Source organism: Camelus ferus, chromosome 4 (assembly GCF_009834535.1).
Source record: "Camelus ferus isolate YT-003-E chromosome 4, BCGSAC_Cfer_1.0, whole genome shotgun sequence".
Lineage (NCBI taxonomy): Eukaryota > Metazoa > Chordata > Mammalia > Artiodactyla > Camelidae > Camelus > Camelus ferus.
The window spans coordinates 17,541,443-17,612,967 of NC_045699.1; the positions used below are offsets into that span (position 1 = coordinate 17,541,443).

The 71,525-nt window shown below is 41.8% G+C and overlaps 8 protein-coding genes across 8 annotated transcripts in view; 6 read left to right on the forward strand and 2 right to left on the reverse strand.

The window, feature by feature from the left end:
• The window catches only part of KLHL9 (kelch like family member 9), a 5,347-nt gene extending 4,897 nt beyond the window's left edge, over positions 1 to 450 (reverse strand). The window contains exon 1 of the mRNA XM_006185221.2: positions 1 to 450. This exon is cut by the window's left edge and continues 4,897 nt beyond it. The gene's annotated coding sequence lies outside the window, so the exon portion shown is untranslated.
• A 13,353-nt stretch (positions 451 to 13,803) lies between these two features.
• Positions 13,804 to 14,337, forward strand: LOC102516460 (interferon alpha-14-like). Its single transcript, XM_006185222.3, has one exon. The coding sequence runs from the start codon at positions 13,804 to 13,806 to the stop codon at positions 14,335 to 14,337; it is 534 nt and encodes a 177-aa protein (XP_006185284.2).
• Positions 14,338 to 18,148: 3,811 nt separating this feature from the next.
• Positions 18,149 to 18,780, forward strand: LOC116663078 (interferon alpha-1-like). Its single transcript, XM_032477608.1, has one exon. It carries the CDS (start codon positions 18,152 to 18,154, stop codon positions 18,704 to 18,706), a length of 555 nt encoding a protein of 184 aa, XP_032333499.1. The 5' UTR covers positions 18,149 to 18,151; the 3' UTR covers positions 18,707 to 18,780.
• Positions 18,781 to 21,656: 2,876 nt separating this feature from the next.
• On the forward strand, positions 21,657 to 22,073 carry LOC116663077 (interferon omega-1-like). The gene has a single exon (XM_032477606.1). It carries the CDS (start codon positions 21,657 to 21,659, stop codon positions 22,047 to 22,049), a length of 393 nt encoding a protein of 130 aa, XP_032333497.1. The 3' UTR covers positions 22,050 to 22,073.
• Positions 22,074 to 29,913: 7,840 nt separating this feature from the next.
• LOC102513056 (interferon alpha-3-like) lies at positions 29,914 to 31,030 on the forward strand. Its single transcript, XM_006192359.3, has one exon. The coding sequence runs from the start codon at positions 30,116 to 30,118 to the stop codon at positions 30,647 to 30,649; it is 534 nt and encodes a 177-aa protein (XP_006192421.2). The 5' UTR covers positions 29,914 to 30,115; the 3' UTR covers positions 30,650 to 31,030.
• A 7,077-nt stretch (positions 31,031 to 38,107) lies between these two features.
• LOC102512910 (interferon omega-1) lies at positions 38,108 to 38,752 on the forward strand. Its single transcript, XM_006180370.3, has one exon. The coding sequence runs from the start codon at positions 38,165 to 38,167 to the stop codon at positions 38,750 to 38,752; it is 588 nt and encodes a 195-aa protein (XP_006180432.2). The 5' UTR covers positions 38,108 to 38,164.
• A 22,512-nt stretch (positions 38,753 to 61,264) lies between these two features.
• LOC102517276 (interferon omega-1) lies at positions 61,265 to 61,801 on the reverse strand. Its single transcript, XM_006180386.1, has one exon. The coding sequence runs from the start codon at positions 61,799 to 61,801 to the stop codon at positions 61,265 to 61,267; it is 537 nt and encodes a 178-aa protein (XP_006180448.1).
• Positions 61,802 to 65,220: 3,419 nt separating this feature from the next.
• On the forward strand, positions 65,221 to 65,874 carry LOC102513158 (interferon alpha-14). Its single transcript, XM_006180371.2, is given in 2 exon segments — positions 65,221 to 65,571; positions 65,573 to 65,874. Coding segments are annotated over 2 exon segments (558 nt in total). The 3' UTR covers positions 65,780 to 65,874.
• Positions 65,875 to 71,525: the final 5,651 nt, after the last annotated feature.

Genomic DNA, 71,525 nt, shown 5'->3' on the forward strand with positions numbered 1-71,525 from the left:
GGAATTCCACTATAAGTAAAATTTTCGTGCTTTTATTTTCCATCACAAACGTTTAAACGGATCTGTAACTGCGCATACTATAGCTTCCTTTTCCCACTATTTATTCCTGAATATATACCTTCTTGTCCTCCACTATTTTATAGACTCTGGGCACAAAACCTTCCCTGTTTGGGGATAAATCCTAAGCACAGAATACTGTTTGAAGACATAACTTTTTTCCCCAAAATACTGTTACCAGCAACGTTTGAGTGTGTATTTCGTCTCTACTGATCTTTCACTCTGTGGATGTTTCACTTACATTTTAAAAAACTGTAGTTAATTAACTTACGTTTTTAAAATTACTAGTAAATTGAAATTTGCGCACGTGAATAATTATACTTTGACAAAATGGCTTCCAACACTTCCCACAGTTTGAAGTTATTACTGTCATTTAAATCCTTACAGTTCTTTATGCATATGCAAACTACTAATAAATAGAAACATTAGATAATATTCTTTTATTACAGTATTTTTATATAATAGCATACATACTCACTGTTCTGCACCTATCTTTTTTAGCTTGGAGATCTTCTCATATTACTGTATAGAGAATTTCTTCATCTTTTTAAATAGTTGTATTGTTTCCCACTGAATGGTTGTGTCATACATTATTTGGCTAGTTCCCTACTGATGGACATTCAGCTGGTTCCAACTGTTTTCTGTTGTTTCTGGTGGGTGGCAGCAAGGTCCAGAAGGCTAGGATCACTGCTATCCTCCACCGGATGCTTCAGCAAATCTTCAAACTCTTCAGCATAAGAGATCGGTTGGAATATGATTGGCCTAGAAAAATTCTTTACTGGACTTTATCAGCATTGGCAAGTCCTGGAGACCTGACTGGTGCAGGAGTTGGGATGGAAGGACTCCACTGAGCTGTGAAGACTCCATATGGCTGTGAAAAAGTACTTCCAAGGAATCGGTTTCTCTCTGGAAAAGAAAGAACAGAGCTGCTATACCTGGGAAGTTATCAGAGCAAGAAATCATGAAATCTTTCCGTCTGTTATCAGACTTGCAAGAAAGATTAAGAGCTAAGGAACCAGAAGTACGCTATTAAAGAAACAATTATTATGGACAGATATAACTCATCATACTCCCACAAGTTTAGTCATTTCAAAAGACTTTTTCTCTGACTTCATCATGAAATAAATGGATTAAATTTGTAAAAATATTTATTAGTAGTATTAAGGAACTATAAGTTGAAGCATATAGTTCATAGTGGGCACCAGATCATCATAGATAACCTTAATGTACTTAAGTACTTAACTATCTATTTTACTATATTTCAATACTTTTGCTTGTATCTGTGCTAATTACACAGAAGTGTTCATCTTTATATTTTTAAATTATCACTTAAAGGTTTACTTTCAAAAATTTTTGCACTTGTTTATTTTTAATATATTAATACCAAGACTGATTTTGCAACCTTAATTAAAGGATGGAGCTGCAGTTTATTCATTCATTTCATTCAAGTTATGTATCTAAATCACAGGTTCTATGACTGCCTTCATAGGATAAAAAGGTGAAGAAAGAAAATGAAGTGCCAGCCCTCTTGAAACCTTCCTTTGTGCTGGAAGGAAATGTAAAAATATTAATCAACCAATTAATTAATTTCAACTGCATTATATACTAACACTGTAAGCAAAAGAAAAGAGGCTTCTGACACCAGAAACTGGAGGATGCAGGGACTCCAGGCCTTAACATTGGATGTATAGTTCTAGAGCTTCCAGAGCGCAATGGCGAGATGTGTTAACTTGGGACTGGGGTTTCCTAGATCCTGAGAGCCCAGGAAGGAATGAGATCCTCTAGAAACAGAATAGAAAATCAGAAGACCAAATGCTGAATCTTAGGGACCTTCACATTTTAATGTAGGGAAGAGGATAATGAGCCTGAAAAGGACACTGGAATGGACTGCAACACAACAGGAAGACAACCAGGAGACAATGGTGAGAAGATATTTCAGGGAAGAAATATATTTAAAAGACAATGTCTTATATTCAGGGAAAATGAGGGCTGTTTTCACAGAGTTAATTCCACAAAATCTAGATTGGAGTATAGTGACTAAGGTTAAGTAAGAAGAAAGGTTTTGAAGACAGAGTAGGTAGAAACTTCTTTTGGGAAGTTTATCTGTGAAAGGAAGAGAACTAGGGTAGCACCTGGAGAATGATAATGTGTGTTTATATTATTGGATGTAATTTTTAAAAAAATTTTTACATTTTTGGGGAGAAAGATTTCAAGTAATGGATGCAGTGGCACAAAGCATATAAAATCAGTATTTTATTTCTTTTAAACAACTGCTGATGTAATAGGCTAAAATGTCAAGCATCATTGTTAAATCACTTTTAAATACTAGTGAGCTAGAATGCTTTTTCATTTGCTTTGTTTGCTATTTTTAGTTCTTTTAATGTTCATTTCATGACATTATCTAGTTTTGTACTGTCCTTATGAATTATGTTTTTATATATCCTTAATTCTTAAAAGTAGTTGGAAACCTTTTATGCAGATGGTAGCTATCGTCCTATGTTGCAACAATGGCTAAAATCAGTGTCTGAAATTGGAGGGAACCTCCCAGACTGGGAGGGGAAAGACGTATGTATTCTTTTGCTGATTCTGGCACCTGGCACACTTCTCCTGGTTCCTCTCCCTACTTTAAGTATTAAGTAGTATTAAGCAACTATAAGTTAAACATATAGATCTAATTCCTAATTCCTTCACTTCTGTATCACAATAGTTTCCTTCCTCTTCAGGGCTGAAATGACCAGGGGCCCCTCTCCTTCACCCCTTTTCCTACTTGCACAACTACTTCCTGTTCTGTTGTGGTTTTTGGCTTAAAGTTTTCCCAGATGGACTCAAAAAGAAAGTAAAAGTTGAGTAATATTTTCAGATTTTGTAGAAACCTAAGTAAGAGAAGTCTCATTTTTTAATGTTGAATACTTCTGAAACATGAGGGCCCACATAGTTCAAAGGAAGCAGAAAGCAGAGTCTAGTAACTGTGTGGGCTACGAAAACTCTTGGCAGGAAGAACAAATACAAAAACAAAACAACCCTACTGGCCAAATGCAACAGGGCCAGACACCAAGTCTGCGGAGGGCAGGCTTCTGGTCTGTGTAGCTGTGTTCCTTTTAGGGAATTTTCCCCCAGAGCTGATAAGAGGCTCTTTCCTGGCAGGAACTGACCCTAATAGTGGGATAAGCCTCTTGCCACAGTCTTTGTTATAAAGAGGAGTGTTCACCTTCAGGCAGGGCACAGCTCCTTTGAACCAGAGGCAGGTACGGTGAGAGAAAAAGGAGCCAAAGTAAGGTTCCTTCCTCCAACCTGCTTGCAGACCCAGGGTTCCTGATGAATGACTTGCTCCACAGACCGCCTGACAGTAGGCGGTGGGCAGGCCTGAATATCTGAGGGTAGAAACTACAATGGGATTTTGGAGAACGTTCTCACATTTGAGGGTGCACTGAATTTCTCTCTTAGGAGTAAATACCCAGTTTCACAAATTCATTTTTTATAATAGATCTTTCAACTTTATAATTAGGAAAATATGTTCACTATAACTTTGCATAAGGATTGCAACAGCCCTTTCTACCCTGCCACAGTAGCAAAAGGTAGCAGTCCCGCTCCACGTCTGCCTCCAAGTCCCTTTTTATTACTGGATCCCACAACATCTGAGGATCATTTTTACCCCACCACTTGCCTTTTACTTTCAACCCACGGAACACACAGATGCTGGAACCTATTTCCCACTTTGTCTTTCAAAACTACCTTCTCCCTAACCTACACTTCCCAAGTCCATCTTTCTCTCTTCCATTGCCCATGTTTCAAAGACTAATTCCATGGCCAAGGTTGCAAAGCTCCTTGGAAGAAACCCTCAAGCAGATCAGGGAGAAGTTATCACAAGAAATTCAGTCCTTAGGCTGGATAGCTCTTTCCCTGCACCCTCACCAGTAGCAAAGGAGGGCCAGATGACCAGGAGAGGGGCCTGCTCTAATTCTTCTCAAAGGCTTGCCGAATTAGCCCGTCAGACAGGGAAGGATAGCAAACAGACAAGAATCTATCATCAACTCAGGAGAGAGAGGACAAGGAATTAGCAGAGACCCCTGCAAGCAAGTTGCCCCAGTTCCTGCTACAGGCTCCATGAAAGAGTAATGTTAAAAGCCAGATGAAGTGTCTGTGTCAGACGCTTCATCCACAGAAAATAGGGAAGGTATACGAAGATCCACAGCACAAATCCATGGTGATGTCAGCCTCTTTTGAGAGCCTAAACCTACTAAAAATCAGAGCAGTCTTTATGAGTAAAAGGGTAGTGAAACTCAGAACAAGTCAGATATTGGCCAGATCCTAGAGAAGAAACGGAGGCTTATGCATGAGGTTAAGGAAAGAAAAGACATTGCACCCAGAAATTACTGTGATGACAAGCCCCTTCCTCCTCCCAAGGAAAGGTAAGGGTTGAGCGCCTCATCCTGCAGCCTTTAAGCAGGGTGTGAGGGTACCAGTGCCCCAAGCATCTGTGCCCTTTGTTCTACCCAAACTTCACTACATACTTTTCAGAGGTACATACCTCTCCACCTTTGCTGCCTGAAAACTTCCACATCTCTAAGAAGCTGGATTCTTCTTGTATTGAAGGTAAACTCATGAACTGTTATTGCCTTTTGACCGATTCCCTGCACTTTGGTTTTATTTAACCCTAAATATGCTTGCTACACGATGGCTATCTTCTGCCAACCTGGAATGTTTCAAGTTCAGAATCCAAAATAATGAGGAAAATTGCCACAAAAATTTAATAGTGTTCATTATAGCACGACAAGTGCAATGAACTTCCATGCTAGGTAATGAAAAGACAAGTGATCTTAGAGTAAGCCAGTGGAAAGAGTGCTACACTTTATAGAACCATATAGATCGAATCATCTACACCTTATATATGTATTTCTTTTGTATACATTTCAAAAGATTAAGTTTTTAATAAGTGGAGTTAAAACGTGTCACATTGTAGTCACTTAAGGAAGTGCCAGGGGGTATGTATACTATCTTTCAGTTGAAGACATGACCAGGCTCCATCAGCTTGACTGGGCCCTAAGGCAGAAAAAGAGCATATTCAGAAATGATTGTCTACATAGAGGAAGACAAGCAATCAGGAGAGAAACCCCTGTCCAGTCTTCTGCCCTACTTATCTAGTCATTATGTTAATTGTGTCCTTTCTATGTAATGATACAAACTAAACTTTCATGAGAGAGAGAGAGAGAGGGAGGGAGAGAGAGAGAGAAAGGGAGAGAGACAGAGAGACAAAGAGGGAAATATCTCATTTTTTACTCCAAGAAGTAGCTGATCTAAATGGTCCATCTAGAAGAGCGGAAAGGCTAAAAAATAAAAAATAACTTAATCCCTTAGCAGAGCCATATGAACAGGGCTCCTTCGTTATTGTCAATGTCTGGGGCAGGGGTCAAAATAGAAGCTATCATATATGCTGCTGTGGGTCAGATGCCTGAGAAAGCAGACCGTGAGACAGAGACTGGCATGCAAGGAGTTTACGGGGAATGTGTAGATCAAGCACTGTGGCCAAGAGAATTTGAGCAGAAGCAGCTGCGCTGCAGTTTGTCACACAGGGCTTTAGCTAATCCCAAGGGAGCTCTGATGCTCGGATGACCCCGTAGCAGTAGAGTGCAGGGACCAGGCCTTTATACCCCCACACTGACCGGTAACTGGATGAAGGCTGCTCCAGGAGAGGCAAATAATTTTGAGCTAAATGACTCACTTTAGCCAAGAGCACTTTCCAGAGAGGATCTATAGGCTGTGAGCTGCAGCTCTATCAGCAGCTGGAGGGAGTAAGTCCTCAAGGTAGGTAAATCCACTTACCCATTTAAAGGGAGACTTGAATGGTGCATCAAACGTCTATTATAAATGCCAAAGTGTTGGATTTTATTCATCAGATTATAGGAAACAACCAAACTGTAGAAATAATATGACTAGATTTGATTTGTAAACTAAATATATTGGCTCCATTCTTGACCTAGGCAGTGCCTTGAAGAAGAGAGTCTTCCAGTTAGTTTCCTTAAGAAGGTGCCAGGGGGTTGGACAGGATGGTTCCACAGAATAATCTGTATTATTTCTCTGTAGGTATGTTCCAGTCTCCAAATTTCTAAATCATCTGCAAAAATAGTGCCATCTTTCTGACTCTTGTAACCCAGGTAAGAGACCTCAAATCCCTTTAGGAAGCCTAGAAGGATCCTCAAGAGATATGACTGCATAAACCTGGCTAACGGAGGAGCTGAATAAGCCTGGAAAGGAGTGTAATGGGAAGAAAAGAAGAATATCACGCTATCCAGTTATTGCCGCATTATCATTTGCAGAAATCAGTTCTGCAGTCTCTGTAAGGCATTTGTTCTTTCTTTTTCAAAAACTACAAAGACTGAATAAAACTGTGGGACAGGAAAAAAAAAATCTCCTGTAATTTGGAAATGCATTAGGGGTAGGATGGAAAAAAGAATGTAAATCAAATTTATATTCTGTTTCCCAAAAAAATTTCAGTAAGCTAAAATTACATTGTTTAAGATGGTAATTCTCTCAAACGAAAATGAGATAAGCAAAGAAGTAACTTTGACAAAATTATTGCTGAATTTGCTTTCAAGAAAGCCCAGTAAATTGTAACAAATACCGATTTTGGTATAAATAAAACGTTTAAAATTAAAAGAATCTGAGTTTTAATACATCCACTTTTCAATATTTTTAAACTACTATAACGTTGTAGAAGCAGCTAACCATTAAAATTTAGTAAAATCATTTTAATAAAATTCGTGTCCAGATTGACGATGCCTTTCCCTTTCTTTGATTTCGACTTCCCGGAAACAACCCAGAATCTGTAAACACAGCACAACACGCCCTGCTACCAAGCCTTACAATCCCGTAAGAAACCCACGCGGGTGTAAACCGCTCGGGCCAAAGCCTCCCGTCAGGAAGGGAAGGAAGGGCGCGGGCAGGTGCGGAAAATGAAGGGCTCTGGGCGAAGCCGCGGCCGGCGGGGACCGGGAGGCCCGAGAAGGAAGCCGACTCACCGCTCTCGCCGCCCCCACGCGCTCGCGGGGCCCCGGCGGCGCCTCTCCCGGGCCGGGGCTCCTGCCCGCGGCGAACCCCACGTCCTCCCCGGGGCCGCAGCGCCCGAGTCCGTGGGGGCGGGACGCCCAGGCGGGTCCCGCGGGGTGGGCGGTGCCTGTCGGTCCGGTTCGGCGAGCTCGCGCGCCCCCTCCCGGCCGGCGGGGCGCAGTGAAGACAGCTTTGCGCGCATTGCTGAGCTAATGGCCCTGCTGCCCAGTTTTCACTGCGGTCCAAGCAAAGCGCTGGATTCCTGGTCTCTCCGCAGATGGCAATGGCAATCCACCACACCCCTCACATTTTACACAGTTAGAGAACATCATCCTCAATGTCATCAGTGAATAGCTTGGCAGCCCTGGAGAGCTTTGGTGATGCAGATGACCGGCTGTGCAGCCTTTATCCTGCTGAGCACCTTCCCACAAATGAGATGCTTAAGTAGGACACGGTTGTCATCTCTGCACTTGTCTCAACTTTGTTTCCACTTATTTTTTCAACTTCTATTTGTGGGCATCAGAAAACAACATAACTTCAACACTTCTTTTGAATTATAACATTGGAAGTGAAATACACTCATGGAAAATGACAGAAGTCTCAACCCAGGTCTACACTAAGTATTTTAAATACTTTAATACAAGTACAGTGAAAAAATTAAAAAACAAAAATAAGTATAATATGAATTAAATTAACCCAAAAATACTTAAAAATATATATAAAATGAAACACTGTGCTTTTAAAATATTCCCACTTTTCAGTTATTCGATACTTTCCCCACCACGTCAATGCTGATCCCCGAAAGACCCCAGGAGACTCACAGAGCATCTATGGGCGTACATCGTCCGGTCCCCTGCCCCGATGATGGCCGTACAAACTCACCCCCAGGGCGACACCAACTGATCCCTAGCACGCCCCCAAAACCATCCAAACATCCCTACGTGCCCATAGGCTTTTTCCTTGGTCAGCCTGACAGGAAAGTGCTTAAACCTAGAAAAACAGATACCATCTCCATGAGTCATAGCCTCAGGCCTCTCAGAATGGCTTGACTAAACTATGTAACTTGTCAAAGCAGCCGAAACCTAGAAAAAAAGATACAATTACATACTAGAGTCATAGGCTCAGGCATCTAAGGATGGCTTGGCCTAACGATGTAACTTGGGAAAAAAGCCCAAACTAAGAAAGACGCATACAACCAGATACAACCACGTAGTAGAGTCAAAGCCTCAGGCGTATCTACAATGCCTTGGCCTAAGGATGTAATTTAGGAAAATAGCGCAAACCTACAAAAACAGATACCACCTCAATGAGTCATAGTCTCAGGACACTCAGAATGGCTTGGCTAAACTATGTAAGTTGGAAAAGAGCCCAGCTGTAGAAAAACAGAACCATGTAGTACAGTCATAGGCTCAGGCCTCTGAGAACAGCTTGGCTAAACTATGCAACTTGGGAGATAAGCCCAACTGTAGAAAAACAAATACAACAATGCAGTGTAGTCATAGGCTCAGGCTTCTCAGAATGCCTGCTAAACTATGCAACTTGGCAGAAGAGCCCAACCGTAGAAAAACTGTTACAACCATGTAGTTGAGTCACAGCCTCAGGCCTGTCAGAACGGCTTGGCTAAACTATGCAACTTGGGAGAAGAGCCCAACTGTAGAAAATGAGTTACAACCATGTAGTATAATCATAGGCCCAGCACTATAAGAACAGCTTGGATAAACTATGTAACTTGGGAAAAGAGCCCAACCAGAGTAAAACAGATACAACCATGTACTATAGTCATAGCCTAAGGCCTCTCAGAATGGCTTGGCTAAAGAATACAACTTCAGAGAAGAGCCCAAACGTAGAAAAACAGTTACAACCATGTAGTTGAGTCACAGCCTCAGGCCTGTCAGAATGGCTTGGTTAAACTATGCAAGTTGGGAGAAGAGCCCAAGCATACAAAAACAGATACAACCATGTAGTTGAGTCATAACCTCAAGCCTCTCAGAACAGTTTTGATAAACTGTGCAACTTGGGAGAAGATCCCAACCATAGAAACAGAGTTACAATCATGTTGTATATTCATAGCCTCAGGCCTCTCAGAACGGCTTGGTTAACAATGCAACTTGTGAGAAGAGCCCAACCATAGAAAAAAAGTTACAACCATATAGTATAATCATAGGCCCAGCACTCTCAGAACGGCTTGGCTAAACTATATAACTTGGGAAAAGAGCACAACCATAGTAAAACAGATACAACCATGTACTATAGTCATAGCCTAAGGCCTCTCAGAACCGCTTGGCTAAAGAATACAACTTCAGAGAAGAGCCCAAACGTAGAAAAACAGTTACAACCATGTAGTTGAGTCACAGCCTCAGGCCTGTCAGAATGGCTTGGCTAAACTATGTACCTTGTCAAAAGAGCCAAAACCTAGAAAAAAAGATACAATCAAGTACTAGAGTCATAGGCTAGGGCCTATGTAGAATGGCTTGTCCTAACGATGTACCTTGGGAAAAGAGTCCAAACGTGGAATAACGGACACAACGGTGAACTAGAGCCATAGCCTCAGGCCTATTTAGAATGGCCTGGTCTAACAAGGTAACATGGAAAAAGAGCCCAAACCTACAAAAACAGTTACCATCTCGATTAGCCATAGCCTCAAGCCACTCAGAATGGCTTGGCTAAATTATGTAACTTGTAAGACCAGCCCAAACCTAGAAAAAAAGATACACTCACATTACAGTCATAGGCTCAGGACTCTCAGAATGGCTTGGTCTTATGTTGTAACTTGGGAAAAGAGCCCAAACCTATGAAACAGGATAACATCTCAATGAGTAATAGCATCAGGCCTCTCAGAATGACATGGCTAAACAATGTAAGTTGTAAAAGGAGCCCAAACCTAGAAAAATGATACAATCATGTACAAGAGTCAAAGGCTCAGGCCTCTAGAACAGCTTGGCTAAACTATGCAACTTGGGAGAAGAGCCCAACCTAAGAAAAACAGTTACAATCATGCAGTATAGTCATAACCTCAGGCCTGTCAAAACAGCTTGGCTAAACTATGCAACTTGGGACAACAGCCCAACCTTAAAAAATACTGTTACAACCAGATAGTTGTGTCATAGCCTCAGGCCTCTCAGAACGGCTTGGCTAAACTATGCAACTTGGGAGAAAGGCCAAGCGTAGAAAAACTGTTACAAACATGTAGTTGAGTCACAGCCTCAGGCCTGTCAGAACGATTAGGCTAAACTATGCAAATTGTGAGAAGAGCCCAAACTTAGAAGAACAGATAAAACCATGTAGTATAGTCATAAACTCAGGACTCCCAGTACGCCTTGGCTAAACTATGCAACTTGGGAGAAGAACCCAACAGTAGAAAAATAGTTACAAACATGCAGTATGGTCGTAGCCTCAGGCCTCTCAGAACGGCTTGTATAAACTATGCAAATGGGAGAAAAGCCCAACCTTAGAAAAACAGTTAGAATCATGTAGTATATTCATAGCCTCAGGCCTGTAAGAAAGGCTTGCCCAAACTATGCAACTTAGGAGAAGAGCCCAACCATAGAAACATAGATACAACCTTGTACTATAGTTATAGGCTCAGACCTCTCAGATCAGCTTCACTAATCTATGCAACTTGGGAGAAGAGCCCCACCATAGAATAACAGTTACAACTGTGTAGTATAGTCATAGCCTCAGGACACTCAGAAAGCTGCCTAAACTATGCAACTTGGGACAAAAGCCCAACTGTAGAAAAACTGTTACAACAATGTAGTATAGTCATAGCCCCAGACCTCTCAGAAAGCTGCCTAAACTATGCAACTTGGAACAAGAGCCCAACCTTAGAAAAACTGTTACAACCATGTAGTTGAGTGACAGCCTCAAGACTGTCAGAAAAACTGGGCTAAAGTATGCAACTAGGGAGAAGAGCCCAACCATAGAAAAACAGAAACAACCATTTACTTACTATATTCTTAGCCTCAGACCTCTCAGATCGGTTTCGCTAATCTATGCAACTTGTGAGAAGTGCCCAACTGTAGAAAAACTGTTACAACCATTTAGTATATCCATAGCCTCAGCCCTCTCAAAAAGCTTGGCTAAATAATGCAACTTGGGCCAAGAACCCAACCGTAGAAAAACAGATAAAACCATATAGTATAGTCATAGGCTCAGTCCTCTTAGAATGCATTGTTTAAACTATGCAACTTGGGAGGAGAGCCCAACCGTAGAAAAACAGATACAACCATGCAGTATACTCTTAGGCTCAGGCCTCTCAGAACAGCTTGGCTAAACTATGCAATTTGGGAGATTAGCCTGTGAAGGAAAAGCCCAGATGGGCTAATGAGCTAAGTCACAAATCTAAGTGTGATAAGTGTCGGTTTACTGATATAAGTTCTGCCGGGCTAACTCGTAAATCTGAAGTTTAGTGTCAGTTTACTGGGCTAACAAGCTAACTCATAAATCCAAGCTCAACAAGTGTCAGTAACGTGATCTGTTCCGAATTGATAAGCTTCAGTGTACTGATTCCTTGCTTTTTGTTGTTTGAACCTTATTGGCTAATAGCCCCATACTTGTAATTAACCCTATAAAACCTCATGCGCATGTCTTGGAGGTGCTCAGAGCTTCGGAGCAGAAGCCTCTCTGAGCCCGCCAGCGTAATAAATCTGAGTACTCCAACCCTCTGAGTGGTGCTTGTTTCTTGGCTGGCCTGTCATTTCCGTAACAAGCCCAAACCATAGAAAAACAGATAGAAACATGTACTATAGTCATAGCCTCAAGCCTCTTAGAACAGCTTGGCTAAACTATGCAACTTGGGAGAAGATACAAACCATAGAAAAAAGTTACAATCATGTTGTATAGTCATAGTCTCAGGCCTCTCAGAACGGCTTGGTTCAACTATGCAACTTAGTAGTATAGCCCAAATGTAGAAAAACAGATACAGCCATGTAGTTGAGTCATAGGCTCAGGCCTGTGAGGACCGCTGGGCTAAACTATGCAATTAGAGAGAGAGCACAACCATAGAAAAAGAGATACAACCATGTAATACAGTCATAGCCTCAGTCCTCTCAGAACAGCTTGGCTAAACTATGCAACTTGGGAAAAGAGCCCAACCATAGAAAAACGGATACAACCATGCAGTATACTCTTAGGCTCAGAGGTCTCAGAATGGCTTGGCTAAACTATGCAACTTGGGACAAGAGCCAAACCGTAGAAAAAGATACAGCCATGTAGTTGAGTCATGGGCTCAGGCCTCTCAGTACGGCTTGGCTAAACTGTGTAACTTGGGAAAAGAGCCTAACCATAGAAAAACACATACAACCATGCAGTATACTCATAGGCACAGGCCTCTCATAACGGTTTGGCTAAACTATGCAAATTGGGAGAAGAGGCCAACCATAAAAAACAGATACAACCATGTATATAGTCATAGGCTCAGGCCTGTCAGAACGGATTGGCAAAACTTTGCAACTTGGGAAAAGAGCCCAACCATAGAAAAACAGATACAACCATATAGTTGAGTCACAGCCTCAGGCCTTAGCTAAACTATGCAACTTGGGAGAAGAGCCCAACCATAGTGAAACAGATACAACCACGTAGTTGAGTCATTGGCTCAGGCCTCTCAGAACAGATTGGCTAAACTACATAAGTTGAGAGAAGAGCCCAACCATAGAGTAACAGATACAACCATGTAGTATTGTCATAGCCTCAGCCCTCTCAGAACGGCTTGGCTAAAGTATTCAACTAGGGAGATGAGCCTAACCGTACAGAAACAGATACAACCAAGTAGTACAGTCATAGCCTCCGAACTCTCAGAACGGCTTGGCTAAATTACGTAACTTGGGAAAAGAGCCCAACCGTAGAAAAAAGATACAACCTTGTAGGATAGTCATAGCCTGAGGCCTCCCAGAATGGCTTGGCTAAACTATGCAACTTGGGAGAAGAGCCCATTCATAGAAAACCAGATACAACCATGTACTTTAGTCACACCCACAGGACTCCCAGAACGGCTTGGGTAAACTATGTAAGTTGGGAAAAGAGCCCAACCATAGACAAACACATACAACCATGTAGTATATTCATAAGCTCAGGCCTCTCAGAACGGCTTGGCTAAACTATGCTACATGGGAGAAGAGCCCAACCATAGAAAAACTGTTACAACCATGTAGTTCATTCATAGCCTCAGGCCTCTCAGGAAAACTTGGGTAAAGGACACCATTTGTCCCGCAGAACACGGTTAAAAGCCCAGAAAACACGCGACATACTGTGTGCACTACCAGACCTCTCAGAATGCCTTGTCTAAACTATGTAACTAACCCGGGTAACAGCGTAAAAAGAGCAAGAGTGTAAAAAGCCCGGAAGTTACGCAACCGTTACCTGTTAGCTACCAGATAAAAACGCCGCTGGCGAGGCCGCGACTTGCAAGCTCTTCAGCGTTCAGAACCTCGGAGAAAGAAGAGTTTTTCCATGCACTTTTAAAGCCGCATGTAATCGCTCACTTAGGGCGCGATGTACTTCCCCGCACGCTGCTGGAGCTTCTGAAACTGAAAACTCGAAAGTTGGCGTTTCGCAAACGCACGGGATCCGAAGTCCTCCTGCGCCCTCTCGCGGTCGCCTAGAGAAACACCCTCTCCCAGGACCCAGCGAAAGAACCGTTCCCAAATTCTTTAGCGGGGTCCGAGCGCCACCTCGTGGCCTCATCGCGAATCACTGACATTCTCAATGGCCCAGATCTGTGTGCTTGTGGCAAGAGTGATGCTCTGCTCCCTCCCTGCTTGCTCTCTTCCCAGGAACTTACCTAAGAGCCAGAGCCTAGAAAACAAGGAGATCGTCAGGCTTTTGAGACAGATGAAAAGGACCCCCCTTCACTCATGTCTAAAGGACAGCAGGGACTTCAAACTTCCCTGGAAAAGAGCCAATATCACCCAAAACCAGACGGCTCCAGGCCCCTGTTGCTACCATCAGATGCTCCAGCAGATTTCCCAAGTCTTCAGCACAGAGCACAGCCATGCTGCTTGGGACAACACCTCCCTCCATAAACTACTCTCCAGTCTTGATCACAGCCAGGACCAACTGGAGCAGACTGAAGAAGGCAATCTAGACTGTCCCTTTTGGGGAACTGCTGTTCGGGAGTATTTCCAAGCAATTCATCTCTACTTGAAGGAAAAGGAATACAGCCCCTGTGCCTGGGAGATTGTCAGAGAGGAAACTAAAAAGCGCCTTTCCTTCATGAAACATCCGAAATGGAAAGCATGAGTGAACAAAGTTATTTTTAGAGAGAAGGACACAATCGATTTTGTCAAGAAATACTTTTCTAATGGGATTTCTACATTCTGTGAAAGTTCTTGGGGGTTATTTGCTATTCCCAACATGTGATGTTTGTTTTCTTACATAAAGGTTGTTAGGGCTGTATGTCACTAAAGACACTTTTCAGGGAACATCGTGCTACCTGCTGTAACAGGGGAACTGAAAAGGATCAGGAATTGAATCACGATAGAAACTTCTCTTTCCTTCTTTAGGAGAACAATGCAGGCATCTCTCATCCGATGACTTTTCTAGTTGGCTTCTTCTCAAGCAGGCCTCAGGGGCCTGGCTACCCTCGGCTCCCTGGCTTTGCTATACTCAACGTGGAACTGCACACGTGTCTCCACCACTTGAGTCTACTCCACTCAGACAAGGGAAAATGAATGGTGGGTGCCATGGGATGTTTTCAAGGCCCAGGACGGTACGGGGCAAGATCACTTCCACGCACACTACTGGGCCTGAATTTATGCTCACGGGCGTCTAAGCGGAGAAGCTGGGAAACTACTGGGTGACTAACGGAAGAGGAGAGAAGCTCAGTGAATAAGACCACGTCTCACTTTCACACGATTTGTACGAGTGATTATCCGGGTGGGAACAAACACCGACCAATATTCCTGCTTGCACACACGTTTGAAAAACCATCTGAGCCAAAGTCTGATTCCACAATTTCACCTTGGCAAAGTTGACCGGGATGTCCCTCCTTGGAGTTCACAGTATCACTGACTCTTGGAAAGAAGCATTCAAGTCAATAACCAAAGGCATACACTAACGAGGAAAATGCCCCTGACGTAGACACAGGCCATGTTGTTGCCTTATTTCCTGAGGGAGACATGAAAAGTACGATCACATCATTCCCTGCAAATACTAGAGGACTTTAGTGACAGTGCAGACCGAGTCTTCCACTTACGACCAGGCCCGTGATTCTCATCTCGTTTTACCAACTACTGACCATAAAAAACTGAAGAAAATATTCCTGCAAACTAACTTTTACCAAGACCTCACACAAGATTCAAGTGTAACTTCCCTCGTAGATTAACAGGAAATTCACAGCGCGTCCTTAGACCAGTGTCTCCTCAGGGCACATGCATCTCGCACGGGCTGCTGTTCTTCTTTCTCCCGTGCTCACCGTCTTTGCTTCTACATGAGCCTGACTGAGCTCTTGCACTGAGCTGCGACGCAGAGCACTGTCATGCCTGACGTTCCTTCATACTCCTAAGAGCCGATTTTTGCACCAGCGGGCGCACTCTCATTCCCGGCGAGCCCGCATGAATTAGGAATCAGCTCTCACTGGAATCTTTCCGTATTAGGCCATTAAATTTCAGATTTCCCGAAGCCCTTTCAGAGGTCCTACTCCCTAGCTGTTCTTTTCAACCAAAAGGAAACCCCCTTTGTAATTAAGTCAGAACGCTATAAAGACTGATTATTATCATGGAAAGAATGGACTTTCAGCTCCCCTCCTGAATTCATTTCTTTGGCAGTGGAAGTTACTTAACCTCGGTTCTGCACATGTCGATCTTTAAATCATACGTATGTGCGTATGTGACCACCATGGACAAGTCAGCTGTGTAGTAACCGGGCTCTGTCTATTCCCTCTGGTATCCTCTGCAACAGGCCCAGGTACAAAACAGCAAGGCAAGGGACGAAGAGACACTCTCTAATCAATTAGAATGACTGTTGGCTTAGCCATCCAAGGCGATCTCTACTTCTGTTTCCTCAGAAGCTGAGAAATGTCTAAAATGAACATCATGATTTTCGAAAACTGTTTTTGAAAAGAAGAAAACAATCTCCTCTCTTAAATGATTCGGTAACATAATTGAAAAGATCTGTGTAACTTTCCTTGGAGTATATGCTATTCTCAACTTATAAAGTTTTTTTTTTTAATGGAAATGGATTTAGGAGAGTAGGTTGTTTTTCATTTTGACTTTCCTTTTATTTTTGTTAGAAAAAAAAACTTGTCAGTTAACTTTATGCTAGCTGCTGCATCAGGAAAACCGAACGCTGTCAGGAATTTGATCATCATAGAAATTTACCTTTCCTTCCTTTGAGAGCACGATCCAAGCCTTCCCGATCAGATGAACAGTCTGGTTACCTCTCCTCCAGAGTGACTCAGGGACCTAAGAACCCTCTGTTTTGTGGATTTTCCACAATCAACGTGTGGCTCCAAAGTCCCCTGTAGCACTTGGGTCTAGTCCACTCAGCGGTAACGGGAAGAGTATGGTGGATCACATGGGATGTTTTCAGGGGCCAGGACAGTACAGGGCAAGATGACTTCTGCTCACATTACACGGCCTGAATTTATGCTCATGGCAATCCAAGCGCAAAGATGTTGGGAAGCTTCTGGACGGCTCACGGAAGAGGAGACACTTTCAAGGCATAAGACCGCTTTTCATTTTTACACTATTTGCCCTAATGAATTTCTGGGTGGGGTTGGAGGAAAAAAACAAGGTTCTTGCTTGCACACAGTTTATTAAAAACCAAACTGACCCCAGTTCTTATTATACAACTTCAGCTTGGGGAAGATGACTTGGATGTCGCTCAGAGTTCACAGCTTCATAGACTGTTTGAAGAAAGCCTACAAGTTGATTCCCAAAGGCATAAATAAGCTCAGGAGGAAAAAAAATCTACTTCGTTTTCATTCTATCTCTTATTATCATCATGATTTGATTCCCTTCCTGAATATCCATTGAGCGGCTGAAACAATAGGGAGTGAAATACACATCTGAGAATGTGGAGGAAGATGGTTTCCCTCCCTGTAGGTGTTTGCAGACCCCTGGGAGGTAGTCTGAGGAGGGGACAAGTCAGGTCAGGCCTCAGTCTCATCTACTGAATGTCAACTACTCTCCCATATAGAGTTTTCTTTTGTAAGAACTGTTAACAGAAAAGTACACCTATAAAAGGAGACACTACAGGATTCATCGTGCACACGTTCCCATCACCAACTTCAACTACTTTCACTTACTTTCATCTATATCCTCCCGTTACCTGCTACCTGATGACTCTGTAGCTAATCCCCGAAATCCTAGGACTTAACCAATTCATGTTTCATAATAGATTTCAGTCGGTTGAATTATGAATGAAAAGAAAGATAATGTAGTATTTTAAAGAGTTAAGTACTTAAAAATAATGGTGAAGAAAATAATCAAATTTCTCCAATGATTTTGAACAGTTATGAATGACTTTTATCTATAAAATTTTTAATACAGTATTTGTATAAATTTCATTTGAAAATGTCAATTGACACATTCCTATTCATACAGGTAAACGTCTTCCATTCTAAGTCACTCTTGAAAATCAGCTTTAAAGTTAAATTAGAAGTTAATAGCTTTTACGTTTAATGTACAGCTTAAGTGTTGTTTTGTCATTCTTAACCCTGCACTGACTACAGAGTAAGCTCTGCACTTCCCGTTCCCTAGGTATAAAGGAGAGACCTCCACGGCGTATACAAATGGATACACAGTATATACGTGATATCGTAATCAACTGATGAAAGGAAGTAGGAGAAAATATCAAAAAGGTTCCTTGGGTAGGGAAAGGAGGCAATGATGAAACAAAAAGGGCTTAGAAACGCTGCCCTAACCCACTGGGAGAGTGCAAACTGAAAAGCAAAAACAGAAGTAGAAAGTAAGAGGAAACATTCAGAAAATGGAAACAACCGGGTCCCCATTTAAGACACAGGCACAAAGGCAGGTCTTCAGAGAACCTTCAGACACCAGGGCTCACAGAGTCACCCACCTCGGCCAGGCCAGCAGCACCTGCAGTGTCCCCAATGGCTCGACCCTTGTCTGTACTCATGGCCCTGGTGGCGCTCAGCTTCGACTCCATCTGCTCTCTGGGCTGTGACCTGCCTCAGACCCACAGCCTGGCCACCAGGAGGACCTTGGTGCTCCTGGGACAAATGAGGAGAATCTCCCCCTCCTCCTGCCTGAAGGACAGACAGGACTTTGGATTCCCTCAGGAGGTCCTTGGTGGCCACCGGCTCCAGAAGGCTCAAGCCATCTCTGTCTTCCATGAGCTGGTCCAGCAGCTCTTCCTCCTCTTCAGCACAGAGGGCTCGTCTGCTGCCTGGGAGGACAGCCTCCTGCACAGACTCTGCACTGGGCTTGATCAGCAGCTGACGGAGCTGGAAGCCTGTCCGAAGCAGGAGGCGGAGCTGCAAGGGCGTCCCCTGCTGAATGAGGACCCCATCCTGGCTGTGAGGAGATACTTCCACAGAATCACTCTCTATCTGCAAGAGAAGAAATACAGCCCTTGTGCCTGGGAGATCGTCAGAGCAGAAGTCATGAGATCCTTCTCTTCAGCGAGACACTTGCAAGAAAGATGAAGCAGGAAGGAATGACAGAGGCCTGGTTCAACATGGAAATGATTCTCACTGACCAACAAGACCACACGGCCACCCGCCCGGCCGGGTCAAAGACCCTCATTCCTTCTGGAATCAGGACACGAACTGGATCAATCTGTCAAATGTTGTCGGGAGAATTCAGCAACATCACGTTCTGCTCTGCGGGCACTCGTCTCTCACAGACGCCCATGCTCATCTATCTATTTATTTAAATATTTATTTATTTAACTATTTATAAGCTTTAAATGATTTTTGTCCCTGTAATATGATGTGTACCCGTACACTGTGGCTAATTGAAAAAAAATACACTCTTTGTATTTACTCAATGTATTATTTTTTGTTCATTAAATTTTTTTCTATACAAAACTTCTTGTACTTGTTTATTATTTAAAAAAGAAACACCATGTCTGATTGTAACCTCATTAAACAGTGGATAGTACCATTCACTACTTCATTACTACGTCACTCAAGGTATAAGTAAAAAGAGATTTTCTCTAAGCCAGGTTATACGTTGCCCGAAGGACATAGAGGTCGATGTGACAAATTCAACCCTACTTTCTTGCATCATTGAGTTTTGTAGAGAAACCATCCAAAAAATAACAATCATAATTAATATGAATTATAAAAGTGTTATACTGAGAAGAAGTGGAATAAAAAGTTATTTCTCAGCAGAAGCTGGAACAAGGAAAGTCAAGAAATACAAATGAAAGTAGTAGATATCCTCTGCATTTGAGTGCTCAACATCTGATTGCAAATAGCTTTTGGAAAAGTGGACTTTTGAGTCTGCAATCCACAAGCAATTACATGAGTTGAAAGCCAAGGAACACAAGTAGTCCTGTGTGAAAAGTGAATAGAAGGAGAAAAGGACTTAAAACATTGACTCACAGAACCTTCAACTAATAAAGGGAGGCAAGATCCACCAAGGAAACTGAGGAAGAATGGCCGTAAGTTAACAGGATGAAAGGGAATAGGTTCCCACGAACCTATTTAAAAGGTGAAAACTGCTCCCCAGAATCGCACCGTCGCAAATGTGAACTGAAACTGCCCTCTGCATGGGGAAAACAGCTGTCCCTGGTGATCTTACTGGGAGCTGGTCTGGTCGGGTTGATCACCAGACAGCACACTGGGCGAAGGGTGAATATGAGAGATGAGTGACAATATACGTAGGAACCAGCTTTGAAAGATTTGCCTTCTGAAATGCAGGACAGAAATAGAGCGGTGACTAGAAACAACTGTGGATGTTTTTGTTTCTTCCTGCACAGTTGTCTCTTTTCAAATATATCTATCTCTAGATAGATTTCATGGATTTGATGTATTGGCAAATCACATTCATATGTTAGTATTTTATTGATTTTAAATCATGACATATTGAATTACTTACAATGAGAACTTTTGATTAGTTTGATTAATAGGATGTTGAATGTCACTAAGCTGCTCTGTTGTTGAAACCGTCAACCGCACGGGAAACAGATGGAACTGACCTCGGTGAGAGCGTGCTTGGTGGAATTAATCAGCAGAAACCGTACTGGAGCAGCCGCAAGGCGGTAACACAAGAGGAGAATCCCACTGTCACTTTTTTGCCACTTTACTTCTTTCACTCTCATCAGAGTCAGATTTGCATTTGTTTTCCTTTTGCCTCAGTGCATCCAAGGGCAATGACTGCTTTCTAAGAATGCTGAAGGGAGGACAAAAACAATGACGTATGGAGAATTATGGGAAATAGTGGCATGTTTCCAGTTTTACTTCCCTATTTTGGTACTAACCTCGAGATGAAACAGAAAGTACTTCAGAAGTAACAAGACAACTCTTGCCCAGGAAAAACCTTTCAATTAAAACCAGCATATAAAATTTTAAAGACTCTAGAACTAGTAAAGCAAAGACGGCTAGTTTTCCCGAGCATCAAGTACTGGCCTCGCAGCCCTACATTTTCATTGTGAGACAGAGAATGATGAATCAAGAAGTTCAGCAGAAATGCGCTGACCGAATAATCTAGGGACGCTTCTTAATTACTCCAACATAAGCCTCCAACGGTAGGTAAATCATCACTGAATCCCTGGGGCCAGCTCAGAAACTTGAGAATATAGTAAATATTCAACAGTTTAACGAACTGAACTCAAGACAGAAATCAACATTTAGCAAAATGCAATTCCCTTCAGGTAAAAAGGAGAAAGAAAAAGGGTAACTTTCCCAAAACCCTGTTCCTGTGCACGGCCACACACACACACACACACACACACACACACACACACACGGTGCATCATGTTTGGCTGGTTTCATCTGGAAGCTTTGGAAATACTTCAAACCTGTATATGCGATGAAAACAACAGAGGTTGTTCACAGAAACACCCTTAGATCCAGAACAGCTGATTGTTTTGGGGAAAAAAACAATTACCCTTGAATAAAAGTTGAAAGTGTGATGAGCTGACTCACGGCCATCCACAAAAGAATGAGTTACCGGGGGTTCAGATGGAAGATGTGTGGCTGTGTTCACACTGAGCCGCAGGGTGAGATTACACGTGTGCTAATGAGTGAGGGGAGGTGGGGCCATAAAGGATAAACATTTTGTGGGTCTTGGAATTAGAACTGAGATGCCTGTGCGCACTCAAAAAAATGAAGAAATCAGCTACAAATTTTGAGAGAACAGCCTGAAGAGTCATTAGTAGGAAAACGTTGAAAGAGTGGAAAATGCCAGTTGCATTTCTGATCAGGAGGCTCTAGTGAAGCACTTGCCACCTGCTCATACTTTTGTAGACAAAATCCGACAGTCTCAGTCATTCATCATTTTATCTTGAGCAATTCACACGAACCCTGGATAACGAGAAAATTGTGAACAGGTCATAGACCTTTCTCCTTCGGCAGTTACTCATCAAATGGTCCCCATTCCTGAAAGGACAAATCCAGAGGAATGAGGAAGCTTGGCTGACTATGGGAGATGGATGGCAGCCAGCTCCGGAAGGCCCAGGCCATCTCTGTCCTCCACGAGATGCTCCAGCAGATCCTCAACCTCTTCCCTGCAGAGCGCTCCTCTGCTGCCTGCGACACCACCCTCCTGGACAAACTCCACACTGGACTCCATCAGCAGCTGGAGGACCTGGACACCTCTTTGGTGCAGGTGATGGGAGAGCAAGACTCTGCCCAGGGAAGGGCGGGCCCTACACTGGTGCTGAAGAGCTACTTCCAGGGAATCCATCTCTCCCTGAACGAGAAGACATACAGCGACGGTGCCTGGGAAATTGTCCGACTGGAAATCATGAGATCCTTCTCTTCATTAACCAACTTGCAAGAAAGGTTAAGAACTAAGGATGGAGACCTGGGGTCACCTTGACATGATTCTCCCTGACCGAGATGCCATGTCACCCTTGCACATTGGTCTGTGGTCACTTCAAAAGACTTACTTTTGCTTTAGCCACAGAATGTATTGAATTAACTCAGTTAATACTTTGTCTGTAGAAATGAGCAAGGATATGGTAAAATTCCTGAGCTTAAGGATCATCAGTCCCTATGCAATGACTTCCCTGTTATTTATTGTTTATTTATTTATATTTATTCTTGTAACTTAGATATTTACATTTTCATATAGATGTTACATTGTGTTAAAATTTTAAAAATATGCTCACCTTGCCACTTCATTAAGTTTGCATGTTGTTTTATGTATTAAATTCTATGAAAGAAAACTTCTTTGTTTTTTTTTAATTCTGAAAACCTAAAACCATATATTTTCTATAGAAATCTCTCTCAGAATACTATTTGTCCATTATATCTTATGGAACAGTTCTACCACTTTCTAGGAACTGCTCTTCACATAGTGGAGTTCCACGGAATTGAGAGGAGTCCTGGAAATTACGATAAATGTAGAGTCCTTATGTCACAGGTGTCACGGATTTATATCCAGTTAGCAAAGAGTGGTTGGTAGGTAAACATCTGAGAGGTGTCACCTCCTCCAGTGAAGTTGGAACACATAGGGTATTGATCGGCTGCTGCTGCTGCCAGCTCTTCCTCTTCCTCGCACCTGCTCCCCAGTCCTGCTTCCCTGAATCGCTCACTTCCTTATCCAGTAACTTCGCTCCCTCCAACTTACTGCCCATCCACACATGTGCTCTCGTTCTGTGCTGCTTTCTAGCTTCAAGGTGTCTCTTACAGTGGAAGCCACAGGAAGAGAGCAAAAGTGAAAGGAGAGCTCGAGGATTTTCAAAACCTCAGGTAGAAGGAGCCGGGGACATGGGGCTGGATCCCAGCTCTGTTATTAATAACTGTATGACCCTGAGAAACAACACAAATACCATGCGCCCTAGTTTTCTCATCTTTAATATAGGGACAGGAATCATAATGTTCCATAGGATTAGTGTAAGATTTCAGTGTACTTACTTGTAAATTAAAGTTTTTTCAACACCATTGCAGCAGATACTAAACGTTCATATTAAAAGAGATCATACGTATATATATATATATACATATATATATATGTATACCCACACACACACACACATACACACACACACACAATTTCCCTTTCATCACCCGGGGCCCCTTTAAGTCTCGGAGGGTCCCAATATCTAGTCCAGAGTAGAATCCTTTCCCTGAACTGTGTTTCTCCTCAGAAACATTCCTCAGTCTGAGAACACAGCACAACACGCCCTGCTACCGAGCCGTCAAGCCCCGAAGAAACCCACGCGGGTGTGAACCGCTCGGGCCAAAGCCTCCTGCCAGGAAGGGAAGGACGGGCGCGGGCAGGTGCGGAAAACGAAGGGCTCTGGGCGGAGCCGCGGCCGGCGGGGACCGGGAGGCCCGAGAAGGAAGCCGACTCACCGCTCTCGCCGCCCCCACGCGCTCGCGGGGCCCCGGCGGCGCCTCTCCCGGGCCGGGGCTCCTGCCCGCGGCGAACCCCACGTCCTCCCCGTGGCCGCAGCGCCCGAGTCCGTGGGGGCGGGACGCCCAGGCGGGTCCCGCGGGGTGGGCGGTGCCTGTCGGGCCGGCACGGCGAGCTCGCGCGCCCCCTCCCGGCCGGCGGGGCGCGGTGGAGACAGCTCTGCGCGCGTTGCTGAGTGGAGGAGGGCTGCTCAGCTTCACTGTGGTCCAAGGGCAGCGCTACATTTCTGGACTCTTGGTCTCTCTAGTTGTTCACATGCACCACGTTTCTCCGATTGCTACAATCTGGCTTCAGCCTCCCTGTTCTCTTGAAACTGCTCGGCCAAGGTTTACACTAAACTACATGTTGCCTAACTCAGAGATGACTTGTCAGGCAGCTGTCGGCGGACATCTCAGAAGTATCGGACGCCTACGTGTTCCCACGACCATTTTAAAGTCTGACCTACATCTGGTTCCTACGTCACCACCATCCTCTGCTTTTCTGCTCCTCCTCCTCCCCTTCCTTTGTGGACCACTCCCTCTCCTCTCAGGGAATGGCGGGGTTCCTCAAGAGTCTATGCTAGTTCCCACACTTCATCTCCTCTGCACAGAGTCCCACCTCCCAAACAGTCCCAAGTGTCATCTCTAGGATTACGACTTCCGTATGCATGTCTTAGCCAAGAGTCTCATCTCCAAACATTTGTAATTATCTCCAAACCCATATAGCTACCTCCTACCCCAGAACATCTCCACATACCATGTCCACAATTGACCGTCATGCAATTACCTGGCGAATCCCTGCACACCCCTGAGATGCCAGCACACCAGTTGCTTCTTCTGCAGTCAAATGCTCTCCCACTGAGCTGTACCCCCATTAGTTGCTTCTTCTGGAAACATTCCATGACCCATGCAAGGCCCACGTGCTCCCAGCATCCCGTACTTTCTCTATCACAGCATCAGCCTCCTTCCATTCACTGCTCTGTTGCACACATCCTCACCAAACGGGGAGTTCTGTGAAGGCAGGCAGCACGTCTACTCCTTTCATTGTGTCTGGCACCAGCACAGGGCCAACAAAGACAAAGGGGTAGTCACTACTTATTGGCTGAAGCTTAAATTCCATGAGCCTATAAATATACTTTGCTTCAGTTCTCTTTCACACAAGGACAGAAATTCAATCGACAAGCATTAGACATGTGTCCTCCAGGAAACTGAATCGCTCCTGTTGCTACAACATGCCTTGTGCATCTCCTTCATAGCCCTAGAAAGGCTTCCCTCCTATTTACTTACTCTTTAAGGCCTGTCTTCTCTGCCAAAGTGCCCTATTTAAGAAAGTAGTACTTCTTTCTTAAGAGGAAGAGTTTATCTACCATTGTACTCACAAGTCAATTGCTGGGTGCAGAGATAACTGAAATTATTTTAAAACTCAATGAGATGAATAAAACTATGTTCCACTTGGATTTTAAGGCAGATTCAAGGTTTAAGGACACTTTGTATATCTTTAAGAATATGAGTAAGAACTAACATTTAAATATACCTTTGAAACCCCCATAGACAAGGGAAACAAGACCATAAAGCTGAGCATACAATGCGATGAAGAAATTCCATAAATACAACAATCATCATAGAAAAAAATGTCTATTTATTACAAATTTAAAACGCAGAGTTTCTCAATTCAAAGTATAGTTTCCTCTAAGTATTGCAAAACAATCTGCCGGGATGACTCAGTGCATTTACAACTGAAGAACAAAGGGCCTTGAACTGTGTGAATATTGACCCGCTTGAGGCCACATGGGAGGCACTAAGACTCAGTGGTGAAAGGCTGCGCGCAGGTCTCCTTTCCAGCTCCGGGGTTTTCTCGGAGATGATGACACAGAGAGAGCACATACTGACTTTCTCATCTTCCAGTTTGACAGAGTCCCGGGCACAGCAGCTCTGTGCTTTCTTCCCACATCGAGCGGGGCCTTGGAAGGAGCTCTTCAAAGTCTGGCTGGAGTCCTCACTGCCCAGGGGGTATTTTCCTCCCCACCTCCTGCTCCAGCCTGGTCTCCAGATCCTCCCTCTGCTGATGCAGCCCAGTGAGGGATTTAGGCTGTTTGGGCTGAAGAGGCTGAAGGCCTGCTGGAGCATCTCATGAAAGAAGAGGTGGCCTGAGCGCTTGGGAACCGGCTGCTGTCCAGCTGGTTCTGGGGGAACTAGAAAACATGCTCGTCCTCCAGGCAGGGAAACAAGGAAGAGTCTCTCATCTGGTGCAGAACTGTGACGGTCTCCGGCTCTGGCGGGCCATGCTTCTGGGCCGGGTTACAGCTAAGGGTGTGGACAGACCTGGAGAGCACCGCCCTGCAGGTCCTCAGTGAGGAGGCTGGCAGCCCCTGCTGAGCCTGGTGATGTAGCTGATCAGCTGTGCAGCCTTCACCCAGCTCCTCTGAGCACCTTCCTGCACGGGAGAGTCTTCAACGGAACAAGGCTGTCGTTTCTCTGCTTGTCCCATGTTTGTTTCCACTTTTTCCAGTTTCTCTTCCATTTTTCAGCAGAAGATAATGTCACAGCTTCAATACCTCGTATGTATTGTTACGCTGGAAGTTAAACACAGTCATGGAAAATGACAGAATATCAATCCAATAGGATATGTTTGCCTGAATTAGACCCAAGAAAGAAAACCTGAGTCTCAATCCATCTTTTTCAAAATTTTAATGAGAATACTTAGACATTTAACTTTAAGAATACATCAGATATTATTCTATAATAATATCCCATTATAGCTATTTTCCATAAGAAAATGTCATAGAAAATAGTTTACTGTATTTTCACGCCTCCTAATGCACCAAAATACAAGTGGCCTCACCTCTCTGCATTTCCCTTTTACGGTCTAAGGCATTAGATTTGAATCCTCCGCATGTCTTTACAGAAGTCATAGCTCACGTTTCTGGACACTGTCTATGTATAATAGGGGCATAAATGTTAACAGCAAGGTTTAATCCATAACCTTCTCTTCATTTTGTCACCATCGTAGGCTAACTGCACACATATGTGACAATGTGCTTGGCAATGTGGATTCCAGGAGAGGAAGACAGGGACGGTGACTGCGGTCCAGGGAGCCGGGAAGACAGACATGAGAGGTAGGGTGAGGATGAAGGAGGCCCCAGCAGCATCAGGGCAGCTGAGGGCAAGGGCTCACAGCTGATGACCAGGAGGGCCTGGGAGCAGCAGGAGCCTCCACTCTGACAAAAGCTGTGCCTCCTGACTTAAATGACTGGTGACTTTCATTGCCTCTTTCAAAACATCAAGACAAGTTTAGCGCTGGTCACCAGGGAAATTATAAAGATGGAATGAAATAAAGTTTGCAAAATACAGGCTGAGAGAGAACAGAGTGAATGACAGCTGCCTGGAGCATGAATACAACACCCAGGAAGCTGTCCGGTCCCCGCTCAGCCCAGCCCAGCCCAGCCCAGCCCAGCCCAGAGTGGCTCTGGCTGCAGCTCCCGTCACACTGTCAGGGGTCTGCACGGGGAGGCCCCCAAATGCAAGCTCCAGGAGCCGCACTGCCCGCGGGACTGTGAGGGAGCAGAACCCAGGTCTCCACACTTAGAACAGTGCCTGGTATAGTATGGAGAGAAATCTTACAGCATGTGGTGTATTTTGCAGACACCCAGCAGCTAGAAGAGCTGTCTGACAAAAACGGCTGTTGTGTGTGAGGCATCTGAAGGAGGTAAGTAGTCCTGTCCCTCATCCTCAGTTATTCTCAGATCACCTCTGGGAATACTAGTTTAAAACACCGACTTGAAAAAAAAAAAAAACACTCTGAAAGACTAGGAAATCGGTTCAGAAATATGGACGGGCGTGTATGTATGACTGAGTATTATGCTGTAGGACGGTATAACATTGTAAACTGACTCTACTTCAATTAAAAATTTTTAATTGAAAGAAGAAGTACACATGGGGTAGAGGGGTTGGAGAAATGGGACTTTCCTAAATTTTTAGCTAGGAATGATCATAAAATGAATTCAGAACTATTTCCTGGGTTAATATAAGGGTAAAGGAAGGAAAATCTTCCCTCAAGCATTGATTGCGAGCAGGCATCAAATCGACGGAACAACAGAAACAATATTTTACTGCAACATAAATAAATGAAATTGTACAATGTACAAAAGGAACAACAAATGAAAAATGTTAAATAAAGACCAGAATTGACCCTGCACTCCCAAATCGCTGAGAGTTTTAAGAAAGGAAGCCTTCAGGTTGCTGGCATAAAAACTGGCACTTGCGTCTGCCTTCTCAAGTCGGGAGTCATGTGGGCACTTGGAATCTACCTCTGCCTGGGTTAAACATTGGCCTGCAACCTCTAGCCTGCAACAGGCCCTAAAAGGAGTTCAGGGTGGAGATCAGGAAGGAGGCACCCTGGGCTCTGCGGAAAACTGGCCGAACAGGCCTTCAGGAGAAGGTTTCAGGAGCCCAATGCTTGCTCATATCTCATGCCAAGGAGGACACTAAAACCAGTAACTGTGACATCGTCTCCTCCTGACTAGCAGCAAGCCCCTGCCTAAATGTGCCCTTGACCGCACCTGCCCCTTCACTGAAATCCTCTCTAATATGGACCTTCCCGCCTGCCTCTTCCCAGTGGTTCCTCAGAGCTCTCTGAATGCTGTCTCCTGGGATACTGCCCTCATTTTGCTCCAAACAAAACATAACTCCCAACTCTCACTTTGTGGAGTTTAGGTCAGTCGACATGGCCAGCGAGACTGGGGCAAATTTGCTTTAATCGATGAAATTCATACCAAAGAAAATGAAGAGCTCAGACCTGCCAAATGTCCTCAGTGCTGTGTACAGAACACTTAACTCCTCTTTCTAACAAGATAGTCAAGGTGGGGTCCTGAGAAAGTCATTTCAGGAACCTCAGTCAAATAAAAATTGTTGAAGAGTCAACAAGAAGTCGTCAAACACGGCTGTCCTCCCAAAGAAGGAAAGAAGTAATGTTGGGAATATTAATGAGTTGGCTTCGTATCAACTAGGAAAGCAAAGTTATACCAGATTCTTGCTTTAGTATAAGGAAACTATAGTTTAAATAGCCTTTAGTAAAATGCAGTGCTTTAATATTAAAACATATTTTAATATTCCTTGTTTCATATTCTAAATATTTTAATAAATATATTTAAAGATGACACATTTAACAAGATTTAAATATGACATGAATTAAATTAAACACAAGATTAATTTAAAAATCTATTTTTTAAAATGCTGTGAGTTTTGAAATAATCCCACTTTTCAGGTATTCACTACTTTCCCAACCATTTCACCGCTGATCCCTGAAAGACACCAGGAGACTCTCAGAGAATCTAAGGGCGCACAGCGTCCCCGTCCTCCGCCCTGAATAAGGCGGCCGTGCACCAACTCACCCTCAGGGCAGCCACAACTTACCCACAAGGCGCCCATGACACTTTCCACTCATCCCTATGCGCCCGTGGACTTCAACATTGGACAGCTGAGATAAAGAGCCCAAACATAAAATAACGGATACCATCCTGATGAATCACAGGCTCAGGCCCCTGAGAACGGCTTGGCTAATCTATGTAACTTGGGAGGAAAGCCCAACCGTAGAGAAACACATACAACCATGTAGTTGAGTCATAGGATCAGGCTCTGGGATCCGCTTGGCTAAACTATGTAATTTGGGATGAAAGACCAAGGGTAGAAAAACTGATACAACCATGTAGTAGAGTCATAGGATCAGGCTCTGGGATCCGCTTGGCTAAACTATGTAATTTGGGATGAAAGACCAAGGGTAGAAAAACTGATAACAACCATGCAGTTGAGTCATAGGATCAGGCTCTGGGAACCGCTTGGCTAAACTATGTAATTTGGGATGAAAGACCAAGGGTAGAAAAACTGATACAACCATGTAGTTGAGTCTTAGGATCAGGCTCTGGGAACCGCTTGGCTAAACTATGTAAATTGGAATGAAAGACCAACCTTAGAAAAACACATACAAGAATGTAGTTGAGTCATAGGATCAGGCCGTGGGAACCGCTTGGCTAAACTATTTAATTTGGTATGAAAGACCAAACATAGAAAAACATATAACCACGTAGTAGACTCACAGGCTCAGGTCTCTCAGACTGCCCTGTCTATACTAGGTAACTAACCCAGGTAAGAGCGTAAAAAGTGCAAGAGTGTTAAAAGTCCCGGAAAATAGACAACCGGTCCCTGTTTGCTACCAGATAAAAAGGCCGCTGTTGAGGCCGCGACTTGACAAGCTCTTCAGCGCTCAGAACGTCGGAAAACGAAAAGAGCTTTTCCGTGCACTTTTAAAGCCGCAGGTAATCGCTCACGGAGCACGCGATGTACTTCCCGGCGCGCTGCTGGAGCCGCTGAAACTGAAAACTCGAAAGTTGTGGTTCCGCAAAAGCACGCGATCCGATATCCTCCTGCGCCCTCTCGTGCTCGCCTAGAGAAACACCCTCTCCGAGCACCCAGCGAAGGAACCTTTCGCTAATTCTTTAGCGGGGTCCGAGCGCCACCTCGTGGCCTAATCGTGAACCACTGACATTCTCAATGGCCCAGATCTGCGTGCTTGTGGCAGGAGTGATGCTCTGCTCCCTCCCTGCTTGCTCTCTTGCCAGGAACTTGCCTGAGATCCAGAGCCTAGAAAACAAGGAGATCCTCAGGCTTTTGAGACACATGAAACGGACCCCCCTTCACTCATGCCTAAAGGACAGGAGGGACTTCAAACTTCCCTGGGAAAGAGACAATATCGCCCAAAACCAGACGGCTCAAGGCCCCTGTTCCTACCATCAGATGCTCCAGCAGATTTTCCACCTCTTCAGCACAGAGCACAGCCATGCTGCTTGGGACAACACCTCCCTAAATAAACTACTCTCCAGTCTGGATCTCAGCCTGCACCAACTGGAGCAGACTGAAGAAGGCAATCTAGACTGTCCCTTTTGGGGAACTGCTGTTCGGGAGTATTTCCAAGCAATTCATCTCTACTTGAAGGAAAAGGAATACAGCCCCTGTGCCTGGGAGGTTGTCAGAGTGGAGACTACAAAGCGCCTTTCCCTCATGAAACCTCTGAAATGGAAATCATGAGTGAATAAAATGATTTTCAGAGAGAAGGACACAACCGATTTCTTCAATAAATACCTTTGTCATGGCATTCCTACAATCTGTGAAAGTTCTTGGGGGCCATTTGCTATTCCCAACATGTGATGTTTGTTTTCTTATATAAAGGTTGTTAGGGCTGTATGTCACTAAAGACACTTTTCAGGGAACTTAGTGCTACCTGCTGTAACAGGGAACTGAAAAGGATCAGGAATTGAATCACGATAGAAACTTCTCTTTCCTTCTTTAGGAGAACAATGCAGGCATCTCTAATCCGATGACTTTTCTAGTTGGCTTCTTCTCAAGAAGGCCTCAGGGGCCTGGCTACCCTCGGCTCCCTGGCTTTGCTATACTCAACGTGGAACTGCACACGTGTCTCCACCACTTGAGTCTACTCCACTCAGACAAGGGAAAATGAATGGTGGGTGACATGGGATGTTTTCAAGGCCCAGGACGGTACGGGGCAAGATCACTTCCACGCACACTACGGGACCTGAATTTATGCTCACGGGTGTCTAAGTGGGGAAGTTGGGAAACTACTGGGTGACTAACAGAAGAGGAGAGAAGCTCAGTGAATAAGACCACGTCTCACTTTCACACGATTTGTACGAGTGATTATCCGGTGGGAAAAAACACCGACCAATATTTCTGCTTGCACACATGTTTTAAAAAGCATCTGAGCCGAAGTGCTGTCAGCACAGAGAGGTGAATGTAACAAACTCAATCCTGCTTTTTTGTATCTTTGCTTTTTATAAGGAAAGGAACCTGAAAAAAAAAATCACCAGTTACCTGATAATTAAGTACTGGTTATTTTTAAAAGATTACTAATTACTATAAGTTAGGTTTAATGCTATAAGAGAGAAAAACAGAATTCTCTCAGCAGTGTGAGGACAGAACAGGAAAAGTAGTAGTTACCCTCCACGGTTTACAGGGGGCACTTCAGGGTGCATGTCCACTGGATGCTGGGGTTGGTCATTTACAAGCAGTTCCACGGACTGTGATGCATGGGACAGAAGTGGTCAAATGGGAACAAAACACAGAATGAGGAAAGCACTTAGGGTGAGACCCATAACCTTAACTTTAAAGGGAGGGAAGAAGAACCACAAAGGACATAGGGTGGAAAGGCCATATGTTAACAGGATAAGAGAGAACGGTGAGAAGACTGTTTGCAAAAGACTGAAACTGCTTAAAAGACTCACCGCATTCAGGACAAATGAGGATGGGAAGTGCCCCCCTACACTGGGAAAGTAGATGGCATTGGCCACCCTCGCCAGAGCCTGTTTGGTAGAATTAATCAGCAGAAACCATCCTGCAGACGGCAGAAGGGGGAGTAAAGGAGGCACTGAGAGCATGTGATCATTCTGCGAACACAAAGGTGAATGTATAGAAAATAGGTTTCAGATATTTGCCACCTGAACTTAAGTTTCATCTTGTGTAATTCTCAAACCCTTTGTTTTCTTCTTCATGCTCTGAAGATGGTTCTTCCCTGGGTGACTCCTAAGTTCACTGGCTGCTCCATCTCTGTGCCTCTGCAGTCTCTCCTCTTTCCGACCTTGAAAGTTGAAGGTTCTCAGAAGCTCTAGGTCATCTTCTCACTCTACATGCTCCTCATAGGGAATCACATCTATTACCATACCCTGGTTTCCAAACATGCCACATCAACTGCAAAATTATTGTCTCCAGGATATACATGGCTTTTGATTCCGGATCGACATATTTGTCGACCGATGGGCTGTCTTTCATGTTTCTTGGGCTCTTTCTGGAGAACATCTGCTTTCTCAGTGCAGTTAGGAGTCAAACAGAGAAGAAACGTCTTCAGTAAGCACTGAAGAAAAAAACAAAGGGTTTGAGAATTGCACAATATGAAACTTAAATAATTATTTACACCTTCACAGGATTCTGGACTGAATCTCCATTCTGCCAGGACGTGTGTGTGTGATTCTGGGGAATCATTTAACTTTCCTGAGCTCAGCTACCTTAAATAGAAAGTAAGTGAATACATTCCCAGGGCTGCTGTGAGCAGTACATACACGAGAACATTTAACAGCACATAGCAGAGTTATCATCCACTGAGTGAGGGCTAAACAGATAGTGACTATTTTCTTATTTTTTCATATAGATCTAAATGGGAATAGTGACTTCTACCCCCCTCTCTGTAACTGAAAAGCACGGAGAGTCTGAAAAGCGGAATTGGGAAAAAGTGTGTCATCCCTTGTATGTAGTTATATACATAATATAATATATCTGGATGTATACACATATGGCACCAATGTATATACACATATACTATAAGATATACCACATCTATAATATACCACATATCCATCTGCTGGTTCTCGTAGTTGGCACACGTCCCCCTTCCTCTCTGCTTTCCTGGATCCCATTCTTTCACTGCAATCACAATCGCTTCCTTCCTCCCAGTGTAGGAGTCCCCACTGAGCTCTCCTCATCCACCCTGCATTCAGCTCCACTCTCCATCCATACAGCTCTTTCGTTTTCCTCTTGGGGTTCTGGCTGTCAGTTTCCTCTAAAGACTACAAAGCCACTCACTGAAAGGAGAAGTTGAGTGAAAGTTCTTGTTTGTCAGAAACTCTCACATGAAGTCACCCTCTCTGCCTACCTCACTGCGGGTCCAGACTGTCCTGCCTTCCACAGAAGCACAGTAAATAGAGGGAATTCTGCCCCATGATGAACTGGGGGAGAATCCAGGGCCTCATCTGGGCCTCTCTGTGGGCACTTCCACTTCTGACTGCACTAGGAAGAGGCTTCCCTGCTTCAGGGCTCTCATTTGCTCACAAACCCAAAGGTCACGAACCATGGAGTTGAAAGTCAGCAGCAGCTTGAGAACCTGGGAGGAGGACAGCGACGGGGAAAGCACTCACTGGAAAGGGGCGGGTCCTCAGGAGAGGGACCAGCATAGACGAGCTGCACTGAGGGAAAGGCTCCTCCAGTACGTTACTTTCCAGAGGAGAAAGGACTGAAGTCCATGTGAGAGCATGGAGTTCTGCCAGAAAGATGCAGACACCAGCAGTGTCCCCAGCAAGGGTGACACTGATACCACAGCAGCCTGCAGACCACTAGAAAGGACAAGGGTTACTCCACTGTCACCTGCAAACCTGTTTCCTCCTTATGACCCAGTACGTTTTCATAGAGCAAGAAAGACTTTTCTGGAGACAGTACAGTCCAAGGACTTCTTGACTTCTTGAATTCCATCATGTGTAGCCTCTTTCAAAGACTAACAAAAGAAAACAATGCTTGAACAGAAGGGACACAGGCAGGGATCTGAATACATTTAGCAACAAGTGGGATAGAGGCTTCCAAGCAGGACATATAGCAGTAACCAGCACACTGGAAGAGCAAAATTTATAAAGGCAATGAAGATCTCTATGGAAATTCATTTATTTAATTTAGGAAATTTGCAAAGGTGATATGGATGGATTCATCATCTTTTTCTTTCCAGTCTATATATCCTGCATTGAAGAGGTACATTTCAAGTATATTTTGAGGTATAAATATTTATAGAGGTATTTATACATTATATTTGGAAAACTTCCTGTAGGTTAGGGTCCAAAAAAAAAAATAAAAAATCATTCCTTTCTTTGTGCTAAAAACAGCATTTTATCAATGAATGGTGTTTTAATAATATTTTTTATTTTGATCCTACAGTATTATTGTATGATGTTTTAATAGGCTCAGGCTGGGAAAATAAATAATTACAACTACACTCATCAGTGTGGCTGACTTTGGAGATCAAGCCAGACTCTCCCTGCTATGTATCCCTTTGAAAACATTCAGTGCTTCTGTCTGGGAAGTGCTTACTGCTCCTCCATCTTGGTTATACTGAGGCTTCGTCAGTACCCAAACCTTAATCATGGGTGAAAAATAAAGAGATTCTTCACTGGACTCCTTCAGCAGCAAATGGAAAGTCCCGTCTGGGCCTGAGGGAAGGAAACAGAAAGGGCATCTTTGGGAATGAGAACAGCAGGCTGCGCTGACCGGTATCCTGGGAAATCAGTGAGGTCCTGGGTTACTGAAAAAACACAACACACACACACACACACACACACACACACACACACAACATGAGAGCTGTGAGGTTAGATTTTCTGGAGGACTTACTGAGGATAGCCTCTCTCAGCTAGCTCTGGGGAGGCAAGGGAGAGGTCAGCATATATGTGATTTTGGTGAAGGGGGTACGTGCTATTAAGCTCACATCCTGGCACAAGGTTGTGCTAGTCCGGAAGAGAAGATGTCTCCGTTAATGGTTTCCGTGTTTCCCCACATATGAGAAGATGAAAACATAGGGTTCTTAAAATGTTCTTCTGAAATTACCTAACTGTCTGAAGATCTGTTCTGTCAGGTTTCCCTAGAACACAGAGTGCCTCATTGCTGATCTCTGCTCTGAACTCCTTTCAGGGTGGATTGGAAGTTGGTGGCTAGTGACTTCATTCTTGTACAACCAGATGGCCAGGGACATTTTAGTTGTCATCCTGGAGACATGCAGAGCTCACATGGCCAGAAACTGTGAAGTGCTTTTCCTTTTCATTTCTTTAAGGGGAAGAAGTAATTCGGTTTATTTTTTTACTTACGTATGTTTTAAGTGGAGGTCCTGGGGATTGAGCCCAGGACCCTGCGCATGCTAGGTAGGCACTCTACCACTGAGCTATTCCCTCCCCCTATTTTTTTCTTTAGTTTTTAAAAGTTCTTTGTCTTTATTCTCAACTCACAAGAAAACTCGAGTTAAAACAAAATAGATTCCAGTAGTCTGATGCCGTTGGGTTAATGAACTTACATTACTATATTTCCGTGAAGAAATCAATCATAAAATCTTAGACTTTTTTTTTCCAATCAGCATAAACTCTACTCCCATCTAAGTATTGAACAGAGATTTTGTCCATTTTTTTCCTTCGAAGTTAAAGTCTGTTCAGCTGACTCATACCTCACACGGTGTTGCCCTTCAAAACAACAGACAGTAACCTTTGGCATTAGAAGTGGAATCAAGGATCCTCTGTCCTCTTACTCTTTTCCCTCTACTGATTTCCTTAGTTCCTAAATCTCCCATTGATTTTCACCCTTCACTTTCTTTAATGGGCCTTCCATACAAGTCACTGCAACCTCATGAAGGTCTGTCCTTATAGCTCTGGTTTGCTTGGAATCGTTTGTCCCTCCACATTTCTATTTCTCTCCAGCTGTATAAGTGAGTGTGATCGAAACAGGGTTACTCTGAGGACTGAGGTAATATTTTAAAGAACTTAGAAAGTGGCTAGTCCATAATATGCAAACAATGAAATTATCTTTTAACATCATGATTACTGTTACTCAGGCTAAGATCAGGATCTTTGGAATCATCTAATTCTTTTCCTTTAATTCTAGGTTTCACAAAGCACTCTTTGTGTTGCCTGAGTGGATCTATCACCTAGATAGATGCTCAGCGAGGCTGGCACCCACCCTCCTGCCAGACAGGGGGAGCCTTCCAGCAACTGGGGTTCTGGTTGCCAGTCTCCTGATTGGTTTGACTTCTTCCTTCTCTCCTCAGAACTGATTACACATGGATTAAAATGACAGAAAAATCCGTCAGCTGGTCTTGCAAAGCTGAAGGCTGTCCTTTGATCCAAGACTTGGGCTTCTTTGAACTTCTGGCAGCAGCAGCCCTGCTCCTGCCTTTCTGTTACTCACACTGACCCCATGTCTCCCTCCGCCAGATCCTCGTCCCCACCTGCGCCGCAGTGATGCTGCGCCTTGGAATGCGGCGCCGTGTCCGCAGAGTATCACTTCCCTTCCTTCACTTTCATGTCACTGAGACACTTGTTTCCTTTTTGCCCACGGAACAACTGAAGGATTTTACTTTCTAGGAAAGTCGCAATAAGAATCCAAAAATCGAAAGTCTTGAAAATGACAGGGACTGCAGCCCCGCTGCCTTTCTTTGCTTCCCTTCACTGTTCTCACCTCAGCAGGAATTAGAACTCATGCAGGAGCAGCAGGAGGATCTTGCACAATAAGCCACTAAGTGAATATAAGTTATAAAACTTTAAATGAAGAATCAAACACAAGTAAAGGAAAGAAGGCTATTTCTCTCGACACAGAAGCCCTCTGCATTCTCAGAGGGAGACAGAGACAGAGGAACAGAGAAACCCACCAGAATCAACTGACTGAATGAACAACTTCACGTCACTAGTGTCTGGGATGTGAGCTTCTAATGAGAGACACACCAGCACTGAACCCTTTGTGCCCAGCTCAGAAATCTGAGCATAACACGGGTTCAATAGTTTAAATAAACAAGAAAATCTGTATTTGGGAAACTAAAAGGTATTTGTCTAGCCAAGGTGAAACGATTAGAATTGGATTATTCCTCTACCTACTTAGACAAAACAAACTTTGGCTCTCAGCATCTGCTGGCTGGTGACACTTTTGATACCTGGGGACATGGGTCAGGAGAGGAGGCGGCTACCACTGAGGACCAGGGTCCTTCACACAAACACTCCATGAGCGAAGGCACGGGTTGGAAGGTGAATTATCCCCCCGACAAATAAACATGTCCATCCACACAAAGGAAATTTTCAAGTCCTCAGGATGTGGTGAGCCTCCCCTCAGGGAGTGGGTCTAGGGGTTTAAAAAACCGGACCCCGTCACTCAAGAGAATGTGTGTGACTACATGTGATTTCCACTTTGTGAGTGAGGTGTTTCTGGGAGTTAGACTCTCCACCACCACATTCTGCTGAAAAGAACCAGGATCCCTGGGAGCGGTTTTGGCACAGACCGTGGGGACTACAGTTCCCCAGTAAGAAAACGGCGGAAAGAAAGGGCGGCGTCTGTCACTGTCCTGACCCCGTGTTCCCCTGCAGCACAACCACATGCACCTGCATGAACGTGTTCTAGAAGGAAGAGAAACATCAGAGAAGCTCATTCGTTCATTATCATCAGCCTCTTTTGTAAATCAATCGGTAAATAAAACCCAACTCTAGTTTCAAAGAGCTTCACTGCCAGAGGTGATCTGTTAAATCCCTGAACACACACAGAAACCGCAAGGCTGTGGGGACCTGCTTCCCTGTGTGAAGTAAGGGGGTGAAAAGGAGCCTAAGGTCAGGGCGAGAACTGTGTTCCTGCAACAGAGAAGAGCAATAGTTATGTATGAGACAGAGAGACAGGGAGGGAGACAGAGAGGATGTGTGTGTTTACATACCTTCAGCGCTTCTGACTTGATGACAGTGACCTTGGTCACCTGACTGATCAATACCTATTTGGATGGGCATATCTGAAGTTTACTGGGAAAATTAAACTTCTTGCAAATTATTAGGTTAGATTGATGACATCTTCCTAGAACATACTGAGAATATATGAATGAAAATCAAAAAAGGAAGTGAAAGTGTAGAAAATGTTCAGAAAATGAAAACTATTATATCCCTATTTAATGGCCTTGCTTAGAAAGAATGTCATCAGAGAATCTACCTCCAAGGTTCACCCAGACGCCCGTCTCAGCCAGGCCAGCAGCACCTCACTCGCCCCATGGCCTCTGTGCTCTCTCTAGTGACGGCCTTGCTAGTGTTCAGCTATGGCCCTGGTGGGGCTCTGGGCTGTGACCTGCCTCAGAACCACGTGCTGGTTAGCAGGGAGAACTTCGTGCTTCTAGGCCAAATGAGGAGAATCTCCCCTTTCTTCTGCCTGAAGGACAGAAAAGACTTCCATTTCCCCCAGGAGATGGTGGATGGCAGCCAGCTCCAGAAGGCCCAGGCCATCTCTGTCCTCCACGAGATGCTCCAGCAGATCTTCAACCTCTTCCATGCAGAGCGCTCCTCTGCCGCCTGGGACGCCACCCTCCTGGACAAACTCCTCACTGGACTCCATCAGCAGCTGGAGGACTTGGACACCTGTTTCGTGCAGGTGATGGGAGAGCAAGACTCTGCCCAGGGAAGGGCGGGCCCTACAGTGGTGCTGAAGAGCTACTTCCAGGGAATCCATCTCTACCTGAAAGAGAAGAAATACAGTGACTGTGCCTGGGAAATTGTCCGACTGGAAATCAAGAGATCCTTCTCTTCATTAACCAACTTGCAAGAAAGGCTAAGAATTATGGATGGAGACCTGGGGTCACCTTGACATGATTCTCCCTGACCGAGATGCCATGTCACCCTTGCACATTGGTCTGTGGTCATTTCAGAAGACTCTTATTTCTGTTTTAATCACAGAGTTTACTGAATTAATTCAGCTAAGACTTTGTCAGTAGTATATGAAAGAATGTTAAAAATATTCAGTGCCTAAGCGATGACCTTCAATCATGTAATTTATTTATTTATTGGTTGGTTATTTATTTATTTAATATTGTATCTTATCATTCATATTTACATTTTCATATAAAAAATACTTGCTTTCTCACTGTATTAAGATTTAGAAAATGTTTACATTTCCATTTTATTAAATTTGCAGTTATTTATTTATTTATTAAATTCTTATCAGAGAAAACTCCTTGAGTCCGCTTAGTCTGAACACCTAAATCCAATCCCTGGTTTCCTAAACGAAACTGAAGAATAGATGGTAATAATCACCTACTCATTCATTTATGCAGTCCATGTCAGATGGATTAAACGAGTATCAAACGAGATAGTGGAACTGCCTTTCACAAGCACAGATGAATAAATCCAATACAGTACCTTCTGTCTTAAAACTTTTAGTCTCATAGGGCAAGTCATAAAAAGAGGACTCATATATTTTTTCAATTTTCAATTACATTAAAAATAGAAGAAGAAGTAAGGGAAAATTATGTTTTCACATCAGAAGCTTTAGATACAGATAATTTTTAGGGGATAAAGGAGAGATACCCTTTCCAGGGTGCCTGGGAGGTATGTAATTGTAGAAGCCTTATTGGCTGTTGGGCAAATGGGTCCACAGTAAAAATACAGTGAATGGACACAGGAGTTTGTCTGAGATGAAATCAAGACACAGTTGTTCTCATCATTAATCTTGTTTGAAAAAAAAATAGCAAAAAATAGTGTTGACTTTGGATTTGGCAATGACTTTTTAGATACACCAAATGCATGAAAGAAAAATTGGTAAGTTAGATTTCATTAAAATTCAAAACTTCTGCTCTGTGAAAGACACTGTGAAAGAGAATGAGAAGATAACCCACAGACTCTTAAAGACTCATATCTTATAAAGGACTATTTTCCAAAATGTGCAGAAACTTAAAACTCAACAATAAGAAAACCAATTAAAATGGGCAAAAGGTCTAAACAGACTCCTCACCATAGATGACATACAGATGGAAAATAAGCATCTGAAAGTAGTTCAACATCATAAATCGTTAGGGAAATGCAAACTGAAACAATGCTAAACCACTACACTTCTACTAGAACGACTAAAATTCAGAACACTGACAACACCAAGTACTGGTGAGGATGTGGAACAGCAGGAACATCCATTGTTGGTGGCAATGCAAAATGGTACTGCCTCTTTGGAAGACACTTTCACAGTTTCTGACAAAACCAAACATACTCTTACCATGCAGTCTAGCCACTGTGCTCCCTGGGATTTACCAAATGAGCTGAAAATTGATGTCTACACAAACCCATGCACACGGCTATCTGGAACAGCTTTATTCATAACTGCCAGATCTTGAAAACAACCAAGATGTCCTCCAACAAGAGAAGGGATGAACTGTGATACGTCCCAACAGTGAAATACTATGCAGCACTACAAAGAAATGAGCTATCAAGCCATGAAATAAAACACGAAGGAAACTTATAAATGAGTATTAGTAAGTGAAATATACCAACCTGAAAAGGCCACATACTATATGACTCCAACTGTTCGACAGTCTAGAAAAGGGCAAAACTCTGAACACAGTGGCTGCCAAGGCTCGGGGTCGGGGGAGAGGATGAATGGGAGGATCACATTCTGTTGATGCTATAATGGTGGATACGTGTCTTCCTGTTCCCAGAGTGTAAGTGGGAACTTTTTGGCCCTACGATGCCTGTGCAATCCCAGCTATTCCGCTCCATGACCATTTAATGTTCCAGATAACGAGGGAGCTGAAGGAGGGAAGGGAAAGTCTAACTCATGGGACATGGTCTTTGATTTTCTCACTTTTAAACGCCCCGAGCATTTGTAGTTTTTGTTATTGTACCCTCGTGGTAGTATTATATCAACAACATTTAATAATTAAAAGATATCTTTACAAAAACAAACAAAGGAACCAGAGATGACGGGGGATGCACAACGCCACCCGCTATCCCTCATCACCTTCAGAAAGTGAAAGCTGGCTCTCAAGACGGGCTGAAACCGACCATCTGTTACTCTAAGCCCGAGTGCTGGCTACCCCTACACTTCTCCTAAATGGGGCTGAGGCAGAAGACATGAGTCTCCTTTTAGGAAAAAAACCCAGTATTTTGGAAATATGTAACTCTACCTACAATAGAGACAATCTAGTCCAGAGCATGTAGTAATTCAGAACCAATTAATTTTCTCTGATTTTATGGAAACACTTTGGGAGAAATTTTGCCCTGAGTAGGGGACGCAGGAGGCCTTTCTGGCTGACCTGAGGAAACAGGCTCCCAGAGGCAGAGTGCGGGGCAGGGTCGCAGGCAGCCCGGTGGATGCGTGGCTGTGTTATGGGGAAACTCCTAAAGTCATGCAGGGGCCGCTGTTCAGATCTTCACGTAGCTGAAACTTTATGGAGCTCTCAGTTGGAATCTTGGAAAATTAGGGAGACAGTGAACTGAATTGCTGGAATCCATGGTGTGTGTCACAAGAGGGGAGATCCTGCGCCCATGGCATCAGGGGATGAGGTGGGGCACAAAGACAACGTGGGGTCTCGGTTGAAGACAGGGTCCTGTATCTGAGTGTGCCCTCGGTGTTGAAGGGGAAAGTTCACGGTACTGGTGAAAGATGGTCCTGACAACGTGAGATCCAGTGACAGAGGGAACTCTGGGTGGAGAAAGGCATCCAATGGTTATATGGTGAAAGAAAGGAAAGTAAGTGGGTGGTAGAGTCTAGTCAGAGGGTGGAGGCCAGCAGTAAGGAGGCCAGAATGAGCAAGGACAGTGGATCTCAAAGGTGACAGTGAGAAGTAGCTTCCTGGCTCCACAGACAACATAATGTCTGCTTCCTTGGTTACTCGAACTCCTCAGAGAAAAGATCTTGCTGCAACTGGTCCAGAAGGCCAACCACCAAAGGAAGCTTGGGCAGGTTCTTGAAAGAGACAGGAAATACAAACTACACTCAATAGCAGTATGGGGAAGGGCAGGCCTGGCAGGGGTCACACTCTCCCCCCAGTCTACTTTCATGATATCCTTTTTCTTTCAATTGAAGGATAGTTGATTTACTGTATTAGTTTCAGGTATACAGCACAGTGACTTGCTATTTTTATAGATTTTCACCATACAAACTTACCGTAAAATACTGACTCTATTTCCTGTGCTGTACGTTGCGTCCTGGGGACATTTGTTTTACAACTGCTAGTTTGTACCACTTAAACCCCTTTATCTAATTCTCCCCTCCCCTCACTCCTCTCCCCTCTGGTAACTACTAGTTTGTTCTCTGCATCTGGGGGTCTGTTCCTCTTTTGTTATATTTGTCATTTGTCTTGGTTTCTAGATTCCGCATAAAAATGAGAACACAGCATTTACCTCTCTCTGTGTGACTTACTCCACTAAGAGTAACACCCTACAGGCTTTTTATAGCCGCTCCAGGGCTTGATCTCACAAAGTTTCTCTGAGGTTCCTCCTCTTACATCAACTCTAGGCTGCACCAGGGCCCTGGAATGCCACAGGCAATCTAGGAACAGGGATGCCTGAAATGACAGGAGAGATGAGTCATCTTTCCCAGAGAGGAAGTAGGCCCAGCGCCATGTCAGTGCCTTTGCAGGGAGCTCTCAACAGAGAAAACGGGAGCCTGGGTCACATCAGATGAAGGCAGGATCTTGTAGGAAGCTGAGTAGAATGTTCCACTGGGAATAAACTCTTTCAGGATTAGATTACGAATGCCCAGGGATGCAAAGGCAAAGTTCAATGACAATACATAGTAAGGTTCACGTGTACAGAGCTGTGTCATTTTAAAGCTCATTCATACACATTGTCCCAGATGATCATCACAACAACCCCTTGAGGTCTGCAGGCCAGTACTCTCTCAGAAGAGAAGCCTGAAGCTTAGGGAAGTTAACAACTTGGAATTAGGTCCAAAAGCAGGACCCAGAAATTCTGCCTCCAAAACCAATATACCTCCTATCACCACTGTATCTTCCACTATATCTCATTTCACCACCTCGTGGGCAAGATCCATGGTCCAACTCAATCACTGCTCAGTTCCAGTGGATGGACTGAACGGGGATTAGAAGCGTCCCAAGCTTGATATGCTTCTGAAGAGGCTCCCTCCGAGGTCATTCTTCTCTGAGTACGACTGGTTCTAGGAACTGATCTCCTCAGTGGTTGGAGAGCAGAGCTCTCACTGAAAAGAAATACTAAGGTTCATCCGGGGAGAGCCTGGCATTCAACAGCAGAACATTACCATTTATGGCCCCAGCTTTTCTTTCTGCCTCTGTGTTGATGCTGAAAGACAAGGGAAAATTGACATGGGAAGACAACTTCACTGTTCTCTTTCTAAGAAGGCAGCAGACATTCATTACTAGTGAATAATGTAAAAGTCTACATTGACTTGAGATCTGTATTCTTTCTAAGTTACTCATTTTTAAAGCAGTTAAAATATTTTCTAATGATCTTCTTTTATAAAACTCAACGAATGCTTTTCTGTATGTGGTCCTTTTAAAATATTTCACACACTAGTCCTCTGCTGGAGCCAGGCACAGAATCTCAGATCTCTGGGTCATGCATGCTCCGTGTGACAGGGCTCCACTCCTCAAGGACACATTCAGTAGTGTCTGATCAGAGACTTCCGGAGGAGCCTCAGCGTTGCTCTGCAGGTTGGCGCTGACACACCACGGTGGACTGGCCCAGAGACACCTGAGGCTGAAGGTGGCTGATACACAAAGGCAGAGGACTTGTCTTCCTCGGGAGGCTTAATGAGCCTGCACACGGGCCCTGAACCGACTGCTTGAAACCACCCTGGAGCCAGCCCTCTACCACAGCCACTTACTGAAAACATCTTACCTTCCTTATTAAATTCCAATCCACATTTTATCTAGAAGTGAATTAGCCCTCGTAATAGAATTTTCTTATACAAATTCCCTAAAAGTAAATGATAAGCAGTATCTATTTCAAAAAAAAAAACTGCAGAAGCTGACAAATTGAGGATTCATAATATTTGAAACATGGAAAAACCAGGGAAACCCAAGAATGGTCATGTCTATCCCAGGACAGTCAACTAATTCGTTCAGGAGCACTGAAAGAGGAGATGAAGAGACAAGAAATACTTTAAAATAATATGGAAACCCTGCCAAACTAAAATTGGGAAGGAAAGAAGGAAAGGAAAGAACTTAGGAGGTGGAAAGGAAAGAACTTAGGAGGTACAAAGGGAAGAGATTTCCCCCATGTCGAAGACTCTCTTCCTTACATTACCTCCGAAATTCACACACAGGTCTTTTTTAACTACCTCAATTACATTACCGTGTAGGTTGTGGTAATATCTCTCAAAATCAACCAACTATTGAGATCTTCAAATGAATGAACTCTAATATCCTTTCATATACGCCTGAGCTTTCTTTCCCACCACTACAGAGGTGCAGGGATGCAAAGATCATTACTCACAGGAGCAAAGACAGCTAACTGTACTATTCATTTATTCATCATCGACTAAATGTCAAGCAATGAGCTCTGATATGAGAAACAGATTTGTGAAAGCATGGGAACTTACTACTAGCAGAGACATTTAATGCTCTTCAACCCTGGGATGGATTTCTAATTACTGCTGCATTCTCTCCCTCCTCCCCCAGACTGACAGCTGTCACAAAGTCTCTTTACTGGAGATGAATCAGGAGGCTCTGGCCTGCACAGCCCGCTGCAGGTAGGATCAAAATTTCACCCTTTCTCTCGCCACGTAGCTATCGACTGGCCAGAGAGGCCATGGCCTTCTTGTAGCTGAACATTCATCCTCTCTATAATAGGAAAAACACTAAGTACTAGAGTTGATTCTTGCCAGTGAATGACTTATTCTTAGCTCTGGAGGAAATCCTTAAGAAGAGACAGGTACTCTCCTGTGTCAGAAGCCTGTGTACCAGATTTAGTTCCGCCCCTGTCATATGAGGACTGCTGGGGGCTCCCTTCCCGGGGACTGGGTGATCGGGTCCCACAGTGAACTGGACCCTGCTTTCTGCCCGCCTTAAGCTCTAGCTACTGTGACATCGTCAGCACAATGAGCTTCCCTCATGTTCCAAAAGCATTCCATTACAGAAAAAAGAGGGAGTCATTTTATAGAAATCTTTGTAAAATCTCAATCCGACTTTTGCTTCCCACTTGTAGATTTACAGCCAGAAAGTGAAAGAGAATAGGCAGTCAAGGTGAAGGGGTGAATGAGGGCACCAGTTTGAATGCTGACAGTTACTGCTTAAGGTCTTGTACAAAGGCTACATGAACTTAGATTCACAACATATACGTATCTTTCCACAATAGTATACCAACCCTTCTGTAGGGATGTCTATATTGGGATACAAGAAAACTATATGGTATGGGAAGGAATGGATGGATCAAGGAAAGCGGGGAGGGAAAGAGGAAATACGGTCTTCCTGGAGACGCTAGCTGGTACTCTGCTTTTTAGGCTGCCCACTTTTGACAGTCAGTCAGATACTGAGAAGGAGGTGGGCCATTTTCAAAGCATTTTGGAGAAGGAAATAAATAATACCCCAATATGGATTGAAGTGGAGAAAGAAAAAATAGCTATCATTTAGTCAGTCCTTACTGTGTAGAAAGCACTATGCTAAGTGCTTTAAAATGAATAATTTTTTTTACATGTTAACACAGTTTTACTTTTCATAAAAAAGGCCTTATTTTCCAAAGCAAAAAGGGGGGGGGTCGTGAATAGAGCGATATTGTTTTTGCATTTTTGCAATTCTCTTTAATGTTTGGGTTAATAGAATACAGCTGGATTCTCATGTCTGCCTCTGCATTCAATCTGTGCTGCGATGACACTTCATGCAGCTGCTGGAAAATTCCACTGCACCCTTGTGAGAGGATGAAAGTGAACGAAACAAATGACATCTTCAATTATTAGGAGGACAGTTTTCCCAAGACCCGCAGAAAGCTCTTCGGTAGTCCTGGGACCTCACTTTGTGAACCACTGCTTCATAGAGATTATTTGATTATTTATCACTTCCCTCTGACTGTGAGCTGTGAGCGTAGGGTCGAGGTAATGAATGTGTTTACTATAAGAGCTCCATGACTATTTCTAACACATTTCATCTTTGAGCATATCAAAGCTCAAGGAGGTTGAGTTCCCAAGACCACTCACATGTCCTGGTACACACACAGCTCAATGCAAAAAACTATATTTTGAATTAAAAGAGGTTTTTAAAATTTCATATTTTGGAGACATATCTCTCTATATATAATTAACTATATCTACATCTCTATATATAATTTTTTAACCACTTTCTACCTGCCCCCCGTCACTCTTTTTCTTGCTTGCTGCCCTTCTTTATTTGGAAGCTACTGTTGCATTTTTTTGCTGGTTTTAACCTAAATGATGAAAGAGTATTTGTTTGTTTTTATAATTATACAAGAACTACATAAAAATAGAACTTCATAAAAATATTTACTTTGATATGTGTGTGTGTTGAAAATTTTTTCAATCAATTCCAATAAATAAAAGCATTTGACCACTATGGGGTCACTTCCCAAGTCCAGCCACCTTCCAAGAGGTAACCACTGTTAAGTGTTTGATGGGTATTCTTTCACAGTTTATGTGTATGTGTGTGATTGTGTGTATGTTTATATACATGGCATTATGCCGGAAGTATTATTCAATATTTTTTTTAACCTAATATTCGTTCAGAAAATATTTCCATCTCATTACATATGGCCTGACCTATTTTCATATAACCAGTGGGTGTAGCAGAGTTTAATTACTATTTGATAGTTATACTGTTATGGATATTTAAGTACAAACAATACTGCAATAAATATGCAAGTGTGCCTTTATCCTCATGAGAGAACATAGCCCTAAATTAGGCACCTAGAAGGAAAACAGCTTGGTCAAATTTAGTAGAATGGCTTGGTCTACTTTCATGTGCATTTTGAATACTAATAGTTACTGCCTAACGTTGTATACAAAGGCTACGCTAATTTATATTCAACACATTAGATATGGATCTTCCCACAATATTATGCCAAGTCTGTATATAAGTGATCTTTTACATCTTTAATTTGTCTTTTTCTAATCGGTTATTGTATTACTCAAGAAAATAAAAACTATACCACTTCTTTTAACAGAGAGAAATGAATATAAAGGAAATAGACCAGGAAAGTTATTGGAGACCTTGGGGAGCCGAGGGAAGTATTGGAGGTTCTCAGAATCTGTAAGTTTGGAGAAGGGGACACCCGGAGTTGGTGTTAGAATTCTGAGGGGAAATGGCCGCCCTGCTGATGCTGGTATCTTGGGGATTTGAAGGAGGGTTCTATTCTCACAAGTAGGAGTTGGCTATGGTACCTTGAGAACTGAAATGAGAGGAATCAGAACAGAGCACCGTGGAAACATGCTGGAAATGGCAGCTGACGGTTGTTGCTGGAGTTATGTTGACACAATACAACAAAGTAAGGAAAGAGGAAGGCCCATCGCCTTCTTCCAGACTTCCCATCTCTCCTTAGACACCCTACTACAAGCAGAACCTAACAGGAAACAAGCTGGGAAGGGTGAAAAATGATTCACAGAATCCGAGCACCATCAGTACAAAGCAGGATAGAAAAGAGCACGTTTGCAGCTGAGACACAATAGTGAAGCCAGCACAGCAGTGAAGTTGACAATCGTTCCCTGTATGATGCTGGGATCTGTAGTAGGAAATACAGATTTGTTTCTCATCCCTGTTTCTTAGGAGCACAGAGCTCCTAAGGAGAGCAACAAAGCTGTCTTTTGTTATGTTAGTGACATGACTCTGGGACTTGAACTAAGTAAGGGTGGGGGCTGCTTACTAGAAGAACCAACCACGTGATTAGAAGGTTGGCACTTTCAGTCTCAAGGTCTCCAATACCCACTGCTCCAACCTCCCAAGAGGGGCTGACACATAGTAACTGACTATACTTCAATTAAAAATAAATTAATAAATAAAATTAAAAATTAGAAAAAAAGAACATTCTAATGGAGAATGCATTTGTTGAAGTTGGCATATTTATTCCAAAGAATCCTTGACTTTGTTTTTCATGCATACAAGTTAAACAATATCAACGATGAATGAAATATTCTAAATGCAAAAAAAGTTTCAAAGATTAGAAGAATTTAAACACAATTTGTTGTGTAGTCATGGACTACAAAAATGCCATGTTTCATCCTGATGCTTTTCTAAGCAACTAAACTATATTTGAATTTACAATTTCATAGATAAGGCTATGCAGAAAGTGATAAAACCAGAGAAACAAAAATGGAAATCTTGTGTGTGATTTTATATGTTGTTACACTTTATGTAAAAAAAACTTTTACCTCTTGGAGGATCACAAAAACATTACTGGAAGTCCAAATGCTGTATGTTTCTAAATTTAGTTAAAACATAATAATAAAAAGGAATTTGTATCTTATTTGTGTAATAAAATTCAAAAGAAATTTATAATGCTACCAGGAAACCATGTTAGATCTGGACAAATATCAAGAATGTAAGAAAAATACCTTATTTTTTGATTATATACCATTTGTAGCCCAATCATGAACAAATGTAGTGGATTCAGGTATGTTTTCATATAGAATAATAACAAAACAATCAAATAGAAGAATGATCTATTGACCGCACTGAAATAAAAAAAAAAACTGAGTATGGTCAACTTAGGAAATCAATCCATTGGAATACTACGATAGCGAAACAAAAATGCTCTGGGTCGAGGATATGAAAATACAGAAAAGTGCATGCAATCATGAACGATCCATTATTTGCCTTAAAAATGATTATGCTAAATTTGTGTCTTATTCAACTCATAATGTTGCTTTTGTGACTTGAAATACAATAAGCATTTTTAGTGTTGTATAAAGGATACATGCATTTTCTTTAGTTTTGCCTGTCCTAAAAACTACATCAAAAACAGACACTCGATGGGTATCCGGTCAAACGCAATCATGACACTTCACACACAACCTAAAGATGTTTACCAAATATTAAAAGATATAATATCAAGTGACAATATACATTATGCTGAAATCTAAAGCATCTTGGCACAAATAGGTTATTTTATGCAATTTAATTTGGTGAGATGACATTTTGAACCAAGTGGGAAAATTTAATAAAGCTCTACCAAAACCCCCAGAAACCCATCCACATATAAAGCAGCTGGCTTCACAGAGGCCTATCCGTTGCTTACAACAAATGAGGGAAAGTAACTTTGAAAGTATGCTGATAAATGGAAAATGCTAGGAACAGATATGAATGCACTTTCCGAATTTGAAAATAAATGGGAAAAGAAGTTAAGAAATTGGAAATGTCGGAATCACTGGATGAAAGTATCCATTATTATGGGCTATAAGCATATAAGCCATTAACTTGGCTCTTAAATATTATGATGATTTAAGTTCTGTACAAATTAATTTTCAGTGGTTTTAAGCAAGATTCAACATCAGTAATTTGTAATATAAAACTGATTTCATGTTTGGATCTTCTGAAATGATTCATGAATGTGGTTTAATGCAATCTTACCAAAATTTGGAAGTGGTCTTGTAAATTTTATAGAAAATACTAGTCACAGTGGGATGCTGCCAAACAATTCTCAGTGAACTGAAGTTAATTAAAAATAATTTAAGACCACAAAATATGTCAAAAACAGCAATCTTTTTTTCTTGCAGATTAAAAAAGTTGAAGTATAGTTGATTTACAGAGTTTCAGGTGTACAGCAAAGTAATTCTTATACATAGATATGTACATACATCCTTTTTAATATTCTTTTCCATTATAGGTTCTTACAACATACCGAAATAGTTCCCTGTGCTATACAGTAGTTCCTTGTTGATCTACTTTATATATACTAGTGTGTATCTGTTAATCCCAAATTCCTAATTTATCCCTCCCCTCACTTCCCCTTTGGTAACGGTAAGTTTGTTATCTATCTCTGTGAGTCTCTTTCTGTTTTTTAAATAAATTCAGTGGTATCATTTTTTAAGATTCCACATAAAAGTAATATATGATATTTGTCTTTATCTGACTTACTTCACTTAGTATGATAATCTCTAGGTTCATTTATGTTGCTGCAAATGGCATTTTTTTCTTTTTTTGAGGCTAATATTACATTCTATATATATATATATATATAGTAACAACCTTTAATGAAAAAGAACAGGAACACGAATGTAGACACATATATATGCATGACTGGGACATTGTGCTGCACACCACACAAAGAAGGATAGATACACCACTTCTTTATCCAGTCAGCTGTGGATGGACATTTAGGTTACTTCCATGTCTTGGCTATTGTAAATACTGCTGCTATGAACATTGGGATGCGTGTATCTTTTTGAATAAAAACAGCAATTCTTCACAATGAAAAGAAGATAATCAAAGAAGTATAGTTTGAAAATGGATTAGTTTCCTTTTATTAGCATGAAGAAAGTAAAATTATAATGACTTCTGCTTTGGGTATAGGTAAAACATTTAAATTTAAAATGTTAATTTTAATTTATTTACTTTTAATTTTTCCATTTTTTTCAACTAGTTTAGCGCGGTAAGGAAACTTAACCATTTTCAAAATTCATAAAAGCAAGCGCATAGGGGAACAGTTTATCTTTTGCCTCCAGCCAGCCTCAGCTGGGCACTGATCGAGTCCCTGTCATTCCACCTGGAGGACTGGAGGATCCCATTACTTCGTACATTCATGTCCAGACTGTAGCTGCCTTTCCCCTTTCCCTGAATTCGACTTTCTCCTCAGAAACATTCCTCAGTCTGAGAACACAGCACAACACGCCCTGCTACCGAGCCGTCAAGCCCCGAAGAAACCCACGCGGGTGTGAACCGCTCGGGCCAAAGCCTCCTGCCAGGAAGGGAAGGACGGGCGCGGGCAGGTGCGGAAAACGAAGGGCTCTGGGCGAAGCCGCGGCCGGCGGGGACCGGGAGGCCCGAGAAGGAAGCCGACTCACCGCTCTCGCCGCCCCCACGCGCTCGCGGGGCCCCGGCGGCGCCTCTCCCGGGCCGGGGCTCCTGCCCGCGGCGAACCCCACGTCCTCCCCGTGGCCGCAGCGCCCGAGTCCGTGGGGGCGGGACGCCCAGGCGGGTCCCGCGGGGTGGGCGGTGCCTGTCGGGCCGGCACGGCGAGCTCGCGCGCCCCCTCCCGGCCGGCGGGGCGCGGTGGAGACAGCTTTGCGCGCACTCGATGAGCGGCGGTTTGGGGCGCAGTTTCACTGTGGTCCACTACATCACTGAATTGAATGGCATAATCTATTCGCTGATGGCGCTGGTGATGCTTTTGTTCCAGCCCCTCCTGCTCTCCCGGCGGTGAAAAGCAGGAAACCCTCATGCTTTTGAGATATCTGAAAAGGATCGCTTCTCAGTCACACCAGAATGACAAGAACCACTTTAATTTTTTTCGCTACAAAATAGGAGATATCAACATCCAGAAGACGCAAGCCACCAGTTTCTGTCATCAGATTCTCAATCTGTTCCACATAAACTGCAGTACAGACCTTCAATCTGTTCCACACTGAAGACTGCAGTCAGTTTGGAGAAAGAGCTGCTGGTTAAGTTACTCTCTAACCAAACTGGAACTGGAGCAGAAGATGAAAGTAGACAATCTTCTGGCTTGTCCTTACTTGGGAATGTTGTCCAAAAGTACTTCTAAGAAATCAGCAGTTATCTAAAGGAGAAGTAATACAGCTGCCTTGCCTTGGAGGTTGAGTGAAGTGCGCTTTTCCCCATTTAGTAAATTCTAAAGAAAAATCGGGAAATGAGAAAATTATTCTCATGACCCTCTAATCTGTATATTATTGCCTTGCCTAATGAACATATTTTTCTAAAAAATAAAGAAGAGCAGGCATGTTACCATTTATTCTCTGTGCAGTTACTCTGTTACTCTAAAGTTCTGAGTGTGACCATCCGTGTTCACAGTCCAGCTTTTCCCAGAACATTGCTAAGTGTGCACTCGGATTTCTGGGGATACGATGACCTCTGCAGTATGTGCTTCTGTAGCTGCCTAAAGGGGACATTTTCAAGTTGAAGAACTGTATGTAGTGGGAGGGGCTAGTACATCATGCTCTGGTTTTCCAAAGGATGGGGGCTTTAGGAAGAGGGACAAGGTTGTTGGTGACTGTTATTGGTATCTTACCCATAGGGCTGTGAGTGTGTTCTTTAGTTTCAAAAATTCATCAGTCTGTCCTTGATCCCATAAAACAGGACCAACAGAATCTGAGAGATGATCAAGCATATAGAAACTCTCACTACAATCCTGGCTAGGAAATTGTTACTGATGAGAAAATACAGACTTGGGTTAAATAATTTTCCTTATAGCTCAAATGGTTCAAAACAGTACCTGGAATTGAATCCAGGTCTTTCTGACTTCAAAGCCAGCACAGTCTTGCCCCTTGATCTGCTGCCTTTCCACAGTGGAAAACACTAATACAGGAAATTCTCCTGTACTGTAGATGATATGGACAATGGCTTTCAACACAGGCACCCTGTTCAACGTGAGCTGTGGCCTTGGGTTGTGACAGTGACTGACTTGAAGTTTAGAACTACTGAATATCCTTGACATGGGGGTTATTGTGCCTGATTCTTCCAGCTGAAAGCAATCATGAATGTGACTCAGGTGTGACAAAACGAAAGCCCAATCCTGTTTTTCCCCTTGATGTCACTAAGTTGGTCAAAGGCATCGTCATCCCACAATCTTCCAAGCTAGAGTTATCACTGCCATCTCGCTCAGCAAGATGTTGCCTCTTAGGCAACAAGTCATCACATCCCATCCAAAACAGAAGTCTGATAAAATCCTGAAACGACTCAACTTTTGTTGGGAGAACTGTGGGAGAAAGAGCAGATTGCTCATTCATCCTACTCCCCTCATATCAGACTCAGAGATACAAGTTCTACAAAGGGAGGGGAACTCAGCCTAGGCTAGACAGAGATGGCCATCTCAGTAAGGGCTGTGTGGCACTCTGACCGTGTTAGGATCATTTGGGGGGAGTATATTCAGCTGCCAACATATAGTGTCAGCAAACCACTACATTGTGACTTGCTCAGCCCAGTGGATTCCCATGTCTAGGACCTAATCATAAAACTCAGTTGTCCTTGGACAGCATTTTGCAAAGTTTTCTTTTATCCAGAATCTCATTGGAGATGTTATGAAGAGTGATTTTCAGATCAGAGATGGGAAGTGACTTCCATCTAGGCTGTGGTGGGATTCAGAGATAGGACTCACAGCCCATTCTGAATGTATAACTAGCGCTCTTTTGGACATGTTGAATCTATCCACGTTTTACCTTGTCACCAGTCATGCAAGATTGAGAAAGATTCTCAACACTAGTAAGGTGTGCTGATGGAGACTCTTATTTCCAGCAGCACTGAGTGAATGGTATGCTTCCTTCCCCCTCAGGTGGCTGTGGCTGACAGGATAGCTCAGATGCCCACAAGTCACCCTCCTGGAGCCCCGAATTCAGAAAGCCTATGCCCTGCTCACCCTGAACCTCACTCCTCCCCCCACTTCTCCTCTCATCCTCCTATGGCATCCATCTACACCAGAAGCAAATCTTCTGTCACCAGCATAAGTGTATTCAAGACCCCGAGGATTCTTCCCTTCACCTAGTTTTATTGAGATATCGTTGACGAATAATATTGTTTTAGTTTAAAGTGTACAGCATAATGATTTGATATATGTATATATTGTGAAATAATCACGATAAGTTTAGTTAACATCTGTCACCTCACATAGTTAACAATTATTTTTCTTGTGATGAGAACTTTTAAGATCTTCTCTCTTAGCAACTTTCAATACAGTATTGAAATACAGTATTTATACAATACAGTATTGTTGATTACCGTCATCAAGCTGCACATTACATCCCCAGAACTTATTTATCTCGTAACAGGAAGTTTGTACCATTTGACCGTCTTCACCCATTTTGCCCACCGCCAACCCCCACCTCTGACAACTACCCATCTGTCGCCCGCTTTCATGCTCTTCATGTATATTTATTCATTTAATACAATAATCCTATGAAAAATACTATTACTGTCCCCTATGTTAAAGGTGAGGAGTGTAGTATTTATGTTATTTGCAAATTTTTCACTACTGGTAAATAGAGCTGGGATCAAACCCTGGCTCCAGAGACACATTCCTTAACCGCTAAACAACTATCATGGCATGCTAGATCACTAGTCCAAAATAGTACAACAAGATGTGTTGAAGAATAACCACTAGCCTGCACACAGCACTTTGTATATGGTTTCACAACTACTCTTTCCATTTGTATTCCCTCCCGTGCAGCTGCAACACTATGGGGTGGTGTGAGGTTCTGAGATGGGAAGGCTCTTGTTCATGAGCCACAGCTGGTAGGGAGCACAGTTAGACTTGATCTCAGGACAGATTAGGGTCTCGATTATTATCGATTTCACAGAGGGCAGTAGTAGAGACCAAGAAGGGTAAAGTGAGCAATAGTCCTCTAATTCCAGAGAACCCAGCACATGTTTGGTGCTAAGGTTGTAAGAATTTCTAGAAGTACCTTGTCTGTGGACTGAATGTTTAGATGCAACATGGCCATGGCCCCTCAGAACCTGTGGGTAGGGGGTCTTCAAGAAGGACAAATACTGTATGATCTTACTTATATGTGAAATCTAAATCACTGTAACACTGCTAAAAGTAACTATTCACAGCCAGTTTTGAAATTTCCCTTCCAGGAAATTCCCTTCTAAATAGCTTTTGACCCAAATACACCTCCAGCTGTTCCAGCTACTGATGATGATATCCAATGTGGAATTTCTACAAAAAGTTCTCATCCCAAACATCCTGGCCCTTTGTACTGAAGATGCTGCAGAGACATCTCAGGAAAGACAGGAGAGTGTGGGCTTCCTGGAGCTGGCTAGCATCCTCCAGCATCTTAGGGGTCAGTCCCATCTGTCCTCCAAAAATAACAGACAGGAACACTCAACTTTGGTAGAGAAACACAAATACGTCCCCGTTGTCCACATGGTGAGGGATACATTTTTGTTGTCACAAGTGTCTGTTTAACTATCCCTTGGTTGATCTTACCAGAGTCAAATTTTCCTTTCAGGGGAGCTGAAGACCAGGCTCAGTCCAAATTTCTCTGAGGTCATTTCCCTATCTGGAACCTCCATGGGAAAGTCCGGAAGAAATATGTCTTAGGTAGACAGTGGGTACCCTCTGTTACTATTTGCTCTTCCGCTCCCCTGAAAAGGAAAATTTAACTTTGATAAGATCAACCAGCAAATAGCTAAAGGGATACCTGTGACAGAAAAACAAAATGTTGCTCACCATCTGGTTCTGCAAGAATGAAGTCACTGCCATCGCTGACCTTTAACACACCCTGAAAGGAGTTCAGAGGGGAGATTAGGGATGAGTCACTCTGTGCTCTGGGAAAACTGGCAGAACACGCTTTCAGATAGATATTTTCAGGAGAAAATTTTATGAACCGAATTTCTTGCACCTTCTCATACTCAGAAAAGCACTAAAATCATTAATGGAGACATCTGCTCCTCAGGAGTAGCGGCAAACTTCTACCAAGATGTGTGCTCGATTACTCATACCCCCTTTACCAACATCACATATATACTGACCTCCCCTCTTGCCTCTTCAGAGCAGTCCCTCAAAGCTATCTGAAAGGCTGTCTTTCGGGCTATAGTCCTCCATCAGTCCTCAGATAAAACTGGACTCACAGCTCTTGTGTTGTGTGTGTGTGTTTTTTTTTTTTCAGTTGACACCTGCCAGCTTCTTATAAAGCTCTGTGCCCTTTAATAGCATCCTCCCCTCATGTGGGGTGGCTGGGGCTCTAATGGACTCACCTGGAATCTCAGTCCCTCTTCTTATATCTCATGTCTGTCCCCTGCTTTGAATTGTTTCCACATTCATCTGAGGTCTGTCCAAACACCTCCTACCTGACTGCTTTCTTTCGGCCTTCCCCCTTGAGTCTGATGGGTAGCGGAAAGATCACTTCCCAATAATTCCAGGAATCCCAGCTCTTCCTCCTTCAGAACTTCACAGTGAGAACCAGGGATTTGTCACGATCAGCCACTTTGGGCCTGGACCAGAATTCCAGGTCTGACTTACTTGAAAGTGGCAGCAGAAACTTAGCTCCAGCGGATGGAGATGAAATTCGGCTCTCTATAGTCCAGATGCTTAGAATGATCCTCCAATTATCACAGGAAGGTTGTTGCCTCTGGCTGGAAAAAATTACATTTCTAGCCTCATCATGAGCTACTCACCTCCCTGAATCATTCTCCACAGTGAATTTTCTTCTGGTTCTTAAACCTTTGGTGCTTATCCCTTGCTATCTGCCCTAACGGTCAGCGCCCTGGCTGCCACTCTCCGCCCTGCCAGTGCATCCTTATCAGGTCAGCCCACACAGCCAGCGCTCTTTGTCGTGTGACAATAACATAGCTTGCATGACTCTACTTACAGAAAATGTCCAGTGAGCATGTGCTTTCAGTGAATGCTTTCCATGCAAGAAATTATTGACGTGTAGAACTTGAAGGTAATTGATCAGGGAGGTGGGTGAGTAAATTTGCATAGCAGAACTCAGGGATCCTTTGAGAAAGCAGTTAACAAAAGCCTAACCCCTTCATCCCAAGAGTCAGTTATTAAAAACTTGATTAATTGTCTTAGCGTGGTGCTAGATACAATGTAAGTCAGCCCAGGAATAACAGCATTTACAAACTAAATTGTTAACTAAATATAAATGTCTCTTTTTGGTTTAAATTATACAAATATGCCAGTTACATGTGTAAATATTTTGGAATAGGATGCCCATTACTAGGATCACTGCTATGAATTAGAATTTTTTTTCACCTTGCTTATACTTCGTTTCTTTGTTTTTAAATTGGCAAGACATCAAAATTGTCTTCTTTAATTCTAATTTCCTGCCTTCTTCCTAGCTGGAGGTCATGGGAGACCAATATACACAGTCTCTAAGCCAGTATTTGACTACATCCAGCAGATGGCAGGATAACTTCAAGTTTACATAGCTTTGGTTAAGGAATGTGTCATTCACTAGTCAAAGACTCCAAAGCTGAGGGCCTGGAACACGGAGGAGAAAAGTTGCCTAAAACCTTTATTCTCTCACGGCTTTAGCTTAATCCAGCTCAACACTGAAGAGTGAATCACTAAAGGCCATTAAAGGCTTCCAGTAACACATGGAGAGCATAGTTGATGAAGTGACCGCTGCTGCTTACGCTGTGCCCTCAGACCTAAGTCGATTCACCTGCCTTCTTGGTTCAAGGTTGGGGAGCGGCTACCCAAAAGGAATAGTCTATGTGACACTCTCGTAGATCTTCCAGTTGTTCCCTTGACTGTACGTGCACTTGGATGCAGTTCTAATATAAGTCTGAAAAACATGTCAGAAGCTATAATGACTAAATGATGGCAACAGTATTATCGTCATTCAAAAAGATTTTGCATTCCAGGATGAGAATTGTCTTCAGAGCCAGTTTACAAGTGGATAAGAATATCAGACTCATTGCTTTATCTTAAAATGAAAACTGTTTAATTCAAGTTGATTACAGCCTTACCGACCACATGATTAGTAAAAATTTCCAGTGATTAGATCTGGGCTATATGGCATTAATTTAGCATACTGCATCCAATGTACTGTCATTCTAAGAGCATTCAAAATTAATGTATTTCTATTTTCTAGAAAATAGAGTCAATTTCTATTTACTTACTTCTTGGACCTTCTTATCTGTTTATATATGAACACAAATTTACATATGTATCTATTCATACGATGTCTCTTGTGCACACTTACAGTTTGGACTAAAAGAAACAGTCCCAGTAAGAACTGGAAATAAACAGAAAAATCAGTTAAAAACAGTAAAATACCTTAATTTTTGCAATTTTAATTTTGAAAGTTTTCATTCAAAAATTAAGAGAAAAATCTAAATTGCTTTTGAATATATATTTAAAAATTAATGACAATTGGAGAATTGAAAGGAGTATCATATGTCAAAGACATATAGAAGTACTGTTAAAAGTAAAGCATAAATCAATACATTTGACAACCAAACATATAATGGTTAAGATAATACATATAAACTGCTTAAACTTCCCTATTAAAAGAAAAACTTGTTGATTGGTTTGAAACAGTAATCCCACTATTACTTTGAATAGGGAGAAAAGCCTAAAATCAAACAATGCTAAATACTTAATAGTAAAAAAGTTTTAAAAAGAAATGGGCAAAGACAGAGCAAGAAAATGCGACAAAGGGAAGAAATTAAAAGTGGCAATATTAATATCAGAGAGATACTGATAATGATTAATATCAATATTGCGGTCTGTGAGAATTCAATGAAAACGTGTTAAATTTTAGAAAAAAGATTGATATATATAAGAAACAAATTGGATCTATAATTAAGTTAGATAAAAGGCATGGAACTAAAATTCAAATAATGTAAAACATTAAGAAAAATTTTACCAATATATGGTAACATGAACAGAAACATGGTAGCACTGAAATTTTAGCACAATGCTATTAGTCTATAAAAATAACATAGAAAAATAATAAGGATAAGAAGAATTGAAACTATGATTTAAAAGAGTAAATTTGTGGTTAAGACTCTGGGGCACTATAAGCTAAAATGGGAAAAAAAAATTCCTTCAAATATTTATGAATCATTTATGAAAATTATCATGTATGAGACTAAAAGAAAATACCAGTCATTCCTCCAGAGCAAAATTACTATAAGTTTTATGCTTAGATCACAATGCCTGCAATTAATTTTACAATAATTTGTAAAGTAATTATTTAGATGTTTCAAATCAGACTAATAAATTATAATCCAGTCAGATTAAAAAAAAAAAAAAACGAGAAATTTAGGAAGTAATGGAAATTAAATCACTATTTTTAAAATTTGCAGAAGAAATCAAAATTGCACACTGAGGTAAACTCATAGCTTTATCAATTGTATGAATTGAAAATAGACTGGCCTCCCTCATGAAAGTCAATAAAAGAATTCGAAATAACATTAATATAAATAATAAAAGCTAACGTTTTTTGAATGTTCACTCTGCAACAGGGAGTATACTAAACACTTTACAGAAAGTATTTTTACCTTCTCAGCAACCCTACCAAGCTCTTAAATAATACATTATTCTCTGCTGCATGTCCTTAGATAATAGTAACTATCATTTATTGAGTACCTATTATGTACAAGAACAACATATAATAGAAGCTATTAAGGAGTGGAATTATGATTCAAACCCAGTCAGTATTTCCTCAAGTCCATATGCTTTCTCCAGTGTGACAGAATTCAAAATCACATTAACAAACTAATTCATCATGATTAAAAACAGTATCTTAGAAATATAAAGGTGATTTGATACCAGAATATACTTTTATATAATGCATCATTTATCAAACCAGAGCTTGATAAGTGATAATTTCTTAGAGATTAATTGCAATGTGGAGTCTAAAGCCAAAACAATGAGCTTTAAAAATTCTGTTACATATAAACCTATCATTCTGACTTGCTGTTTGAATAGGTCTTTTCTACCTATGCTTAATTTTATAATACATACATTGGTCATTTGGAAAATAACGGTTCACTGAGGTATTCAGATCTTACAAATCTATATATATTCGAAGTTGTGTAACTGAGTAATTGATTTGTTAACATCACCATTGTTGTCATTATAAAAGCCTTTAAGTATTGGGAAGTTTGTCAAGATCACAGTGATAGATTTTCAAAAATTCTAATTTTTTATTGGAAGTGCAACTCTTATCATTGGCAACAGATGTTTTCCTTGAAGGTTCATTTAATTAATATCTTGAGAAAATGTCTGTTAAATGCCTAAATCTAAATAACCATCATTTGTCTGTCTTTGGAGTAACAATGGATTTTGTGAAGAGTGGCTAGTTCGCTGAAGTATCTTTTTCTTCACACTTCTAGGTGACTTTACGTATTTTTAGAGGGAGAGGTAATTGGATTTTATTTTTAGAGGCGGTACCAGGGATTGAACCCAGGACCTTTATGCCTGCTAAGCATGCGCTCTACCACTTGAGCTATACCCTCCACCAAGAGCAGCTAGTTTAGCTCACGACTCAATCACATATTACATGCTTCTCCTCAGAACAATCATTGTGCATGCAGGAAATGTACCTGTCACACAGAACATTAAAAAGACTATCACAGAGAATATTAAAAAGATGTGTACTCAAAAGCCAAGATTTTATAAAATTCAAAATCTTGCTATTTCATCAAGGGTATTCTTAAGTGAAACTGTTTTTTTGTTTTTGTTTTTGTTTTTTTTTACTTCAAGTGCATTACAGTGAAAAATATAACAATTACTAGTACATTTTGGTGCCACTTGTTTGATTGACACAGGCACGAGCAGTCTTGCTTGCTATTGTTTTTGCACCACTGGTACAAGTTGCTAATGTGGTGAAAAAAAAAACAATGTCTTGGTATTATTATAATATCAAGATCAATAATTCTGATTTTGTGGATCCCTTAAAGTGTCTTGGGGACCCTCAGGAGGCCACAGACCACACTTTGAGAACTGCTGGTTTAATCAATCTCCCTGCACCTGCTCTGGTCAAGGCCACTCTCTAGCTTTAAATCCTAAAGTAACTTCCTTGGCTTTTAAGATAAAAATCTACTATCTTCCACCAAGTCTATTATTGGACCTCTTTGCCTTTCTCCAGCTTCATTACATGCCACACTCTATACGTGTCAGTCCAGTTCACCCACTCTGGTCTTTTTCACTTCTTTAAATGTAGGGGCCCTTTCCTGCTATAGGGCCACTCTATGCAGATTTTTTTTCTAACTCTGGGAAATTTTGCTTTTCATGTGTTACTTAACAAGCGCCTCATTCTTCAAGTCTCATACTTCAGATTACTTCCCTAGGGAAAACTGAAGGTAATCTAATGATACTCACCACCATAAGCATCTTTTACTTCTCCTGTGTAGCCCCAGATCCCAAATTTAATAAGTAAAAAGGTAAAAATTTTATTAAAGACAATGTAACATATTCTTACATTAAAAATAGAACATATAAATGCAAATACCATAAAAATAAGTAGATGACTTAGTATAAATAAATAAATAAATAAATAAATAAATAAATAGATAGATAGATAGATAGATAGATAGATAAATAAATAAATAAAATACATACATAATATTTATTTTATAACATGAGGTTCAGCCACAGGTCATCAGTTACATTTCCTTCAATTCTGGAAATAATTGGATAATAATATGCTTAATATTACTGCATATACTAAATACGACTCAAATTATTTTATAGCTGAAGCAGAAGTAACAGTTTTGGAAATGACTGAACAATTAAGAGTCTGAGCTGGGACACCAGTCCCTGAGAATCAGGTTCCTTCTTACTCCCTGAGTTTTCCTATGAGCTTGTTAATGAAAAGAAAGTATCTCCTGATTTCCAGTTGGACAATTTCCCAGGCGCAGTCACTGTCTGTCTTCTCTTTCAGGAAGAGATGGATTCCCTGGAAGTAGCTCTTCAGCACCAGTGTAGGGCCTGCCCTTCCCTGGGCAGAGTCTTGCTCTCCCATCACCTGCACCAAACAGGTGTCCAGGTCCTTCAGCTGCGGATGGAGTCCAGTGCGGAGATTGTCCAGGAGGGTGGTGTCCCAGGAAGCAGAGGAGCGCTCTGCGTGGAAGAGGTTGATCTGCTGGAGCATCTCGTGGAGGACAGAGACGGCCTGGGCCTTCTGGAGCTGGCTGCCATCCACATGCTCCTGAGGGAATTTGAATGCAATCCTGTACTTCAGACAGGAAAGAAGAGAGGTTGTCCCCATTTGGTCCAGATCTGTGAAGGTGTCCTGCTTTCCCAAGTCCAGGCTCTGAGGCAGGCCACAGAGAATGGAGGGGACAGGGCTGGGGAAGAGCATCACCAGTGCCATCAGGCAAGAGACTGAACGAGCCACTGGTAAGCTCCATGAGGAAGCTTCCAGGAGAGATGAGAGATTATGAGCTTTTGTCCAGTTTCTCTAAGAATCTTCTGTCTGTGTGCCTCTATAGTGTTGAATCTGAAAGTTTTCATTTCATTTTTTCATTTTTCATTTCAGATCTTTGTACTTCCCCATTTTGGACTTTCCTTCTCTTCAAGGGCCTGGAAATTTGTCATTAGTTTCAACTCTTTCTTTATTCTACAATTGAAGTACAATTTGTTCATTAAAAAATTAGAAGTTCTAATTCAAAGGAATGCTTATCATCTTAACAAAAATCAACTTTGAGCTAATGATAGAGTTATCTGGGTCTTTCTTTCTGATGTTAAGATCAACTGTTAAGGAAGTGTTGCTTGGCTCCTGTAAAAAATCTTTCTCCTGCCTCTCGATAGCCCTCTTGGAAGAGCTGCTCAAGTGTGAAAGATACATGATCTTTAAATGCACGGATCTCACCTTATTCTTTGTTGTGGAATTTCTAATGTGTTAAATTCGGTCCTATTTACTCTGCTTAATTGAGAAAATCACTGAACATTTACTATGTGCCAATCATTGCTCTGGGCTCAGCCTACACCAAGATGATTGAACCTCTAATCTTGCCCTCAAGGAGAGTATAGTGCAGCTACCACTACCGTCCAGGTGTTGGAGCAGGTAGAGTGTGTCTCTGCTGCTTCCTGGCAGCCTCTTTGTCACAGCCCAGGCCACTGTCCTAGCTCGGTCCAAGAAATGGTTAAGCGAACTATTTTTTTCTTTGCTATTTTTATATAGTTTTCATATTGTTACCTCTTCCTCTGTATTTGTATTTTCATTTTTCAGAAGTTGTCCTAATGCTTCTGCAATCTTTTCTATTTCCACTTTGAGGTTTGTTGCAAAAAAAGGAAGAGAAAAGTTAAGTAGAAAGTAGAGGTAACATATTTCCTTTCTGATTTTCAAGATGTCAAAACTTTCCTCTCTCATTTAACATTCCTAGAAAGTAAAAGCAAGCAGTTGTGAAAAAGTAATGCACACGGGGAAGTGGAAAGTAAATGCCGAAAATGGAAAAAAAAAGTGACAACTTCCCTGTTCAAATGACAAAATATCACTTAACCACACAAATCAGGGATTAAGCACTTTACAGAGTGACAGATTTCAAACCAGCCCACGTGAGATTGTTTTAGCTGCAGACAGGGTCAGGAGGAGGGCAGCTGGCACTTTAAGGCAGGTTTTTAGCTAAAAGGCTAGTTTTCAGCTTTGCTAAATGAGAGAATCTATTTAGTTATTTGTCTGTTTAATTTTTTCACTATCCATGGAGATGATCAGATTCAGAGGATTTAATCATACCAACTCACACTCAAAAGTGACCAGAGTATAGACTGGATGGCCATTTTATTCATGTGTGAGAAGTCAGCTCTTACCTGGAAGCTAATAGATGTTAGTCATTCGGACAGGGTATCGTGTTCACATAACAGATGACATTAGAAATAAAAATGTTTATTAGTGAGCTGAGAATTAAAGGAAGGGAAGCAGATTATGTCAGGGAAACTTCTATCCAGTTCCCATAGTTGGATGTGTCCCCATTATGTGAACAGCTAACAGATGTTGAATGCTTATTTTGTCCAAGCATTATAAGTACATTACATCATCCAGTCTTCACAACAACCCAATGAAATAGATATGATTATAATTTCCACATATCAGAGGAGAAAACTGAGGGCCCCAAGGTCACATAAGCAGTGCAGGTTAGAGCTGTGACATAAACCCAGGCAGTCTAGCCCCAGAGTCCACTGTTCTAGACACTGGATTGGGCTGCCTCCTCCAACAATGTTCTTCCTGTCTGAGATAAACACATAGTGCGTTCTTACTCTCCAGTTAGTCATGAAAAGAGCCATTCACTCATTCCAGAGACGTTACAATACACGTGAAGAGGATACAGCTCCCTTTGCACCTTCTAAGTTCCAGTCCGGCCTTTCAAATGGTGTGTTTTACTGAGCTCTACCGGACTTTTGAAACTCCCTGTTCCCATCTGAGATAACATTTTTTGAAATTTTCCAGAATTCCTCTTACTATCTCTAAGACTTTCTTTTTCTGACACCGTCTTCAAATTCTAGGTCTGTTCACTCTTTGGAGTATGTAGTTCTTTTAGTACCTGCTATGGGACAGAGAGCCCTCTGTGCACCTCCTCCGTGACAGACACCTTGCTGGGCACTCGGGATCTGGCATTACCACCCTCCGGGGAGCTTACAGCCTATCAGGGCAGTCAGATGTTAAATAATTAGATGGATTACTTAATTACAATTGTACAGAGTGTAGCTAAAGGAGAATGCTTACAGTGAATGCGGAGAAACGTGGAGGCAGAATAGTATAGTGGTAAAGTACCACTTCTGTAATTAATTGTGACTTTTAGCAAGTGAAGTAACCTCTCTGAGTTTTGAGTTTCCTCATTTGCAAACACGTAAATAATTATAGTAATTATCTCATAGGGAAGCTGTGAAGATTAAATGAAATGTTTGCAAAACACTTTGCTGATGGGCTGTATATAATTAAAGATTGCTGCCATTAATATTATTAAAAATAATCTGTATCTTACAGAGTCAATAGACATGTCATCACAGGCTTTGAATACTAAGGAAGCCTTATGATCACTGAGCATGTGGTAGGATACCACTTCTCAATGAAATATCTAAGGAGATGAGATGACCTGTATTATTGCACAATGGCCGAGGCAAAGCTTTTACAGTGAAATGTTGTACGTAGTAGAGGAGAGAGAATCACACAGAGGCAAAGTTGAATTTGTTAGGGAAACCAGCACCTAGCAAAGTGCCTGGCCGACCATAGGTGCACCATAACTTATTTTTAACAAATGTTATCAGTGGTATTATTGGCCAAACAATGTCTTCAGTGAGTTTAAGATGAACTCAGGTGATATCTTTAAAATACATACACAACTGAAATTTTTTAAAGAAGGAGGAAAAGTGTAAATAAGGAAAAAAATAAGAACAATCAAAAGCTTCTCTATTATAAGCTCTTTATCCATTTCCTGCTGACCTGGAAAGCTATCATTTATTGTGCAAACATTCCTCCTTTCTCTGACTTTGACTAGACTTTCTTCCCCTAGAACAACCCAGGAGGTATGAAAAACATGTTAGAATGCTGTGTAGATACTGCTGTGACACACGTGGTTTGGAGTCCTCCATTTGGGTGCTCATGTCACTAAATGTACATTTTTAATTGGCTCTGAAAAAAGAAAAGTGGAAAGGGAAAGGAAAGGGCAAAAAGTGGAAAACACCAGAAAACGAAAGTTTCTTTCCTCATAGTTTAAAAGGCACTCATCACCCAAAGACCTCAGAACTTGCTGAAACTTCCCCTTTAGGCAGTTCTGCACGATCTTCCGCTTCCAAATGGCCCTCCCAGTCTCTGCGTTGTTGGCCCTGGTGATGCTGTGTTCCAGCGTCTCTTGCTCCCTGGGGTGTGAGCTGCTGTGGAGCCATGGCAACCCAGAAACCGACACACTTTTGAAGCAAATGGGGAGAATCTCCATTTGGTCCTGTCTGAAGGATAGGACTGACTTCAGATTTCCTGAGACACTTGTGGATGGGAACCAGGTTGAGAAAACACAAGCCATAGATGTCGTGCATAAGATGCTCCAGCAGACCTTCAACCTCTTCAGCACAAGTGACGCTGCAGCGGCTTGGGACAAGACCCTCCGGAAGAGATTCCTCGCGGTACTTGATCTGCAGCTGGATGGTCTAGGAGCCATGCTTGTCGGAGGAAAAGAAGGTGGGACAGTCATCCCTGGGAAGCGAGAATTCCAGCCTGGCTGTGAAGAGTTACTTCGAAGGAATCAGTCTCTACCTGAAAGAGAAAAAATACAGCCTCTGTGCCTGGGAGGTGGTCAGGGTGGAAATCAGAAATCGGTTGGTCCTTGTTAACAAGCTCATCGGAAAACTCAGGAAATAAGCAAGATATTGAGTCTGAGAACGGTTCATCTGATCGACTAAATGGTTATTTTCTAAGACTGAAAATGCAATCTTTAACTTTATTTTTATGCCAAGTGAAAAATAAGTAATAGCAAATGTGGGGGATTATTATAAAACTCTATCAAATGTTATAAGTTACAATAAGTTGTTTAAAACAGAGAAATGCACAATCTATTTGCTACAGCTGAAAAAAAGTTTGTAATTTTATTTATTTATTTAAATTATTTGAAATGTGCTGTTCATAATATTTAAATATTTATTTTTCATAAAATATTTGTTTAATATTATATTTTGTACAAGATTGCTGTTCGTTTTTAAGCTATGGGAAATAAAAGAAATTTTAAAAAATCATTTTTGCTTGCACACACTTTTTGAATAAAACCTACCCAAAGCCTGAATAAACCTAAGCAAGGTTTTTGAATCAAGAGGCAATGGGGGAGTCCACCATTCACAGAACAATGGACATTTTGAGGAGGGGCTGGATATGATTCCCCAAGACATTGCTTAGAGGTGAAAGGGAGATCCGTGGAGTAAAGCCCAGGGCATGGACACAATTGCCTGCTTGGTGTTTATAAGAACTGGAGATACTTCAAGGGTTAGTGGAGAAGCACGTAAGTCATGGGAGACTCTCGGAGAAGGCTGAGGAAGGGAGGGTAAGTTTTCTACACTTGAGCGCTCCCAATATCTCATTTCTTATTCTTGTATTCAAAATATTTTAGGTGTCATCCTGAAGTAGGTTTCCTTCTGGATACAAGCCCAGGAGTGGGATTCCTGGGTCATATGGTAAGTCTATTCCTAGTCTTTTGAGGAATCTCCGCACTGTTTTCCATAGTGGCTGCACCAAACTGCATTCCCACCAGCAGTGTAGGAGGGTTCCCTTTTCTCCACAGCCTCTGCAGCATTTGTCATTTGTGAATTTTTGAATGACGGCTATTCTAACTGGTGTGAGGTGATACCTCATTGTAGTTTTGATTTGCATTTCTCTGATAATTAGTGATATTGAGCATTTTTTCATGTGCTTTTTGATCATTTGTATGTCTTCCTTGGAGAATTGCTTGTTTAGGTCGTCTGCCCATTTTTGGATTGGGTTGTTTATTTTTTTCTTATTGAGTCGTATGAGCTGCTTATATATTCTGGAGATCAAGCCTTTGTCTGTTTCATTTGCAAAAATTTTCTCCCATTCCATAGATTGTCTTCTTGTTTTACTTCTGGTTTCCCCAATGTTCATAGCAGCACTATTTACAATAGCCAAAACATGGAAACAGCCTAAATGTCCATCAACAGGTGACTGGATAAAGAAGATGTGGTATATTTATACAATGGAATACTACTCAGCCATAAAAACCAACAACATAATGCCATTTGCAGCAACATGGATGCTCCTGGAGAATGTCATTCTAAGTGAAGTAAGCCAGAAAGAGAAAGAAAAATACCATATGAGTTCGCTCATATGTGGAATCTAAAAAACAAAAACAAAAACAAACAAACAAACAAAAACAAAGTGTAAATAAAGGACAGAAATAGACTCACAGACAGAGAATACAGACTTGTGGTTACCAGTGGGGTGGAGGGTGGGAAGGGATAGACTGGGATTTCAAAATTGTGGAATAGATAAACAAGATTATACTGTATAGCACAGGGAAATATACACAAAATGTTATGATAACTCACAGAGAAAAAAATGTGACAATGAGTGTGTATATGTCCATGAATGACTGAAAAATTGTGCTGAACACTGGAATTTGACACAACATTGTAAAATGATTATAAATCAATAAAAATGTTTAAAAAATGATAATAGAATATATCTGTAAATAAACCTAGCTTTGCTTTTTAAAAAAAAAAAAAAATATTTCAAACACAAAATTGAAGAAAGTATCCCTAGAATTGAGATTAATTTAATCATAATTTACTTTATAACACCCTCTTATTTTCCAAAATGGTTTCATATTCATTATTTTGACTCTCAAAACTCCCCTATGACAATAAGTTGTAATATTTTTGTCATTATTCTTCTTATTCACTTAACAAATATTGTTTGCACTCCTACATTGCACTATATAGTAGGTGTGATGCTAGGTGCTAAAGCACAAAGTTGAATAAGATTTTACTTCTGCATTCAAGTTATTCATAGTCTTCTAGACAGTTGGCCTAAGGAGAAGAAAGGTGAGGTTAGCAGGTGGTATATCTCGGAGAAATAAAGATAATGAAGAAATATCAGAATCTCTCAGATTCAGAATCATGGGTATTCAATCTGAAAATGGATTCTTATTAGTGTATGGCATAATTTTGCAATTAATTTTTGATTAGATAGAAGACATCAGGAAACAAACTACCATTCAGCAGAGTGTGAGGGAATACCAAAGAATCCAAGAATAGGGGTTGGAATACCTAATTTAGTTGACTGAAGATGACTACCCCATAAAAGTGAAAGACACAGACATCTAATTTGGTAAGGAAGAAATAAAACCCTATATGACCGATGACATAATCTTAACTCAAGTCACCTAGTCCAGACTTTGAGCAGAAGAATATTTAAGTGATGCTGATTAATGGATCCTTTAGACTGGTGATCATGACTTCCCCTCTCCTAATATCTTATCTCATTTGCAGGGCAATGCAGGGAGGTCCTACAGTGTTAATAAAAGTGAAAAAGTAAATCCATTTAAATAGTAGTTGTGTTGACATAACAATTAGTGTTTTTATGAATACTGAGTTCTTTCTGATTTTCTCCAGCATGCTAGTCTTGTCTTCTTCTTTGGTCATAGGTTTCTTGAAAACAGGAACCCTTCTTAGACTTTCCCAGTTTGCTGCTGTACAAGTTGCCTAAATTTTCTATAGCTCAATTTTCACAGCCTTATTATGGGGTTAATAATAATATCTACTTCAGACACTTATAAGATTAAATAAGTAATGAGTACAAAATACCTGGCATATAGGAATAACTTAGATGTAAAATATCTGTTACTGTTGTGGTTATTTATTACCTGTGTACATAGTAATCACTCAGTAAATAACTATTCATCTCTGTGCATGTTGTGGTAATTATATAGAGAAATTCAGATGGCAAGGGAGATGTGAGAACAAGTAACTGCCATGATAAGTGCGACTCTGAAGAACTAAAGAGGATTTCTTAAGCTTATTTATATTTACAAAATACATGTGAATATATTGTCATTGTTAAATTTTCAAGCAATTCATACAAATAAAAGTCTACCCTTGACCAGGATCCACCCCAGCCCCACACTGTTAATAATTTAATGTGTATCCTTCTAGACATTTCCCCATGTGTTTAGTAAATTTAAATACACAGAAATATTTAGCATCTATTACATAAATATTATTCTCTCTATATAAATTTCTAATTTATTTTTATTTACTAATAGATCTAGAGATTTTTCTCTATTAGCATATAAAAATAGATTGCATACTTTTAAACTGGTACATTGTGTATTAATATATAAATTCAATGCATTCCTAAGCTATACCTCAGCAAGATTTTTAGATAGAACTTGACAAGTTGACGATAAAACCTATAAAGATGAAATAATTAACAAGAAAATCTGAGAAAGGGAGAAATATGCAGATAAACTTAGTTTAACAAATATCAAATGATCCTCTAATCAAAACCAAGTGTTAGTATTGTAAGAATAGACAACTTAATCAGGAAAACAGAACAGAGATCGAGGATAAGACAATTACGTTTAGTGAAACTTTGCATATAATAAAAGTGACATTTCAAACCAGTGGGAAAATCCTGTCATTTGAAAAATAGCACAATCCATCTGTCACAGGAACTAAGTATGTTTTCCTGAAGAATTTTATGATATAATTTCCAACTTTATGTTTAAGATGCTATAGGGAAGACCTATATTGCTGTTTAAAAACTTTGGAAGGTGAATTTCTATTTCGTTTAGATTCAACACCATGCTGCTTCTAAGAAGCAGCAAAAAGACCCTCATGTACTGGGGCTAAACTTGTCTAAAACAATAAGTTTTATCAAGACAAATTGTATTCTATTTTGAATTGTATTCTTCTTCCTTTGTTCACGTTGCCTAGCAATGTGCTCATGAGTATATCATGAATATGTATAGTGCTGAGACAACTCCTTGCAATTTGATAGTCAGAAGCTCATCAAAGCATATATTCCTAGCATAGTATTTATTCAGTTAACAATACTTAGGTAGGTTCCTACCATGGGTGGCTGGACACTGTGCTAATGACTGGGAATACGAAGTTCAGTCTTATAAAGTCTAGTTTTCTGGAGGAGATGGAAAAAATTAGCCATCCATTTCAGAACAGAAAGATTTCTAATGGAAGCGCTGTATTTGCAAGGAGCCAAGGCATGGAGACAGGTTGTAAACTGGACAGGCATTACCAAATAATTGGTACTTTAGGACTGATAGATGGATATAGAAGGACAGGTAAAGAATTGGCCAATGGGATAAAGGCTGGGGATGACATACAGGCCAAGAACTAAATCAAAGGTTTGGCAAAATTGGACATTTTATGAAAAGAAGAAATGAGTAAGAAAGAAGAGCTTGGAACAAGATCAAGTTTCTCTCCCTAGAAGGGGTCTAGAAGTGAGAGGTGGGAAAGTTATACCAGACCTTGAATGTTTCTGCTAAAATTTGGAGAGTTGTATGTTATTGTGAAATTTCTTACAAAGGAAGGGAAAATTGTGCCCAATGTCCTTATCTGTAAAACTAAGATAATTATAATACCACTTCATTAACCTGTAGTGAGAATTAATTACTTTAATTTATTTAATGTGCTCAGAATGGTTATTAGATCTTCTATTGGAATCTGGTTAGATTATTCCCTGATGTTCTGGGTCTGTGGTCAGGAAGATGACGCAGTTACAAGAGAGCTTTCCAGGAGACATCTTAGTGCCAGCTCAGAATAGTAGTACTTGGCACACATGCAAGCTGTTTACAAGGACACATCTTCCCCCACTGGTTCTTTGGTTCTCCCTTGAGTTCAGGAACTAAAAATTTCCACCAGAATGACAAAGGCATCTTGCAGGCAGTCAGAAGAATCCTGTGCTCTGTAAACACTCAGTGCATTTGACTCAGCCAAGATGCCAGGCCGGAGGGGAATCCCAGTCTCATTCTTCAAATGCAGTTTGGCAACTTGCATTTAGTTTCCTTTTCAACTTGTTGCATCATTGCTATTTTTACATTCCTCAGTTCATGATATAATCCTTGATGATGAAATAAAACTAAATTTACTTGTAAGTTTTAACTACGCGGAGAGTTTTGCTTTGGGCTGTTTCACTTTAAAGATTCAGAAACTGCCTCAGGGACAGGAAACTCACACACAGACAGTAAGACGTGCCCATGTGTTAGCAGAGGGAAGGGAACAATGCTTATTCAGCAACTGCTGGAAATGCATTAATTAATTATCTTCTCAACCCTAGATTGGCCTGCTTTAATCCACCCTAAGAGTGAGGGTGAAAATTAAATAAACTCAGAAAACTGCCTGGTATCTGAAGGGAAAAGCCAATCCAGGCTTGATGCAGACAGGCATGTGTGTCTAGAGGGCCAGTCGCCAGGAGCCGGGTCCTGGCAGCAAACACTGAGGGACAGGTAGGAAACTCTGTGTTCCTGGGCCATCGACCATTGGATGGGAGCATTCTGGGTTGATGGGGGGCACAGAGTATAGGACCCTACAGCTGTGTGTGCTCTGGAGAGTTAGTGAGAGCAAGGCAGGGCCCCCAGAAAAGT

Bases quoted from the DNA above. Each gene is read 5' to 3' on its own strand.
- LOC102516460 (XM_006185222.3), top strand. From the start codon at position 13,804: ATGGCCCAGATCTGTGTGCTTGTGGCAAGAGTGATGCTCTGCTCCCTC.
- LOC116663078 (XM_032477608.1), top strand. From the start codon at position 18,152: ATGGCTCGACCCTTGTCTGTACTCATGGCCCTGGTGGCGCTCAGCTTC.
- LOC102517276 (XM_006180386.1), bottom strand. From the start codon at position 61,801: ATGGCACTGGTGATGCTCTTCCCCAGCCCTGTCCCCTCCATTCTCTGT.
- LOC116663077 (XM_032477606.1), top strand. From the start codon at position 21,657: ATGGATGGCAGCCAGCTCCGGAAGGCCCAGGCCATCTCTGTCCTCCAC.
- LOC102513056 (XM_006192359.3), top strand. From the start codon at position 30,116: ATGGCCCAGATCTGCGTGCTTGTGGCAGGAGTGATGCTCTGCTCCCTC.
- LOC102512910 (XM_006180370.3), top strand. From the start codon at position 38,165: ATGGCCTCTGTGCTCTCTCTAGTGACGGCCTTGCTAGTGTTCAGCTAT.